Source organism: Rhipicephalus microplus, unplaced genomic scaffold, assembly GCF_043290135.1.
Source record: "Rhipicephalus microplus isolate Deutch F79 unplaced genomic scaffold, USDA_Rmic scaffold_501, whole genome shotgun sequence".
NCBI classification, from domain to species: Eukaryota; Metazoa; Arthropoda; class Arachnida; order Ixodida; family Ixodidae; genus Rhipicephalus; species Rhipicephalus microplus.
Genome location: NW_027465062.1, coordinates 1 through 63,000, shown reverse-complemented (window position 1 = coordinate 63,000; position 63,000 = coordinate 1). Strand labels below are relative to the sequence as shown.

General features: G+C 48.3%; 2 long non-coding RNA genes across 3 annotated transcripts; one reads left to right on the top strand and one right to left on the bottom strand.

Moving 5' to 3' along the window:
• The first annotated feature begins 52,350 nt into the window (after positions 1-52,350).
• Positions 52,351-54,523, top strand: LOC142794791 (uncharacterized). Of its 2 annotated transcripts, none has more exons than XR_012892621.1 (3): positions 52,351-52,734; positions 53,392-53,478; positions 53,537-54,523. It is a non-coding gene; the product is annotated as an uncharacterized LOC142794791 (long non-coding RNA). The 2 variants fall into 2 exon arrangements; XR_012892620.1 differs by having other exon boundaries at positions 52,353-52,734; positions 53,343-53,478.
• Positions 54,524-55,408: 885 nt separating this feature from the next.
• LOC142794792 (uncharacterized) lies at positions 55,409-56,579 on the bottom strand. The gene is made up of 3 exons (XR_012892622.1): positions 56,470-56,579; positions 55,951-56,105; positions 55,409-55,513 (listed from the first exon to the last, which is right to left on the bottom strand). It is a non-coding gene; the product is annotated as an uncharacterized LOC142794792 (long non-coding RNA).
• Between the last annotated feature and the right edge of the window lie 6,421 nt (positions 56,580-63,000).

Sequence of the window (63,000 nt, the reverse complement as noted above, 5' to 3'; positions counted from 1 at the left end):
TCTTCCAATGCTGCCAAAGAAGCAATATCAGACAAAGACATTCATGAAGAGCTGTATTGTAAATACAACATGCATGACAGTACATGATCCAGTGAGCATTATGCATATGTGACAGGCTTAAAGGCTTATTAACTGTATTTGCTTCCCAGATTTGCAGTCTTGTTTTTGACTACCTTTGTGCTTTTTTTTATGAAACCCACGCACCTCCAACTTCTCGGCAATCACTGCGTATATTTGCAAATTCCGCTTGGCACGGCGAAGGTCGCTGAAAGGTTCTTCTCACAGACGTATGAGCGCCCGTGTCTCAGTGTCGGACCACGTTGTCTTTGTCGGAGCAGCGCCAGTGGCACACGCCAATGTAAATGTCCTGAGAATGACTGACCAACACTCGTGCAGGTGTGCACATTAGGTAAATAACGTGACGGAGGCGGCCATTTTCGCACTGCCCCTTCCCATGTCTCTTCTAGAAACGGCTCTCTTCTCACTTCTTCCGTGGCTCTTTCATTCCCCTAGCGGACGCGTACGCATAGTGCCCGAGGGCAAGAAGCGAGGTTGTTTTGTTACAGTATGACTTGTTTAAATGTATATGAGTATTCCTGATAACAAAAAAACAATTGTTCATGAATACCATGAGCACCGCCTTATGCAATAGCGTAATTATGTGGAAGCGACTGCTACCGAGGCTATACACTCCGTCACAGCGAAGTGAGGTTGGCGAACGCACTTGCCGGCAAGTGCACTTTGCTGCGAGTGACACTAAACGTGCCCGTGTGACAGTGCGCTAATGAAACTCGTAGCTACGTGTACTCGCTCAAAGTACACTCAAGTTGCCACGTGACCCGAGCTAACGGGGGAGTTTCTACTCCCTCCCACGCCTAGCCGTGCGTGGCTTTGCCGTGCCCGGGGAAAAGGGGATCCTGGGGGTTGAGCTGACGCTGGGTGATTGGACCTTTAAGGCCCCCCAGCAGAGGCAACACACCTCTTTGGCCCCGGCTTCACGTAGACGGCACCCCTGGGCTGACCCACCCAGGGGAAATCGGCAGTCGCCTTTTCCTATCTCTCTCTCCCTACATCTTCGTCTTTATCTCTTACTGTTTATCTGTCCTGTCTTCTACTCTCTTCTGCTTACTTCCAAACTTCCTGGCGGCGAGGGTTAACCCTGTGCAAATAGCCTACCTTGGTCTAGGCGCATTGGGTTATAGTTGCGTTGTACGGCTGGCGTCTGCAGGTTTTAGCATCCACAAACTTGTAGCGTCCCCTTGTTGGGCTCCGTGGTGGGTGGCCGCCAACGCTTCTGAAGAAAATTAAACTGGCATGCATAAAGCATTTCCCCTATTAAGTGATCGTACCGCCTTAAAGCGTGTACGCACCGAAGACTTAGGCTTTTTCAACCGATCAAGTGAAAACTTCCCCCATTTTCATGTTATACATAGTGAAATAAGCAGCAAGCAGGCCAGGACCGTATCACCCTTTGTAGTAGCCAGATGTCTCACAGAAACTCTTGGAGCCGGGTACAAAGTTACCAAAATGGCCAGCGGAGACCTCCTCCTTGAAGTCCGAGGAAAAGAACAGTTCGAAAAGCTACAGAATCTTTCAACTTTTGGTGACACTCCCATCACTGTAACGCCACACAGATCCATGAACACAACCCGTGGAGTAGTATCTGATGCTGATTTGCTCAGCTTGACTGAAGAGGAACTTCTGGAGGGGTGGAAGAGTCAGAATGTGACCAATGTACAAAGGATCACCATTAGAAGAGACAACAAGGCAACACCAACAAAACACCTAATACTCACGTTCGCTTCCAGTAATCTCCCAGAAAGTATTCAAACAGGCTACACAAAGACGTCGATCAGACCATACATACCTAACCCACGTCGTTGTTTTAAATGCCAGAAGTATGGCCATGGCTCACAAAGCTGTCGTGGTCACCAAACTTGTGCACAATGTGGAGTGTCAGGCCACAATTCTGACAATTGCGAAGAACCATCACACTGTGTGAACTGTGGTGGAAATCATGCCGCATACTCACGGTCTTGCTCATTTTGGAAAAAAGAAAAGGAAATCATCACATTGAAAATAAAAGAAAATATCACATTCAAGGAAGCAAGACGAAGAGTGTCGCCATTTTATGGCGCTACATATGCTGATGCGGCGCGTCAGGGGGCAACGCCGCACCAGCCCTCGCCACTCCTTCGGCCAGCGCAGAGCGAGCCGACGGCTGTGGCACCTGCCCCCAAGGCGGCAGTAGTTCAGGCTACTCCGCCTACTATTGAACAGAGACCAGGGAGTCCAGGGTCCTCGGGTCTCAAGGCCTCACCCCGCCAGGCAAGGCCCAACCTTCGAAAAACCAGCTCGCATGAGCGAGCATCCAGTGCCTCCGAGGAGGCAATGGATACGGCGGCACCCCTGGTGCCAAAAGAACGGCGCGGCTCTCTGGAGCGCGCCAAGAAAACTAAAAAGCCCATAACAGGGCCTGACAATGGCCCTGGTACTTGAGCTTGACCTTTCAGCTTAAACAAGTCACTCCCTTAACGTACACACAGCACTACTTTACTTCCAATATGGACACACAAATTATACATTGGAACGTCAGAGGACTGCTTAAGAACCTCGACGACGTACAAGAGCTTTTATACAAATACTCACCTCAAGTGCTGTGTGTACAAGAAACACACCTAAAATCCTCCTATACAAATTTTTTACGTGCTTACGTCATATACCGAAAGGACCGAGATGATGCTGTGGCGTCATCCGGTGGCGTAGCCATTATTGTTAACCAAGGAGTAGCGTGTACACATTTACCACTCCAGACATCCCTTGAGGCGGTGGCTGTTCGAGCGGTACTCTTAAACAAACTCGTCACCATTTGCTCTCTGTATGTACCTCCCCACCACCGTCTTGAAAGACGTGAATTTCAGTCGTTAATAGACGAACGGCCTGAACCATATTTGCTTCTTGGCGACCTAAATGCACATAGTGGACTCTGGGGCGATTCTCGCTGTGATGCACGAGGTCGTCTCATTGAACAATTTCTCTTCTCTTCCGGTGCCTGTTTGTTGAATAGGAAAGAGCCAACATACTATAACGTTGCCAACAAAACTTACTCGTCTATAGACCTCAGCATCGTATCGCCTTCACTCCTACCCCTACTGAAATGGAAAATCATAAATAATCTATATGGAAGTGACCATTTTCCTGTAGTGTTGAGTTCACAAACAACATATGAATGTCCTCTACATGTTCCCAAATGGCTGATGAACAAAGCAGACTGGGAACAGTTCCACAACACTACACGTTTGAGTTGGACAGACATATGTAGGTTAGACATAGATGAAGCTGTGAAGTACTTCACAGCTTTTCTAACTGACGCAGCAGCCAGGTGCATACCGCAAACATCTGGAATGCCCGGCAAACGACACGTCCCATGGTGGAACACGGAGTGTCGTAATGCGCGAAAGGAACAGAACAGGGCATGGAGATTGCTGCGCAACTCGCCAACGGCGGAAAATCTTGACACGTTCAAGAAAATAAAGTCTCAAGGAAGGAGAACGCGTCGGCAGGCCAGAAGAGAAAGCTGGCAGAAGTTTTTGTCGGGGATCAATTCATACACACAGGAGGCAAAAGTCTGGAACATGGTCGGTAGGATAGCAGGGAAACAAGTACACACACTTCCACTCGTAAACACTCAGGGTGATACCTTGGAAGATCAAGCAAACTTCCTCGGTGCACACTTCGAACAGGTATCCAGCTCATCCCACTATACTGACACCTTCCAAAAATACAGAACAAGAATTGAAAAGCAGAAACTCGAACACAAATCCACCAGATACGAGGCATATAACCAAGCTTTCAGTCTAGCTGAGCTCCGAACATCTCTAAACTCCTGCGGTACTTCTGCCCCAGGTTCTGACCGTGTGATGTATGAAATGTTAAAAAACCTACCAAATGAAACCCGAAAAACCTTACTTTGTTTGTACAATGCTATTTGGTCTTCTGGCACTATTCCTACCTCCTGGAAAGAGGCTATTGTTATTCCCATTTTGAAAGAGGGCAAGGACCCTTCTTTACCCTCGAGTTATAGGCCTATAGCACTTACAAGCTGCTTGTGCAAAGTCTTCGAAAAAATGATAAACTGCCGACTTGTACATTTTCTTGAAACAAATAATTTGCTCGACCCATTTCAGTGCGGGTTTCGAGAAAGTAGATCCACCACAGACCACCTTGTTCGTATCGAGGCACAGATCAGAGACGCGTTCGTCCATAAACAATATTTTCTCTCTGTGTTCCTCGATATCGAAGAGGCTTATGATACAACATGGCGTTTCGGAATTCTAAGAGACCTGTCCCACCTTGGCGTGCGCGGAAGAATGTTCCACATAATCGAAAGTTACCTGTCAAACCGGACATTCCGTGTCCGTCTAGGCAGTGTGCTCTCCCAAACATTTGTCCAGGAAACAGGCGTGCCACAAGGTGGTGTGCTTAGTTGCACACTTTTTATCATCAAAATGAATTCTTTGCACTTGTCCATTCCCCGCATGTTGTTCTATTGTACATATGTCGACGACGTCCAGCTTGGCTTCAAGTCATGCAACTTGGCCATGTGTGAGCGGCAGGTGCAGCTGGGTTTAAATAAGGTCTCCAAATGGGCAGATGAAAACGGATTTCGACTTAACCCACAAAAAAGCACGTGTGTCTTGTTCTCTCGAAAGAGAGGCATGCACTCGGAGCCCGACATTCAACTGAACGGGCAACAACTGTCCGTCAAAGCTGAGCATAAATTCTTAGGCTTAATCTTGGACAACAAGTTGACCTTCGTACCCCACATAAAGTATTTAAAAACAAAATGTTTAAAAGCCATGAATGTTATAAAAGTGTTGTCACGTACTACGTGGGGTAGTGACAGGAAATGCCTCATGAACCTGTATAGAAGCCTTATTCGCACCCGCTTAGATTATGGGGCTATTATTTATCAGTCAGCGACTCAAAGTGCTTTGAAGATGCTGGATCCCGTGCACCATTCGGGCATCCGCCTTTCTACGGGTGCTTTTCGCACCAGCCCCGTAGAAAGCCTTTACGTTGAGTCAAATGAGTGGTCGCTTCATCTGCAAAGAACCTACATGTCCTTTGTATATTTCTTTAAGGTGAAAGCAGACAAGAGGCACCCCTCATACTCTGCTTTTAATGACTTGTCGAGCTCGATTCTTTTTCAAAACAGGCCTTCAATGAGGCAGCCCTTCTCAGTTCGCCTGAAGGGTCTAGCTGAGGACACTGGAGTGTCACTCGAACACAGTTTAATGGCTCCTGTAGCATACCCGCCACCGTGGCAGTGGCAGACTATAGATTGCGATGTGTCTTTTTTAGAAGTTACTAAACATGCGCCTATTGCCCATATTCGAACATACTTCTTGGAACTTCAACACAAATACACACGTCCTGAGTTTTTTACAGATGCCTCTAAGTCTAACTCCTCTGTGTCCTACGCTGCTGTTGGCCCTTCCTTTTCGGATGCTGGCCCTCTACATCCAGGCACAAGTATCTTCACAGCGGAAGCTTACGCGATACTTGTGGCAGCTAAGCACATCAAACAATCACAAATACAAAAAGCAGTAATTTATACAGACTCCCTCAGTGTGGTAACGGCTCTGCACAGTCTTAAAAAACAAAAAAACCCTGTCCTAGTTTCACTTTACTCCATTTTATGCACCCTCCACACACTCAACAGACATGTTGTTGTGTGCTGGGTGCCAGGGCACCGTGAGATTCAAGGCAACGTGATGGCGGATCAGCTTGCTGCATCCGCCCACGAAAGCACCGCCATTACACCGACATCAATCCCGGCCCTTGATCTTAAGCCGTCTCTCAAACGAAAACTCAGGGACTACTGGCAGAGCAAGTGGGATACACACACACAAAACAAACTACACGTTATCAAGCCACACCTTGGCCATTGGCCACCAGTATCAAAATCACGTCTAACAGAGGTAACACTAACAAGACTCAGGATAGGACACATATACACGACACACACGCATCTTTTGTCCGGTGGTGATCCACCTTTGTGTGACAGATGTGGAGAGGCATTGACAGTCCTTCACATATTAATCCAGTGCAAACACTTAGAAACTCTAAGAAAACGACATTTTCCATTACCCTACCGACAGCATATACCTTTACACCCTGCAATGTTCGTCGGTAGGGAACCGCTTTTTAGTCATAAATCATTGTTAGCGTTTTTAAAAGAAATTAATAATTTTCATATCATACACCCGGGCATTCCGTAGCACGACCTCTCTAGAGAGGTTTTTGCTGCGGCGGTTACACAAGAAAGCACTTGCCTCACGGCCCTTGGACGCAAGGGCATGAACGAGTGAGGCACTTGTGCTAATGCCATTCATATCCACCATCGTTTTTTATAATCACCAACTCTTGTCATCTATCCTCACCACACACACCTTTCACGGCATGGTCATGATTTTATTATTTGTATGTTTTTACCCGCCTTACCGCGAGGAATTTTATGGCCTTTATACAGCCGCTTATCACAATCATTGTCCATATTCTTAGTAACATGTACTGGCGCTCTTTGGCCGTGAAACGGCCCTTGCGCCACAAAACTTCAAACATCATCATCATCATCAAGTTGCCACGTGTGACAGGGCGCACCGCAGTGCGCTGCGTCGCATGGATGTCGCGTCGGATGAATATAAGAGACGACGCCTGGTGCACGGTCACCTCTGAACTTATTTCACGGGGAGAATTCTTTTCTAACTTCAATTGCAACAAGTGCGTTGGGTTGAAGACAATAGTAATTGCCCAGTAAGAACTGTCTGAAGTATGGAAAACAGCAACGTGAGCAGTCGACCAACCTCGATTCACAAAAAGACTGCGTAATATTAGAGAAATATTCTCGGCCCCGTAAATCTTTACAGTGTTCGGAACATGCCTTTTTTTTTTGCAAAAGCGCCCATATGTACAGACGGGTCCACTGTTAAAGAGAACACCTGTGTGGGCAGCATGTTTATATTTCACTATCATACGGAATCATGGTGGATTAGATATGCCTAAGGTACTGGTGGTTAAAAGTTCCGACTCGTCTTGACAGGCTATTGACTTGCATGAAGATTGTTTCTTAATTCACTTGCTCTTAGAGGGCTAGAAATATTGTTGGTGTGCACTTGAGTGTTCCTATTAACAGTGTCCATTCTGTACACCCTTGACGAAGTATTTCATTGTCACAATGTCCAGCATACGTATATGTATGCACGTAAAAAAGGTGTAATGAAATATAAAGACGACTTATGAAATTTCCAAAGATCTGACCGGGGATTCGAACCAGTGATCACTCACTTAGACAATATAACCAAGCACCATGCACGCGCTGGCCTAATTACGGCGAGCTATTTATATACACCATTTACCGCTTGCGGTACACAGATTCAGTACCTTTTTTTTTTTCAATTTGAAAGCTGTCCATGAGACGCCCACGAAAAAGTGATCCCATTCTATATCCACTCGTGATGCGTAAGTGAAACAGGTCACCTTGGGTCAGACGTGGAAAAGAAAAGTATCTAAGAGCGTCTGGGTTCTGCATTGTCGACACTTGCATGGCGATGCTCAAACAACTTTTAAAGTTGTTCACGGATATCCTGTACCTACCTGTGTCTTCTTTTCTAATGTCCGTCTTCGTGATTCAGTGGTGTGTTGTAGGTAACGAGTTCTTTGTCATGGTTCGTGTGCCTATACAGCTTTTCGCTATCGCATCGTTGCTTCACCCATGCGGTGAAACTCATTTTTGGTGTCATATTGCGAAGCATGCGTGTTGAAGTTCAGTGTCCTCACTGTTCCTTGTGCTATTAAGTAAACCCGTTTTCTTCCCATAAACAATTCGATTAAATAAAGGTACTAGATTTGTACAGGTTTTATGAAGTTTGTTGTTCCTACTGCTGCCATTAGTTGGCAATGTCACCACGCTAGAAAATAGGTGCCAGAAGACACAGACACGAAGGTACGGAGCGGGGCTCTTACTCTAGGCGAAATAGCTAACACTAGAGCACGCGAACACCGATCTTATTTTTCCTCCTTCGAGATGCTGGCCGCTATAGTTACTGCCTCCTTCTCCGGTGCCTGAGATCACTATGACGAATGATGGCCGCGTGGAGGAAAAAAATAGTCACAGTTAAAATGATCATAGCATCAATATTTCGAGCAGTTGATGACAAAGTTATAAAGTAATAGATGATTCTGGCGCACTAAACATTAACAATTACTGACCTTACTGTGACTACAACAACCGCAACATTACACAGCCACATACTAAACACAATGTCCACATATGTATGTGCTTAAATCTCATGGTTCGTTGTTTTTGTATTAATATTTACAGTGGCCTCAAAGCTCTCACAATGTTGTGTACCAGAACTTTCAAAACCCAGCAGTTTCTGTCAAATGTACAGCATCATGTTGTCGAATTGTTGCAGCTAAACGGACGCTTTGAAAAAAGTTGGACAGCAGCGGACTGGATAATTTCTCGCCTTGAATACTGCAGGTTGCCCTGCGCGACAAGGCTACTTGTTGGCAGTGACGTAGCGCGTCAGAGATCATTGATATTTCTTTAGGTGTAAAGCCTCGCATTGGGGCTGATTTCAACTTGACTCACATAAACTTCATCAGCAACATCAGCGAACTTTGACTTTGTATGTCTCAATGCTTCAATTTTTACCTCATTGAAATTATTGGATTGAATTGATTTGTTATTTTAGTACACCTATAGAGGCTTCAAGAATAGAAACGAATGGGTCCATTCTCGTCTCTGTCTTGCAACCTTCGAACACCTGTGCGTCGTCGTTGCCCTTTAATGAAGCCCAGCAACGTAGTGTGCCTCTCAAGTTAAAACGCTCTTCAACGGACCTGTTCACTTACCCTTTTGTACATGAAACCTTAACTGCGCAAGAGGTTTACCTCGAAATTTCAATACCCTACTCGTACACCATGTAGCCACGGTCCTTCCCCTGCTCAAAAGCGACCCACCTGTGCACATCCTACACATTTATTGCAAACGTAAACTTAAAAACGTAACATTCGCTGATGTCTTCAGCGCAGAGCACTCAAGCTCGCACGCCATGGCCCACCTATAATAGCGGGTGACTTCAACGCCCATCGTAGGCTTTCGGGCTATCGGAAGGAAGAGATGCGGAGAAGGAAACTTGTGGAGCTAACGTCCACGCAGGGCATCACTCTTCACACCGACCCAGCGCAACCAACTCGTGTCGGTAACCGTCATACGAATCAGACGACTCCTACAACGTCCCATAACGGCTTACCTACCAAACTTGGAAGCCTTTTGACAGTCCACATCTGCCTCTTCCATCCTAAATATTTGTTATTCTCAGTGGGCTTACTGTATGCTCCAAACAGTAAGACAGCACGAGATCAGTATACAACTCACGGAGGGTCATCCGGATGTAGAGTCTAGCTTGCATCTCTGGAAGGCCCGTGCCAGCCTCACAAAGTGATGGCGTCGGCAAAAACACAGCCGCAAACTCCGCATGCGGATACTGAATCTCAACCAGAAGGCAGCCGAATACGCTGCCCATTTTGCCGACTCAAATTGGGTAGATCGCTGTAACACTGCCGGCAGGCAAACGTCACGCTGTATACATGGAAACTCTTCTGCAGTCTAATTGATCCCGCTCAAGCGCGAGACGAAAGGCAGAAACATCTACACCGAGCTTTGCACAATTTCTACGACTCCACGACGCAGCAAGTGCTCTCCCTACGGGGCTGATACATTTACACTCGTCAGGAGACGCAAGGCTCCAAGTATCACCATGCAGGCAGTGAGAACTCGGCACTGGATGCTCATTTCTGGTTGAGAATCATAATTTTAAAAATAAAGATTGGGTACAATTACAGGAAAATATTATAGTGGAGGAGGTCCAGTAGTCAAGAGAATGTATCGAGACCTCCTGCACAAAGTCTATATGTTAGTAAACACTTCATATTAACAGTATCGAAATGTATCTGTCAATCAAAAATTATAGTAGAAATGTGTACAAATGAGTGCATAAAATAGTATAATATTAACATATCAAGTCAGAGTGAAAAGTATCAGAAAAAGAAAAAGCAAGCGATATGAGAGTTTAATATTCTTCATCCGAAAACACTGAACAAAAACTACACACCAATAAAACAAACAGTAACTTTAATTGTTAGCCCACATGAAGCAAATGCAGTTTTAGCAGTTTTTTTTAATTGGTGAAATGAGCATGTAATTTTTATGTTGCGTGGAAGAGTGTTCTATAGTGAGATGTAAGTGAATTTTACAGTTTGATTACCATAATTATCACGAATACTGATTCAAAAATTGTTGAACGCCAATCGTGTATTACTATAAATGATAAGATTATAAGATGGAAAAATGGTACATGGAAGTTGGTCAATAATAACTTTATAGAAAACAATACCTACCCTGTATTTAGTGGCTTCAGTAAGAGTAAGGATGTTATTATCGTGTGGTAGACCACTCCAGCAACAGTCACACGAGTTCTACGCCCGTATTCATGTGGCCAAACACACGGTCAAAGCAAGGTAACGGTTGTAGATCGGCTGGCTACATGTGTGTTGACGGTTTGCAGCGTCGACAATCTAGACAGGAGTGAACAAATTTCGGCACGTAGCGGTACATCCCTCATCAGAAGTAGCGATGTCGAATAAGGTGGTAACTTTGGTATACCCCAGATTTCGTGCATTGTGAATCAGAGTATGTGGTCGAAAATACGTGAGTCCTTTCTAGGAAGGACTCACGTATTTTCAACCACATACTGCCGGCTGTCCGAGTATCCCCTGATGGCTGTTGGCGCTGTGATTGCGTCCGTATAGAAGGCCGTCATGTATGGCGAAATGGCGAGCTTGACGACGCAAGGCTCAAGTGAATGGCGTTCAAAGTAGCCACTGCCGGCCCTCGACGTTGAAATCGCGTTGGTGCAGGAGGCCGTCACTTATAGCGAAACGCTGAGCTTGACGACACAAGGCTTGATTGAAGTGCTGTCGACGGATCAGAAAGCAAGTCGATCAGCGGGGCAATCCGCTGATCCTTGCGCTGTTCCGTAGCGATGATGTGAACATCGATAACAGAAACAGCAGTAGAAGATATATACTGAGCAAGGAGAATTGTCCACAGGCAAAGGGGAGCGTGGGAGGGCATCGGTGTCAGCATGTCCATCGCGGTACAGCACGTGGATGTCCTGTAGTCTAGCAAGCGAAGAACCTAGCGGACGAGGCAGTCTGAGGGATTCTTGAATGACGGCAGCCAATATTGCAATATGGTCGACGGCGACATCAAATGGGCGACCACACAAATAAGGTCGAAACTTTGTAAGAGCCTAGACGATCTCCAGGCACTCTTTTTCCATGACGCTGTAATTTGTTTCAGCTATCGTATGCATATGGATTGCGTATATGCCATTGCATTTTCGGAGAATCCTGGTTCGCGCTGCGCCACGACAGTACCAACGCCTACACCGCTGGCGTCCATGGGCACCTTCGTTGGGGTAGTAGGTATATAGTGGGGTAGTATGGGAGGGCAGGTCAAGAAATGGCGGAGTTTCATGAATGCATCGTCGCACACGAATGACCATGAATTGAGGGGCCCGTTACTTTGAAAAAGCTTCGTCAGCGGTGATATGACCGTGGCAAAGTTTTGCATGAATCACCAAAAGTAGGAACACAGGTCTACGATACTACGCAGCTCTTTGATGAAGGCGCGTTTGGAAAATGTAGCCAGGGCCCGAAGCTTGGTCAAATCGGGAAGATTTTCATCCTTAAACTCGACGAAACCGAGGATTATCAGTTGCGTGCTGCCAATCGGCACTTCTTCAGATGTAGCTGGAGGCCGGCGTTGTTCAGACGTTTGAACACTTCTCTCGGACGTTAAAGATGCGTGGAGAAATCTGTAGTGAAAACAACCACTTCGTCCCAGTAACTCCAGCACGAGTGCCGTTTTAAGTTGCGCAGAACGGCGTCCATAATGCGCTTAAAGGTCACGGCAGTATTAAAGAGACCAAACTGCATGACGTTGATCTCGTACGAGCCGTCGGATGTGACAAAGGCTGTCTTCGGTCGAGCGTCGTCCGCCATGGATACTTGCCCGTGCCCCAAGCGGAATGGAGAGAAGGCAATAATTCGGCTCCTTGGAGGCTATCAATCGCGTTGTTGATGCGCGGCAGGAGATAAACATCTTGCAAAAGGTCTTACGCAGTCGTTGGTAGTCCAAACATAACCGCACAGAATTTTCTTCGCAACGAGAACAATATGAGACAACCATGGGCTGTCCGAAGACTTTACTACGCCATGCCGGAGCATATCATCCACTGGCTGAATTATTAACTGACGTTCGGCAGGCGACAAGTGATATGGGCGTCACCGTAATGGTGACTGGCAGCCAGTGTCGATGCGATGAGTAACAGGGGACGTACGACCAAGAGAAAACATCAAAATAAGAACGAAATTCTTGCAGCAGGCCACAACCTATGAACCCTGTATCTACGTAAGGTGGTCCGCATTGGAGGGACCAAATACATCAGCAGATGATGGACCAGACAAGAAATAGCACTGATGGTACCGGAAGTGGGACAGTGCAAGTCATCGGGTACGTCCAGGACTTGTGCGCCGTTGGCGGGTTCCTCTCTGCTGAAGTATTGCCCTCGAACCAACGTAACAATGTACGGGAGTTGGTTGGTAAGTAAAATAGCAGTGTTTCCCTAAGTGACCTACACAGTCACGAAAGGTATCAGCAACAATTTCCTACTGCAGACGCGTTCACATGACGAAATTAGTGCATATGACAAAATTAGTGCGAAATTAGTGCAACTTGAAGGCACTGTCATAACGTCTTTCACAAGGTCCTTGTTCAGTTCCGAGGGACTATCTACCGGCGTCAAATGTGAGAACGTCGAGAGTTTAGTTTCAGCGGAGGCACAACAAATGACTGCGCCATGCCACGAGAGGCAATACTATCCCAGGATGACGTCGTGGGAGCATGCAGTAATGTTGATGAACTCGACAACATAAAGGCCGTCCTGAATGACGACACAAACTGTGCATACTGCTGCAGGATGAATACTCTAAGAACTAATGGTATGGAGAGGTATCCCAGAAACCGGCGTTATCACTTTTCGGAGTAGGCGGCAAAGTTTTGTGTCCATAACGGATACGGCAGCTCCAGTGTCGATAAGGGCAGATGGGCGAACACCGTCCACAAACACGTCAATGACATACGATACATTTCTCTGCGAGCTTTCGCACTCCGATAGCGTCGTAGCACTTCCCTCGTGGAACGCGACTACTTTTAATGGGCGACGAGGATCAACGTCGTATAAAGACGGATACCTACAGGTGGATGAAGCTGGGCGAGACGTTGGTGGTGTAGACGAACGTGAGTCGGGTTAGCGATGGCTCAGCTGGCCAGTGACAGGTGACGTGATGGGAGGTGGCTGCACTAGAACGTAATAACGTGCCACGTGACCGGCGTAAGCCGGTCACGTGGCACGTTATTACGTCCATTAGACTATTAGACTGGCTGCTCGTTGGGTGTACACCTTCGGTTTGCCAAGGTAGCCCCCCCACCCTCCATGTCGCAAGACCTGATGGACAGAACGACGGCTGGAGTGATGCATGGTGGGCTGAAGTAGAGGGACGACGTCTGTGTGCGTAGCAGGTACACCCGCTTTAATGGACGAAGGTGGAGTGGCGGCTGCAGTGTAACTCAGAGGGGCGGCCGCCGGAAGCACTTGAGGTGGCCTGGCGACAACTTTAGCGTAGCTCCGGGGCGCAGGAGGCAGCTGTTGTTAGTGGTACTCAAGCATCACCTCCGAAATTTACTGCTCAATCATTCGGCGGAGAGGAGGAGAAGGGTGGGCGTTGATTGATAAACAGCCTGGGAGTAGGCAAAAACCAAGAGAGGGAATTGCGATTTTGTCACGGACGAAGTACCTGAGTTATCTCAGGAACGCCATCTGGTCAAAGCTTGGCACCAAGCCAGCAAGCTCTGCATCTTGTGACGGTGAGTGATGGCTTATCGAGTGCTGCCGGTGGAACTCCTCGTACCTCTTGCACAGCTTTATAACCCCGTGAAGGCATGTGAAGCAAGTAGTGGGCATTCATCTTCACTACACAGCATGTGAAGGCATCATTGCCAATACTTTTCATAACGTGCTAGATCTTGTCGTCTCGTACATTGCTCCGTTGGCTTTGTTATATCGAAGATTTCCTCGAATTGTGTAACTGGTAAATGACTGCTGAGCGCATTCCCGTGAGTGTTGTTCGGCTTTTAGCTTACGAACGGCAGGGCGGCCAAAACGTTTACGACGGTGGTCTTGAAATTGAAACAAGTCGCAAAATTGGACGCGTGGTTGTTGCACCACAGACTCGCTACTCCTGCAAGGTCGAATACCAAGTTGGTCAACTTGCCATCGTCATGCCATTTGTTGGCTACGCTCACGCGCTTGTAAAGTGCGCACCAGTCTTCCCATCAGTGCCGTCAGCGCTTGCAAGATAAGTGGATCGTGGATGTGTGGGAGACCGAGACAAGTGGGTGGCACGGGGGGAGACGTTTGCTGCAAAGCGTCTCAGGTCATGGTAAATGACAGAGTACAAAATCGAAGACCCACACGCATCGAATGGGAGCAGAGCACTATCCGCTAATTTTTTAAGCTGTTTATTAGCCGGCACTCAGAGAAACGCGTAGTGGTGTCAGTCACGACCAGGTACAAGCTCGCAGTGCGAGCGGCGTCCTTTTTTAAGATAACTCACTAGAAGGTGCTCGACGGTGAAAATCATTTTTAAGTCGCAAGGCTTTGTTGCAAAACCATTACACCCGCCTTGCGCAGACCCCTTCAGGCAGACGACTCCCAGATCGCCTCCGCACAGGCATGAATTCGCCTGAGACCAGCGGGTATGAGTGCTCGAACATTGAAAATAAGCGATGAATGTCTGACCTTTCTTCAGTGACATGCCTTGTGAGTTGCACGCTGGCCGTCAAGAGATGCAGGCTCTTGTTCTCTAGCGCCAATACGACTCTAAAAAAACGTATTATGCAAGGACATAGCCGGCTCTTGCATGCATAGAGTAGCCGGGACAACCACAACTTTAATACTATATTAACTGACAGTAACCCAGATGACACCCCACCAGTAATATTAGAAGAAGTCTGAAAAGCTTTGGAGAGCTTGCAAAGAGGCAAAGCTGCTGGCGAGGATCAGGTAACATTAGATCTGCTGAAATATGGAGGACAGATTGTGTTAGAAAAACTAGCCACCCTGTTTACGAGGTGTCTCCTGACGGTAAGAGTACCAGAGTCTTGGAAGAACGCTAACACCATCATAATACATAAGAAAGGAGAGGACAAGGACTTGAAGAATTACAGGCCGATCAGCTTGCTCTCTGTAGTATACAACATATTTACAAAGGTAATCGCTAACAGAGTAAAGTAAACATTAGAATTCAATAAACCAAAGGCAACATATTTACAAAGGTAATCGCTAACAGAGTAAAGTAAACATTAGAATTCAATAAACCAAAGGCAGGATTTCGAACAGGCTACTCAACAATTGACCACATTCATACTATCAATCAGGTAATAGAGAAATGCTCAGAATATAAACAACCACTATACAAAGCCTTTATAGATTACAACAAGGCGTTTGATTCAGTAGAAATATCAGCCGTAATGCAGACACTGCGGAATTAGGGCGTAGATAAAGTATATATAAACATTCTGGAAGAAATCTACAGGGGATCAACTGCTAGCATAGGGCTTCATAAAGAGAGCAACAGAATACCAATCAAGAAGGGTGTAAGGCAGGGGGACACAATCTCCCCAATGCTATTTACCGCGTGCTTAGAGGAGGTTTTCAGAAGTCTAGAATGGGAACAGTTAGGGATAAGAGTTAATGGAGAGTACCTTAGTAACCTGTGCTTCGCCGATGACATTGCATTGCCGAGTAACTTAGGGGACGAATTGCAACTCATGATTACGGAGTTAGACAAGGAGAGCAGAAAGGTGGGTCTTAAAGTGAATATGCAGAAAACGAAAGTAATGACGAAAGTAATGTACAACAACCTCGGAAAAGAGCAGCGCTTCGAGATAGGTAATAGTGCACTTCAAGTTGTGAAAGTATATGTCTACTAAGGGCAGGTAATAACCGCGGAGCCGAACCACGAGATTGAAGTAACTACAAGAATAAGAATGGGGTGAAGCACATTCGGCAAGCACTCTCAAATTATGACAGGTAGATTGCCACTATTCCTCAAGAGGAAAGTATATAACAGCTGTATCTTGCCGGTACATAGCTAGGGAGCAGAAATCTGGAGACACACAAAGATGGTTCAGCTTAAATTGAGGACGACGCAGCGAGCAATGGATAAAAAAATGGTAGGTGTAACCTTAAGAGACAAGAAGAGAGCGGAGTGGATTGGGGCTTTTGCGAATTTAATGCTATTCATGCTGAAGAGCTGGCCTTAGGCCTTGCTATCTCACGCGACAGTTATAAATTTTTATCAGACTTCAGAGAAGCTTGCCGAATATTCTAACTGGGTTGGATCTTACCGCTAGCTGCCAAAACTCTTGAGTCTCGGCCGCGGTAGGTTACCCCTTTACTCATTCACTAATCTGGAAGACTGGACATCAGGGTCTCATAGGCAACAAGGCGGGACACGCTACCGCCTGCATATTCATTGCCCGGGCCACTGCCTCGCCCACCGATGCCCCCTGTGATCCCTAAGAGAATGTTTCTGTTGACTTCCAACGTTATAATTACCGATTATCTGGATTCTCACCACATCCCTGCACTCTGCGTAGGACTTGGGAAGGCAGACGAGACAATTCTCAGCCTATTCACCACTAAGCTGCTGTGCCCAGCAGCGCTGAGTACTTTGACTGATCATTTTTTGGTCTCTGCAAGTACTGTGCGGAGGTGGCTGACACCTACCACATGGTATCAGCATACCAGCTCAATCCTTCCTTACCTCCAAACTCTGACCCAACCCGAGAGGACTGGGAGGGAGCCCTGCTCGACAGCCAGGATTTTCCAGCCCAACAAGCCATGGTCCGGCGTTCCGGGACGGCTTCGCCTGCTACTGTGAGGGAGCTGACTCACTATATAGGGGCTGGTTTGCCGAACCTCTCTGTAAATATGAACTAAATAAATGTTTACTACCACCACCATCGCTTGCATTTTCTTTTGAACTGTGTTACTATTTGAAAATATGTGTGCGCTTTTGCAGAAAATTGCTATAACAATGCCAATTAGCTTTACCACCAACGCAATCTAAATGGCTTTTATAGGAGTGATAAATAGTTCATGGAAAATAACCTATTGTAAAAGCGTGATGCTTTCCCGTCCCACTATTCATTGTCCGCGTATACATAGGCCCTGAAAAAACATTCTAACACCATCTGAATTACCTGACCTGTCTCCCAATACTTCGTGGAATATGCATGTACCATATGTGTGACTAAGACCACCATCGGCATGATCGGTTATGTGCGTCTAAATTTCTCCATTGCTTTATTGTATCTGCAGTAGTAGCAATCATGAACCGCCCCACGAGCTTGGCGAAAAAAAGATTCTGCGAAAAGCGACACTTGTATGCAATCAGCGAAAGCTTGCTATCGTGCGCGAGTGAGGGAGTTTAGAAAAGGAGAACAAAGTTGACCATTTTCTCAGGCCTCTTTTCAAACATTGAGTGAGCATCTCTATGAAAGACAGTTCTGGAAAGAGTGGGCGTGTGCTCACTCTTCGGAGCTGCCACCACCTGCTGTTTAACGTGAAACTGCCGATAGCGTGTCATTGCCCAATCGCCTACAAAAATGGAGAGTGGCGTTTGGATCAGCTGTAATTTTTCCCCGGCGTCACACCACGGGCTAATCACCGATTTCACAGAAAATCATTTCGCCTTATGATTTCTCACGAAGTCCACCGCTAGAACAACTACATGGGCGCCCTGTTTCGTGCTCCCTGTCGGAAATCGCCAAGGATGGTTCATTGATGCGTGGGGATGCCAACACGTTGTCGCACGAATATCCGTAATCAATCGTTTGTTCTCAGAAGAAGCACTCTATGTAACAACCTTTCATCCGCATAAGCTGGCATAACAGATGACCAAGATTTCAAAATCATTTTAGGAAAATTGTCTGTGTTCTTTTTTTTTTGCCAGCTGCAACTCTTACTTCTTTTTTACTCCCTTCTCTAGCCCTTCATGCCCTAAAAAAATGCAATGAAGTAAATATACTGCTCCGCAAATTCTTCGACATCAAACCTCGTCACGCTTTCGTCTGTTATTTCTCTTCATCGCGTTTCCTTTTCACCCCTCTGCTGATTGCCGTTCAAACAAACGTACATCTATATAACGAAATGGGGGCGGGGTCATCGTTGTTTTTGTTCTTTTTTATTGTATTCCTGGATACTACAACAAAAAGGCACTACTACAAAAATATATTACTATGCTAGTGCTGGCTGCAGGTACTACTACTACTGCGAATACTACTACTAGTTCAGGTTACCGGGTTCCACCCGTAGCTCAAGGCAGAGATGTGTGACCACTGCAACTTTTATTTCATCCACGTTTATCTTGCACGGAGCGCGCACGCTTTCCTTCGCGCATACGCGTCGGCATAAATTGTTTTAGAAGGTGCAAACCCATGTTGAATTTCGACTAAGAGAGGTGAGAAGCGCTCGTATACCATTGGGGGGGGGGGGGGGGGCGTGGAAAATACTGGTGTTGCTTTAGGGAAGGAATTGTCCCTTTTGCAGCCCCCTGCCGACGCCCATGCTCTCGCACTAGTGATCCCGTGTCGATAATAAAATCTTACTTATTGTTGGGCGGTGCTAAAACAAAAGCGTAGAATCTACTCTTACGTATGATCCAGGGAAATTCTGCCGATGTTCCTCCTGGAAAGAGAAAAGAAAACAACAAATTTTTATTGGTTGCGTTCTTGTATACAGAAGCGACAGTGTAGAACATGTCTTAGGGTAACAGGTGATGACTACCTAGTTAAATATAGTTGCCTTTTGATGCTGTTTCACGCTAAGACGATATTACACAAGTGTTAGCCGTTGGTCTCGTTACCTAGCAAATGATAAGATATGAAATAAAGAGTGCAATGGCAGAGGTGGGCCCCCAGGAGTTCACCGCCAGCAACTTCGGCATGCACGTTTCCTTTCTCGCCAGTGCTGCGCTGTCAATATAACAGACGATTGATTGATTTGTGGGGTTTAACAATATAACAGATGATAATATGTAGGAAGTGGGAACTGTTCGGCATGTGTTTTCCGTCAATGCACAAGTGCTGCAGCACCTTGCTGCTGTTTCGCAAAAAGCTGCATCATTATCCTGCGTTTGAAATAACGTTTTAAATAACAAACAAAGCGTTTCTGTTCATTGCGTGCCCCGCCGCGGTGGTCTAGAGGCTGAGGTATTCTGCTGCTGACCCGCAGGTTGCAGGATCGAATCACGGCTGCAGCGACTGCATTTTTGATGGAGGCGGAAATGCTGTAGGCCCATGTGCTCAGATTTGTGTGCACGTTAAAGAACCCCAGGAGGTCGAAATTCCCGGAGCCCTCTACTACGGCGTCTCTCATAATTATATGGTGGTTTTCGGACGTTCAACCCCGCATATAAATCAATCTAATCACGGCGTACCTGTATAATGACAAATCATGTGTAGCATATGTTAAAATCTCTTGGACGAAATGGCGACACCATGATCGGTGCCAAGGAGGGGGAGTAGGCTAGGCAGTTCAATTTCCCCCACGAAACTTCGTTTCACTTACGTATGCATACCTTTAGATACCTTTAGATTCAATACACGCATATAAGCGCACGCACGAACGTACATAAAATATGGTTGAACCCCCCCCCCCCCCCCTGTCGATAAAAATTTTAGGTGCGCCGTAGGTGACAAAACGTGTTTACACGGAGTGGCTTTCTCATTGTGTTTTAAACTACACTCTTCATAATCCTTCGGAAGTGGCAGTGATGCGACTATTCAGCCACTGTGAAAGATTCCAGCTAGGTGCCAGGACTGATCGTAGCGTTTTTTAAGGGGCGCCTGAACATTCGATGTCGCGACTGCGGCTGCAGCCCTCTTTTCAAACAGTGTGTGATAGTGGCAAGACACAGCTTTCATCTAACCCACAACATTATAAAAATGAAACATATACACAAATTAAGTGACAGCTGCGTAAGCATTCTGTGCCTGGGATATACGGTTTGTACAAACATGTACACGTGCTGTGAATTGACCGTAGATGTATTGATTGGGCTTGCATTTATCCTTGCCTTTACGTATATATTCTTACATTATGCAAAATGAGCCGGTTGGAAATCAGCGCTCTTGTTTATTCTGAAGCAATTTTTCGCACGTTCGCGCGCTGTGAAATTAGTCATTACAAACCCAACAAACTATACCGCGTTTCTACACTTTTAAGCGTATACTATTCGCGCTCATCACGCCCACGTAGAGTCAGACAATGAGCTTGTCACTCACTCGCATGAACTCGGAGTGACCGTCGAAGAGGAAGTTTGTCCGGAATGCGCGGCGGAGGGGGTTTGTCGCCTGCCAGCGGCCATGACCACTGGGCCGCTGTCTGCTGAACTGATGTCGCTGGCACACCAACGCGCTGGACGTCAAGGGGCACCGCGGGAGTGCACATGGAAGCAATATGCATTATAAGTACACGTAGTTCATGTGCGCAGTCAGCGTCAAAGGTTAGACCACTAAATTTCAAAAAAAAAAACTTAAAGTTTGCAGACACTTTTGCTTTTGTTGGCCAAACAGCCCAATATATGTTAGCGCGCTCTGCAAAACGCCGCCGACAATATATTTAGGGCTGCCTGCCAAAGCAGCTCGAAAATTGAGCCCTTATTTGCGTCTTCTTGTCCTGAAACTGTCGACGCCAACTTTACAGCTCTATCAGTCTACTGCTCACACACGTCGTGCCATCTACCGGATGCGGTCGTTGGCCAAAACAAAACCTAAGGGGAAATTGATGAAAAAAAAAGCGTATAATTTACCTGGCGTGGACCGCTATTTAACCAAATTGACTCATGATTAGACATCTTCCAGGGACAGTGTGTAACATTCCGGTGGGGTGGCGTTGGGGTGGCGTTGGAACAAATTTATTTTTGAGGTGCGCATTTTCCCTACAAGCTACTTCAAACTAGGCCTATGCGCCGTTATCAAATTGCCGGCGGCGGCACGTCAATCGCGCGGGGGTGGACGGATGGATGAATGGATGGGTGGATGGATGGATGGATGGATAGATAGATGGATGGATGGATGGATGGATGGATGGGACGGACGGATGGATGGATGGGACGGACGGATGGATGGACGGACTGACTCACTGACTGACTGACTGACTGACTGACTGACTGACTGACTGACTGACTGACTGACTGACTGACTGACTGACTGACTGACTGACTGACGGACGGAAGGATGGATGGGTGGATGAATGGATGGATGGATGGATGTGGCTGTACCCTTTAGATCGGGCGCCGGCTAACGCAACCTAGTGTAATACTTAGAGAGCCAACAATTACATTTATCTTTTTCTCCTTAAATTGTGAAGTTGAGGTCTGGTACTTTGCACTGAAAGGTTTAATTCTCACTCGTGCCTTGCCTTTAGCCACCAATCATATAACCTTCTTCTAGTTAATTCTACCCGCTTAAAGTCTATTTTGTCCTCCCTGTCCCTAAACACCAGTGCTTTGAAAAACTGCGCCATCATCCTGAACTGTGCGGTGAAGCCCTTTACAGAACATCATGAAGTGTTCGGCAGTTTTCTCCTCCTCTTCACATGCATGGCATACCGTGTTTACCCCTTCGTATTTGGCCCGATATGTCTTGGTTCACAATATTGTCGTCCTGGCCTCGAAAAATAGAGAACTACCCCGAGTATTATCCTAGACCCTTTCCTTGGCGATTTCCTGCTTTAAAGTTCTATAGATTTCTAGTGCGCACTTCCTAATCATGCCAATTCTTCACATGTCGGTCTCCGTTTCCTTCACCTTCGTCTAAAATAACAGTTCTTCCTGGTTTGGCCCTCTACTGTTTCCTAAGAATTTAACCATCGATTTTCTGGTTAGCTTCCTCCATTTTGTATTGACAATCTTCTTGTACAAGTAGCTGAAAACCTTCCTAGCCCAACGCTCCTTCCCCATTTCTCTCAATCACCTCTCAAAATTTATCCTGCTGCTAGCTTCCCTGCCCTCAAATGATGTCCATGCCCTATCACCTTGTACTCCCTGATTTGGTGTATTCCCGTGAGCTCCTAAAGCAAGCCTACCTATTCGACGTTGCCTAATATTTAATGTTGCTTGAACATCTGACCTCATGCACAAGACCGCATTGCTAAACGTCCGACCAGAAACCACGACCCCTTTCCGTATTCCTCTCACAACATCATACCTATTGTACTTCCACAGTGCCCTATTTTCGATCACTGCTGCATTCCTGTTAGCTTTAGTCGTTACGTGTATTTCGTGTTCCCTTAGGTATTCGACCCCATTGCTTATACATACGCCCATATACTTGTATTTATCTTATCTATAGCGTAGCTCCGAAGCTCACTATCTTCATTATCATGAAAAATCCTGCCTTCTGATTTTTTTCCTTACTGAATCCTAAATCTAACCTATCTCCCTCATTACCGCAGATGTCCATCAATCCTTGTTGTCGGCCATTAGCACTATATCATCTGCGTACATTGGTGCTGGTAGTGCCTGTTCAATGGGTTTTCTTGTTTGACGAAAGATAAGTTGAAGCCAAGTCCTGTTTCCTCAGATTTGGCCTTTAATCCTTTTAGGTACATCATCCCCGCAGGGGCGCCTGCGCAAGCAGGCGTTTGGTGTGTAGCGACACCACGGACCCGAGCTAACGGGGGGGTTTCTACTCCCTCCCACGCCTAGCCGTGCGTGGCTTTGCCGTGTCCGGGGAAAAGGGGATCCTGGGGGTTGAGCCAATGCTGGGTGATTGGACCTTTAAGGCCCCCCGGCAGAAGCAACACACCCCTTTGGCCCCGGCTTCACGTAGACGGCACCCCTGGGCTGACCCACCCAGGGGAAATCGGCAGTCGCCTTTTCCTATCTCTCTCTTCCTACATCTTAGTCTTTTCTCGTCTTTAAATCTATCCTGTCTTCTTCTCTCTTCCATTTACTTCCGATTTTTCCTGGCGGCAAGGGTTAACCTTGTGTAATTACTCAACCTTGAGTAGTTATATTTGGTTATAGTGGCAATGTACGGCTGGCGTCTGCAGCCTTATGTTATTAAGTGCTTCAGCGTCCCCTGGTTGGACTCCATGGTGGGTGGTCGCCATTGCTGCCGAAAAAAAACTACACTACTATGGGAACACCTGCATTTCCCCGTCTACTAGATCGTCCTCCACCTAAGAGGGGACGCACCGATGACATCTCAATTTTCAGCCAACCCAGACAATGTTTCCCCAAATTCCATGTTGTGCACAGCGAAAACCCAACAAAACAAGCCAGAGTCATATCTCCATTTATTGTTGCTAAATCTCTGACTGAGGTCTTTGGCCCAGGATACAAGGTTACAAAAATGGCTAGCGGAGACCTTCTCCTTGAGCTGCCGGAAAAACACCACTATGAAAAAATTGGCAGTCTCGTAGCATTTGGTAACATCCCAGTATCTGTTTCACCTCATAGATCAATGAACACCTCACGCGGAGTTGTTTCAGAAGCAGACCTTCTTGAAATGTCTGAACAGGAACTGCTTGAAGGGTGGAAAGAGCAAAATGTCACAGATGTGAAACGAATCGTCATCAGACGAGAAAACAAAGAAATACCTACCAAACATTTAATACTCACCTTCGCATCTAGCACACTGCCTTCATCTGTAGACACAGGCTACATCAAACTATCTGTCCGTCCCTACATTCCCAATCCAGGACGGTGTTTCAAATGTCAACGATTTGGTCATGGTTCGCAGAACTGCCGGGGTCAGGAAACTTGTGCAAGATGTGGTGGCCGCGGCCACCCATCTGATAACTGTGTTACCACGCCTCACTGCGTGAATTGTGACGGGGAACACGCCGCGTATTCGCGTTCGTGTCCTAACTGGAAGAAAGAAAAAGAAATCATCACTCTTAAAGTCAAAGAAAACATCACATTCAAAGAAGCAAGACGAAGAGTGTCGCCATTTTACGGCGCAACATATGCTGATGCGGCGCGTCAGGGGGCAACGCCGCACCAGCCCTCGCCACCCCTTCGGCCTGCGCAGAGCGAGCCGTCGGCTGTGGCACCTGCCCCCAAGGCGGCTGTAGCCCAGGCTACACCGCCTACTCCCAAACAGAGACCGGAGACTCCAGAGTCTTCGGGTCTCAAGGCCTCCCCTCACCAGGCGAGGCCCAAAATCCAAACTAACAGCCAGCACGTGCGGGCATCCAGTGCCTCCGAGGAGGCAATGGATACGTCGGCACCCGTGGTGCCGAAAGAGCGGCGTGGCTCCTTGGAGCGCGCCAAGAAAACAAAAAAGCAAATAACAGGGCCTGGTGACGGCCCTGTTAAGTGAACTCAAACTCTCCGTCTAAACAGCCACTCGCTTTTCGTACACACAGCATTATTTTACATTCACCATGAACACTCAAATTATACAATGGAACGTCAGGGGCCTTCTCAGAAACCTTGACGACATCCAAGAACTCCTACACGAACACTCACCAAAAGTGCTGTGTGTACAAGAAACACACCTTAATTCAAAACACACAAATTTTCTTCGCAAATACGTTATTTTTCGAAAGGACCGTGATGATGCCATGACATCATCCGGAGGTGTTGCCATCATAGTGAATCAAGGAATTGCATGCACACACTTACAACTCCAAACACCCCTTGAGGCAGTGGCTGTTCGAGCGGTTCTTTTTGATAAACTGATCACAATCTGCACTATTTACATTCCTCCTAGCTATCAGCTGCAAAAACGCGATTTACACTCTCTAATTGATGAACTTCCGGAGCCTTATGTTCTCCTTGGAGACTTTAATGCGCATAGCAGGCTATGGTGTGATTCTCGGTATGACGCGCGAGGTCGACTGATCGAACAGTTCCTTATCTCGTCGAGCGCATGTCTCCTAAATCGAAAAGAACCAACCTATTATAACCTCGCTAATAACACCTACTCCTCCGTAGACCTGAGCATAGTATCTCCATCTCTTGTGCCTCTACTCCAGTGGAAAGTCGTCAGTAATCTGTACGGAAGTGACCACTTCCCCGTAGTTTTGAGCACAACGACAGTAACTGAGTGTCCACCACGTGTTCCCAAGTGGCTCATAAACAGAGCCGACTGGGAACAGTTTCATACTATCGCTTGTCTAGGTTGGAATGACATCTGTACTCTGAACATTGATGGTGCTGTGAACTACTTCACAGCGTTCTTGATTGATGCTGCAACAAAATGCATCCCACAAACAAATGGACACCCTGGAAAACGAAGTGTGCCATGGTGGAACTCTGAATGCCGAAACGCGCGCAAACAGCAAAACAGAGCTTGGGGGCTGCTTCGGAACTCACCGACAGCCGAAAATCTTGAAACCTTCAAGAAAATAAAGTCTCAAGGCAGGAGAACGCGTCGGCAAGCCAGAAGAGAAAGCTGGCAGAAGTTTTTATCAGGGGTTAATTCATACACACAGGAGGCTAAAGTCTGGAGCATGGTCGGTAGAATAGCAGAAAAACAAGTACACACACTTCCACTCGTAAACACTCAGGGTGATACCTTGGAAGATCAGGCAAACTTCCTAGGTGCACACTTCGAACAGGTATCCAGCTCATCCCACTATACTGGCACCTTCCAAAAATACAGAACAAGAATAGAAAAGCAGAAACTCGAACACAAATGCACTAGATACGAGGCATATAACCAAGCTTTCAGTCTAGCTGAGCTCCGAACATCTCTAAACTCCTGCAGTACTTCTGCCCCAGGTTCTGACCGTGTGATGTATGAAATGTTAAAAAACCTACCAAACGAAACCCGAAAAACCTTACTTTATTTGTACAATGCTATTTGGTCTTCTGGCACTATCCCTACCTCCTGGAAAGAGGCTATTATTATTCCCATTTTGAAAGAGGGCAAGGACCCTTCTTTAGCTTCAAGCTATAGACCTATTGCACTTACAAGCTGCTTGTGCAAAGTCTTCGAAAAAATGATAAACTGCCGACTTGTACATTTTCTTGAAACAAATAATTTGCTCGACCCATTTCAGTGCGGCTTTCGAGAAAGTAGATCCACCACAGACCACCTTGTTCGTATCGAGGCACAGATCAGAGACGCCTTCGTTCATAAACAATATTTTCTCTCTGTGTTCCTCGATATCGAAAAGGCTTATGATACAACATGGCGTTTCGGAATTCTAAGAGACCTGTCCCACCTTGGTGTGCGCGGAAGAATGTTTCATATGATCGAAAGTTACCTGTCAAACCGGACATTCCGTGTCCGTCTGGGCAGTGTGCTCTCCCAAACATTTGTCCAGAAAACAGGCGTGCCACAAGGTGGTGTGCTTAGTTGCACACTTTTTATTATTAAAATGAATTCTTTGCACTTGTCCATTCCCTGCAATATGTTCTATTGTACATATGTCGACGACGTCCAGCTTGGCTTCAAGTCATGCAACTTGGCCATGTGTGAGCGTCAGGTGCAGCTGGGTTTAAATAAGGTCTCCAAATGGGCAGATGAAAACGGATTTCGACTTAACCCACAAAAAAGCACGTGTGTCTTGTTCTCTCGAAAGAGAGGCATGCACTCGGAGCCCGACATTCAACTGAACGGGCAACAACTGTCCGTCAAAGCTGAGCATAAATTCTTAGGCTTAATCTTGGACAACAAGTTGACTTTCGTACCCCACATAAAGTATTTAAAAACAAAATGTTTAAAAGCCATGAATGTTATAAAAGTGTTGTCACGTACTACGTGGGGTAGTGACAGGAAATGCCTCATGAACCTGTATAGAAGCCTTATTCGCACCCGCTTAGATTATGGGGCCATTATTTATCAGTCAGCGACTCAAAGTGCTTTGAAGATGCTGGATCCCGTGCACCATTCGGGCATCCGCCTTTCTACGGGTGCTTTTCGCACCAGCCCCGTAGAAAGCCTTTACGTTGAGTCAAATGAGTGGTCGCTTCATCTGCAGAGAACCTACATGTCCTTTGTATATTTTCTTAAGGTGAAAGCAGACAAGAGGCACCCCTCATACTCTACTATTAATGACTTGTCGAGCTAAATGCTTTTTCAAAACAGGCCTTCAATGAGGCAGCCCTTCTCAGTTCGCCTGAAGGGTCTAGCTGAGGACACTGGAGTGTCACTCGAACACAGTTTAATGGCTCCTGTAGCATACCCGCCACCGTGGCAGTGGCAGACTATAGATTGCGATGTGTCTTTTTTAGAAGTTACTAAACATGCGCCTATTGCCCATATTCGAACATACTTCTTGGAACTTCAACACAAATACACACGTCCTGAGTTTTTTACAGATGCCTCTAAGTCTAACTCCTCTGTGTCCTACGCTGCTGTTGGCCCTTCCTTTTCGGATGCTGGCCCTCTACATCCAGGCACAAGTATCTTCACAGCAGAAGCTTACGCGATACTTGTGGCAGCTAAACACATCAAACAATCACAAATACAAAAAGCAGTAATTTATACAGACTCCCTCAGTGTGGTAACGGCTCTGCACAGTCTTAAAAAACAAAAAAACCCTGTCCTAGTTTCACTTTACTCCATTTTATGCACCCTCCACACACTCAACAGACATGTTGTTGTGTGCTGGGTGCCAGGGCACCGTGAGATTCAAGGCAACGTGATGGCGGATCAGCTTGCTGCATCCGCCCACGAAAGCACTGCCATTACACCGACATCAATCCCGGCCCTTGATCTTAAGCCGTCTCTCAAACGAAAACTCAGGGACTACTGGCAGAGCAAGTGGGATACACACACACAAAACAAACTACACGTTATCAAGCCGCACCTTGGCCATTGGCCACCAGTATCAAAATCACGTCTAACAGAGGTAACACTAACAAGACTCAGGATAGGACACATATACACGACACACACGCATCTTTTGTCCGGTGGTGATCCACCATTGTGTGACAGATGTGGAGAGGCATTGACAGTCCTTCACATATTAATCCAGTGCAAACACTTAGAAACTCTAAGAAAACGACATTTTCCATTACCCTACCGACAGCATATACCTTTACACCCTGCAATGTTCGTCGGTAGGGAACCGCTTTTTAGTCATAAATCACTGTTAGCGTTTTTAAAAGAAATTAATAATTTTCATATCATACACCCGGGCATTCCGTAGCACGACCTCTCTAGAGAGGTTCTCGCTGCGGCGGTTACACAAGAAAGCACTTGCCTCACGGCCCTTGGACGCAAGGGTATGAACGAGTGAGGCACTTGTGCTAATGCCATTCATATCCACCATCGCTTTTTATAATCACCAACTCTTGTCATCTATCCTCACCACACACACCTTTCACGGCATGGTCATGATTTTATTACTTGTATGTTTTTACCCGCCTTACTGCGAGGAATTTTATGGCCTTTATACAGCCGCTTATCACAATCATTGTCCATATTCTTAGTAACATGAACTGGCGCTCTTTGGCCGTGAAACGGCCCTTGCGCCACAAAACTTCAAACATCATCATTTTAGGTACATCATGAATAACAAGAGTGTCAGAGGACACCCCTGCCTAAGCCCCTGTTTTACTTCTGTGGGCTTGGATACAAGCTATATATATATATATATATATATATATATATATATATATAAAAGCCCAAGCCCCTGTTTTACCTCTGTGGGCTTGAAGGTGTCCTTGGATCCAGTGGAAAACTACCAAAAAGTGGAGGATGGGCAAAACGAAAACTTTTTATTTTTCCTACGTTTCAGCCGGGGACCGGCCTTCATCAGGGAAAAGGCCGGTCCCCGGCTGAAACGTAGGAAAAATAGAGTTTTGTTTTGCCCGTCCTCCCCGTTTTGGTCCCCGCAGGGGCGCCTGCGCAAGTAGGCGTTTGGTGTGTAGCGACACCACAGACCCGGGCTAACGGGGGAGTTTGTACTCCCTCCCACGCCTAGCCGTGCGTGGCTTTGCCGTGTCCGGGTAAAAGGGGATCCTGTGGGTTGAGCCGACGCAGGGTGATTGGACCTTTAAGGCCCCCCGGCAGAGGCAACACACCCCTTTGGCCCCGGCTTCACGTAGACGGCACCCCTGGGCTGACCCACCCAGGGGAAATCGCCAGTCGCCTTGTCCTATCTCTTTCTTCCTACATCTTAGTCTTTTCTCGTCTTTAAATCTATCCTGTCTTCTTCTCTTTTCCATTTACTTCCGATTTTCCTGGCGGAAAGGGTTAACCTTGTGTATGTGCTCTGTCTTGGCCACAATATATTTGGTTATAGCGGCTGTGTACAGCTGACGTTGACATGCCTCTTATAAATTTAGGACTTGTCACGTCCCCGTGTTGGGTTTCATGGTGGGCGGCTGGCATGGCTGCCGAACTCATATTTAGGTTATGGCTTTTTCTTCTCTCCCTTCATCGCACGATCGTCCTCTCTCGAAGAGAGGGCGCACCGAAGACTTTTGCAATTATTTAAGCAAACCAAAAGAAACCTTTCCCCGCTATCATGTAATCCATTGTGAAACCGCTGAAAAGAACGCCAGAACTATTTCGTCTTTCGTTGTTTCCAAATGCCTCACCACTACACTTGGACCAGGTTACCAGGCTACAAGAATGGCCAATGGGGATCTCCTCCTCGAGGTAAAAAGTCAGAGCCAGTATGAAAACCTCTCAAAACTAGAATCGTTTGGAAACATACCTATCTCAATTATACCACACCGCTCACTCACTCCCGCTCACTCCCGAGGCGTTGTATCTGATCAAGACTTGCGTGACCTGACTGAACATGAGCTCCTCGAGGCCTGGAAGGACCAGCAAGTGACACAAGTACAAAGAATCAAAATTAGGCGTGATAAGAAAAAAATCCCAACAAAACACACAATTGTGACGTTTTGCACCAGTACCCTGCCTGAACATCTCGAAACAGGATACTTGAAGTTGAATGCGAGACACTACATTCCCAACCCACGACGTTGCTTCAAACGCCAGCGTTTTGGTCACGGTTCTCAGAGTGTCCGCGGCCAACTCACCTGCGAAAAGTGTGCCACCACAGTACACGCTACGGACGAGTGTAAGGTGGAGGATGCGGCCCACTGCGCAAACTGCGATGGTGCCCATCCCGCATACTCCCGAACCTGTCCAAAATGGAAAAAGGAAAAAGAAATTGTTACAATCAAAATCACACAAAACATTACTTTCCGAGAAGCCCGTCAACAAGCATCTGGTCTTTTCACAAACAAACCATCGTTCGCCGATGTAGTGCAACAGGGGGCAGCACTACAACGGCCTGCGGCAACTGCCCATGCCAGGCACAGTGTGCCCAGGCGGTCGCCAATGCCCCCACCCACGGCGGGAACAGCCAAGGCTGCCCTGCCACTCGTCCCCACGGCGACAACCACGGCCGCTGCAAGCTCTTGCAGCGGCCAGGGTATCCCAGCACCAAAGGAGGTTCCTTTGACCTCTAGCCCGAGAGGACCGAAGGTTTCGCCCCCCGAGGTGAAGGAGACCCCAGGGTCGGCCGATATGAAGGCCTCGTCTCACCAGGCGAGGTCCCAAGCCCAAAACATCAGCTCGCAAATGCGGGCACGCAATGCCTCTGAAGAGGCAATGGACACCACGGCACCCCTGGTGCCGAAAGATCGGCGTAGCTCCCTGGAGCGTGCCAAAAGAAATAAAAAGCCAATAACGGGGCCCGGCGACGGCCCTGTTCTTTGAGTCTTAACGCTTAGCTTAAGAAGCAGAGACACCCATTTTTCCTTACACACAGCACTACGTTACCTCTAATATGGCAACACAAATAATACATTGGAACGTCAGAGGACTCCTTAGAAACCTCGATGATGTTCAAGAGCTCTTTTGCAATCATTCGCCGAAAGTGCTGTGTGTACAGGAAACTCATTTAAAATCTAACAACACGAATTTTTTGCGTCGGTATGTTCTCTTCCGAAAGTACAGAGATGATACTGCGGCATCATCCGGTGGTGTAGCCATTATTGTTAATCAAAAAGTAGCATGCACACATTTACCACTGCAAACAACACTAGAGGCAGTGGCTGTTCGAGCAGTTCTTTTCAACAAGCTCGTCACCATCTGCTCTCTGTACATCCACCCACACCACCGTCTTGGAAAACTAGAACTCGAGTCCTTAATAGACCAACTACCCGAACCTTATCTGGTCCTTGGTGACCTGAATGCTCATAGCAGTCTATGGGATGATTCTTGCTGCGATGCATGAGGCCGTCTCATTGAACAGTTCCTTTTTTCCTCCGGCGCCTGTCTGTTGAATAGGAAAGAGGCAACATATTATAACCTTGCCAACAAAACCTACTCCTCCATAGATCTCAGCATCGCATCTCCTTCACTTGTACCATTACTCCAATGGAAAGTTCTAAATAATTCCTACGGAAGTGACCATTTTCCTGTTGTTTTGAGTACACAAACATCATACGAATGTCCTCCGCGAGTTCCCAAATGGCTTATACACAAAGCCGACTGGGACCAGTTTCATAACAATGCTCAGTTATGTTGGACTGACATATGTGGACTAAGCATAGATGAAGCTGTGCAGTACTTCACAGCTCTCCTTATTAACGCAGCAGCCAAATGCATCCCACAAACATCTGGACAGCCCAGCAAGCGACACGTCCCGTGGTGGAACACAGAGTGTCGTAATGCGCGAAAAGAACAGAACAGGGCAAGGAGGTTGCTGCGCAACTCGCCGACAGCGGAAAACTTGAGAGCTTTAAGAAAATAAAGTCTCAAGGCAGGAGAACGCGTCGGCAGGCCAGAAGAGAAAGCTGGCAGAAGTTTTTGTCAGGGATCGATTCATACACACAGGAGGCTAAAGTCTGGAACATGGTTGGTAGAATAGCAGGAAAACAAGTACACACACCTCCACTCGTAAACACTCAGAGTAATACCTTGGAAGAGCAGGCAAACTTCCTCGGTTCACACTTTGAACGGGTATCCAGCTCATCCCACTATACTGACACTTTCTAAAAATACAGAACAAGAATACAAAAGCAGAAACTCGAACACAAATGCACTACATATGAGGCATATAACCAAGATTTCAGTCTAGCTGAGCTCCGAACATCTCTAAACTCCTGAAGCACTTCTGCCCCAGGTTCTGACCGTGTGGTGTATGAAATGTTAAAAAACCTACCAGCCGAAACACAAAAAACCTTACTTTGTTTATACAATGCTACCTGGTTTTCTGGCACTATCCCTACCTCCTGGAAAGAGGCTATTATTATTCCCATTTTGAAAAAGGGCAGGGACCCTTCTTTAGCTTCAAGCTATAGAACTACTGCACTTACAAGCTGCTTGTGCAAAGTCTTCGAAAAAATGATAAACTGCCGACTTGTACATATCCTTGAAACAAACAATTTGCTCCACCCATTTCAGTGCGGGTTTCGAGAAAGTAGATCCACCACAGACTACCTTGTCCGTATTGAGGCACAGATCAGAGACGCCTTCGTCCATAAACAATATTTTCTCTCTGTGTCCCTTATATCGAAAAGACCTATGATACAACATGGCCTTTTGGAATTCTAAGAGACCTGTCCCACCTTTGCGTGCACGGAAGAATGTTTCAAATAATTGAAAGTTACCTGTCTAAACGGACATTCCGTGTCCGAGTGGGCACAGTTCTTTCCCAAATATTTGTCCAGGAAACAGGCGTGCCACAAGGTGGTGTACTTAGCTGCACACTGTTTCCAATCAAAATGAATTCCTTGCACTTGTCCATCCCCCGCAATATGTTCTATTGTACATATGTCGACGACGTCCAGCTTGGCTTCAAGTCATGCAACTTGGCAATGTGTGAGCGGCAGGTTCAGCTGGGTTTAAACAAGGTCTCCAAATGGGCAGATGAAAACGGATTTCGACTTAACCCACACAAAAGCACGTGTGTCTTGTTCTCTCGAAAGAGAGGCATGCACTCGGAACCTGACATTCGACTGAACGGGCAACGTCTGTCCGTCAAAGCCGAGCGTAAATTCTTAGGCTTAATCTTGGACAACAAGTTGACCTTCGTACCGCACATCAAGTATTTAAAAACAAAATGTTTAAAAGCCATGAATGTTATAAAAGTGTTGTCACGTACTACTTGGGGTAGTGACAGGCAATGCCTCATGAACCTGTATCGAAGCCTCGTTCGCACCCGCTTAGATTATGGGGCCTTTGTTTATCAGTCTGCAACGCAAAGTGCTTTGAAGATGCTGGACCCCGTGCACAATTTGGGCATCCGCCTTTCTACGGGTGCTTTTCACACCAGCCCCATAGAAAGCCTTTACGTTGAGTCAAATGAGTGGTCGCTTCATCTGCAGAGAACTTACATGTCCTTTGTTTATTTCCTTTAGGTGAAAGCGGATAAGAAGCACCCCTCATACTCTACTCTTAATGATTTGTCGAGCTCAATTCTGTTTCAAAACAGGCCTTCGATGAGGCAGCCCTTCTCAGTTCGCCTGAAAAGTCTAGCTGAGGAAACTCGAGTCTCACTTGAACACAGCTTAATGGCTCCTGTAGCATATCCGCCACCGTGGCAATGGCAGACTATAGACTGTGATGTGTCCTTTCTAGAAGTTACAAAACACTCGCCTATTGACCACATCCGAACATACTTTCTAGAACTTCAACACAAATACACACTTCTGAGTTCTTTACAGATGCCTCCAAATCCAACTCCTGTGTGTCCTACGCTGCTGTCGGCCCATTTTTTTCGGATGCTGGCCCTCTACATCCAGGCACAAGTATCTTCACAGCAGAAGCTTACGCGATGCTTGTGGCAGCTAAACACATCAAACATTTACAAATACCAAAAGCAGTAATTTACACAGACTCCCTCAGTGTGGTAACGGCTCTGCACAGTCTTCAAAAACAGAAAAACCCGGTCCTTGTCTCACTTTACTCCACTTTGTGCACACTCTACACACTCAAACAACATGTTGTAGTGTGCTGGGTGCCAGGGCACCGTGAGATCGAAGGCAACGTGAGGGCGGATCAGCTCGCTGCATCCGTCCACAAAAGCACTGCCTCTACACGCATATTAATCCCGGCCCTTGATCTTAAACCCTCTCTCAAACGAAATCTCAGGGACTACTGGCAGAGCAAGTGGGATACACACACACAAAACAAACTACACATTATTAAGCCACACCTTCGTCATTGGCTGCCAGTATCAAAATCACGTCTAACAGAGGTAACACTAACAAGACTCAGGATAGGACACATACACGACACACACATCTTTTGTCCGGTGGTGATCCACCATTGCATGATTACTGTGGTGAGGCATTAACAGTTCTTCACGTTTTAATTCAATGTAAACTGTTAGACACTATAAGAAGACAACACTTTCCATTACCCTACCGACAACATATACCTTTACACCCTGCAATGTTCGTCGGTAGGGAACCGCTTTTTAGTTATAAATCATTGCTAGCGTTTTTAAAGGATATTCATAGTTTTCATATCATATACCCGGGCATTCCGTAGCACGACCTCTCCTGAGATGTTTTTGCTGCGGTGGCTACACAAGAAAGCACTTGCCTCACGGCCCTTGGACCCAAGGGTATGAACGAGTGAGGCACTTGTGCTAATGCCATACATATCCACCATCGTCTTTTATTATCACCAACTTTGTTCATCTATTCGCACTACACACACCTTTCACGGCATGGTCATGATTTTATTACCTGTATGTTTTACCCGCCTTACCGCGAGGAATTTTATGGCCTTTATACAGCCGCTAATCACAATCATTGTCCACATCTAGTGTCCCATGAACTGGTGCTCTTTGGCCATCAAATGGCCCTTGCGCCAAAAAACACCATATATCATCATCCACGTTTTGGTATATATATATATATATATATATATATATATATATATATATATATATATATATATATATATATATATATATGTATATATATGTATATATATATATATCTTCGACCCCGTGGTAATTGCAGCGAAGCCTCCGAACTCCGAAATGGGTCGAACTCGAGTACCTTCTAGTGGGGCTACCCAACAAAGACGCCGCTCGCGCTGAGAGCCCGTGCTTGGCTGTGACTCTTGCCATTGTATATTCTCCCTCGTTGCCGGCTAATAAACGCCTTAACAATTTGGTTGAGGTGCTGCGATCCCTGTCTATGCCTTTGGAGCTATGATCACGTACCCTGTCATCTACTATGTACCATGACGCTTCTCGGCAAACGCCGCCTCCAATGCCATCCCCTTGTCCCGGTGTCCCCAGAATCCGCGATTCACCCATCGTCACTGGCGCTGATGGCACTGACGTGGAGGACTGGCTCGCCATTTACGAGCGCGTGAGCGTCCCCAACAATGGGACGAAGACGGCAAGCTGACCAACTTGGTATTCTACCTTACGGGTGTTGCCAGTTTGTGGTACAACAACCACGCGTCCGATTTTGCCACCTGGTCCGATTTTAAGACCGCAATCATCAACGTCTTCGGCCGACCTGCTGTTCGCAAGCTGCAAGCCGAGCAGCGCTTACGTGAACGTGCTCAGGAGACTGGTGAGTCATTCACCAGCTATATTGAAGACGTCCTGGACCTATGCAACAAATCTAATCCCACCATGTCCGATTCTGACAAGATCCGAAGCATCATGAAAGGCATTGACGATGATGCCTTCACGATGCTGCTCGCCAAAAACCCCGGCACAGTGGCTGAGGTCATCACACTGTGCCAGAGCTACGAGGAGCTCCGCCGGCAGCGTTCGATGACCCGACGCTCCCCACCACGAGCTGCAACGCTTGCTGGCTTGGAGGCCAGTTGTGACCAAGTGACGCTGATGGCAGACCTAAAGTCCTTCATCCGTGAGGAAATCGCGCGTCAGTTCTCGCTCTTGCCCTTTGCCCACCAACCGACTGTTCAACAATCACCTACTAGCCCGGCCGCGGTGGTCTAGTGGCTAAGGTACTCGGCTGCTGACCCGCAGGGCGCGGGTTCGAATCCCGGCTGCGGCGGCTGCATTTCCGATGGAGGCGGAAATGTTGTAGGCCCGTGTGCTCAGATTTGGGTGCACGTTAAAGAACCCCAGGTGGTCTAAATTTCCGGAACCCTCCACTACGGCGTCTCTCATAATCATATAGTGGTTTTGGGACGTTAAACCCCACATATCAATCAACAATCACCTACTAACCTTCTTCCTCCCATCCGCCCCTCTGACTTACGCCGAAGCTGCCACTCGACCTCCGTCCTTTGCAGCGGGTGTGCCCGCTAAGTAAGTTGACGTAACTCCTCAGTCTCAGCTTCGGTCCACCATGCAGCCATCGTTCCGTCCATCAGCCCTTGCGACATGGGTGAGACCTACCCCGGTGAACAGATGGCGCACACCCGACCACCGGCCTATCTGCTTTGCCTGCGGTTACGCCGGTCACGTTGCCCGTTATTGCCATCGCGTACAGCCGGCTCCACTTTTTTCACCTGTTGCTGGCCAACTCAGCCGTCCTTATCGTGAAGAACCGTCGTCTATGCCACCTCGATCTCGCCCAGGTCCATCTCGAAGATCGCCATCTCCACGACGTCATTCCCTGTCCCCCATGCGGCCAAGTGCGGCAGCTCATGAGCGGGAAAATTAGTCGTCGCAGTCCCCGAGGCAAGGACTGCGACGCTATCGCAATGTGAAAGCCCTCAGAGCAGCCCCTCGAATGTCAGTGACGTGCTTGTGGACGGTGTTTGTGCATCGGCTCTTATTGACACTGGAGCTGCCGTATCAGTTATGGACGAAAAACTCTGCCGCTTACTTCGAAAAGTGACGACGCCACTTTCTGGGTTATCCCTCCGTACTGCAAGTTTGCACCGCATTCATCCTACAGCACGGTGCACAGCTCGCGTTGTCATCCAGGACCTTCTGTATGTCGCCCAGTTCATCATCATTCAGGCATGCTCTCATGACGTCATCCTGGGTTGGGACTTTCTCTCCCGCCATGACGCCGTCATCCATTGTGCCGCCGCCGAAATTGAGCTTTTACCCTTCTCGAATTTGACGCCAGAAGACAGTCCCCCGACACTGAGCAAGATTCTAACGAAAGACGATACAACAGTGCCTCCAAACTCGACGACGGCTGTGTCTGTCTACTGCGCTGGTCTCTCGGACACCATTGGACTTGTTTCGCCATCTGACCGCGCTTGCAGCAGGAAAGGGTTGCTAGTACCTTTCGCGACCGTGCAGGTCAACCAGGGCAACGCTGATATTTTTGTAACCAACCCGTCCCCGTACGCTGTTACCTTGCTTCGAGGGGAATGTCTCGGCAGAGTGGAACCAGTCGACGACGCACAAGTCCTGGACGTACCCGATGACACGCGCGGTCCCAGGTCGTGTAGCATCAATGCTGTTTCCACTTCTGATTCGTCATCTGCTGATGTATTTGGCCCCTCCATCGCTGACAACCTTACGGCCGTACATCGTTCCCAACTTCTGTACCTGTTGCAAGAATATCGTTCTTCTTTCGATGTCCGGCGAAGTTCTTTCGGTCGCACGTCCGTTGTTACGCATCGCATCGACACTGGTGCCCATGCACCTTTACGGCAACGTCCATATCGCGTGTCGCCTGCTGAACGTCGAGTAATTAATGATCAGGTTGACGATATGCTCCGACGCGACGTTATTCGGCCCTCGGACAGTCCCTGGGCGGCTCCTGTTGTTCTTGTTGCGAAGAAAGACGATTCTCTGCGGTTCTGTGTGGACTACAGACGGCTCAATAAGATCACTTGCAAGGATGTTTATCCACTGCCACGCATCGATGACGCGATTGACAGCCTTCATGGAGCCCAATTTTTTCTCTCGATCTGCGCTCGGGGTACTGGCAAGTGCCCATGGCTGATGACGCTCGACCGAAGACCGCCTTCGTCACGCCAGACGGCTTGTACGAGTTCAACGTCATGCCGTTTGGTCTATGTAATGCACCTGCGACCTTTGAGCGCATGATGGACACCGTTCTGCGCAACTTGAAATGATACACATGCTTGTGTTACCTCGACGATGTCATTGTCTTTGCTCTGGATTTCTCCACGCATCTACAACGTCTGAAAGAAGTTTTCGCACGTGTAAGCAATGCCGGCTTGCAACTAAATCTGAAAAAGTGCCGCTTTGCAGCCCGGCAACTCACCATACTGGGGTACGTTGTGTCCAAAGACGGCATTCTTCCTGATCCTGCCAAGCTTCAGGCCATGGCCGAATTCCCCAAACCTGCATCTGTCAAAGAACTGCGTAGTTTCGTGGGCCTGTGCTCATACTTCCGACGCTTCATACGAAATTTTGCCACGATCATATCACCGCTGACGAAGCTTCTTGGAAGTAACGGGCCCTTCAATTTGTGGTCATCCGAGTGCGACGACGCGTTCGCGAAGCTCCGCCATTTGTTGACGTCACCTCCCATTCTACGCCACTACGACCCCACAGCCCCAACGGAGGTGCACATGGACGCCAGCGGTGTAGGCCTCGGCGCTGTCCTGGCGCAGCGAAAACCCGGATTCCCTGATTATGTCGTAGCATATGCAAGCCGTACGCTCACGAGAGCCGAGAATAACTACACCGTCACGGAGAAAGAGTGCCTGGCGATCGTCTGGGCTCTTACAAAGTTTCGACCTTATTTGTATGGTCGCCCATTCGATGTCGTCACCGACCATCTTGCTCTATGCTGGCTTTCATCATTGAAGGATCCCTCAGGCCGTCTTGCCCGTTGGGCTCTTCGCTTACAAGACTACGACATCCGCGTGCTGTACCGCAACGGACGCCAGCATGCTGACGCCGACGCCCTCTCGCGCTCCCCTCTGCCTGAAGGTGATGTGCTCTTCTCAGTATCCTCGGCTGCTGTTTCTGCCATTGATGTTGACATCATCGCTACCGAACAACGAAAGGATAATTGGATCGGCCCGCTCATGGACATGCTCTCTAATCCATCCACGACGCCATCCACGCGTACGTTGCGTCGTAAAGCTCACCATTTCGCCATCCGTGACGGCCTTCTACACCGACGCCATTACGACGCCGACGGCCGGCAGTGGTTACTCGTGATACCCCGCAGTCTGCGGTCAGAGATATGTGAATTCTTCCATTCTGATCCGCAATGCGCGCACTGTGGGGTATTCAAAACCTACCATCGCATTCTACAACGCTACTTCTGGCGCGGGATGTACCGCTATGTGCAGCAGTTCGTTCGCTCTTGCCTCACTTGCCAACGCCGTAAACCGTGAGCCCACATGTCGCACGCCGGTCTGCAACCGTTACCTTGCCCTGACCGTCCCTTTAGGCGCGTAGGTATCGATTTGTATGAACCACTTCCTCTGACGTCGGCTGGTAACCGCTGGGCCATCGTTGCCGTTGACCATTTAACGCGATACGCCAAAACCGCCGCTCTCCCTGCGGCTACTTCGCGCGATGTTGCGTCCTTCCTGCTGCATCAATTTATACTGCGCCACAGACCACCCCAAGAGCTTCTCAGTGATCGAGGCCGTGTCTTCTTGTCGGAAGTCGTCGAAGCCACTCTGACGGAGTGCCATTCTGTCCACTGCAAAACTACTGCTCACCAACCACAGACAAAAGGCCTCACCGAACGCTTTAACCGCACCCTCGGCGATATGCTTTCTATGTACGTCGCTGCCAACCACACTAATTGGGATAATATACTGCCCTTCGTCACCTACGCCTAAAACATCGCCCCTCAAAGCACGACTGGTTTTTCACCTTTCTACTTGCTGTACGGAAGGCACCCGTCGCACACCATGGACACGATACTCCCGTACACGCCGGATCCACCAGAGTGTACACCTATATCCGAGACAGCCAGCCTTGCTGAAGAGTGTCGCGAGCTTGCCAAGACTTTTACGACGCAGGAGCAAGAGCGGCAGAAGAGTATTCGTGATGGCTCCACCACTTCTGAGCCCACGTTCCTTCCTGGTGCACTTGTGTGGCTCTCGATCCCGACCTCTGCAGCTGGCCTCTCTTCCAAACTACGTCCCAAATACGAAGGCCCCTACCGTGTCATCGAACGCACCTCACCCGTCAACTATCTGATCGAACCCATTGAACAATCTTCGGACATGCGCCGCCGTGGGCGAGACATCGTCAACGTGGAGTGCCTGAAGGCTTATTATGACCCGCTCATAGTAACAAGCTGTTAGGTCGCCAGGCGGGTCCCTCTTCGACCCCGGGGTAACTGTAGCGAAGCCTCCGAACTCTGAACTGGGTCGAACTCTTGAGTACCTTCTAGTGGGGCTACCCAACAAGGACGCCGCTCGCACTGAGAGCCCGCGCTTGGCTGTGACTGTCGCCATTGTATATTCTCGCTCGTTGCCGGTTAATAAACGCCTTAACAATATATATATATATATATATATATATATATATATATATATATATATATATATATATATATATATATATATATATATATATATTGCCACTTGGCCGCTAGTTACGGCGAGCGTAAGCCATTGCTGCCTGCGAGAATGGAAGACGATGATCTGGGGCAGCGCGTGCTCTGGCTAGTTGCTGATTATTGAAGCAGCCATCTTGCCAGTTTTCGGTGCGTCTCCCCGCCGGCTCAGCTCTTCCTAGTTAAAGACGTTTTGTAGCACGTGACAACTGGTGGAGCTGCTGGGTAACCCCCAACCGATGTTCCAAACGCCTCCAGGTAGCCCTGTACCTGCAGTGACAACACCTGTCCACCGCTCATGCCGAAGACACCGAGGACTACCTCCTGAGCATGGACCTCTTCCCGAGATGACGTCTGTCACATCCCCGAACGCTACGGAAGGAAATGCAGCCTCCAACGCACAGGAAAGCGCTGCAGCCACGCATCGTACGCTGTGGAAGCCACGTGTGCCGAAGGTGTTCCACGGTTCCGTCTTAGAGGATGTCGAAGACTGGCTGGCCCCGTTCGAACGGGTTTCGAGTTACAATGGTTGGACCGACTTGGACAAAATCAGAAACGTGTACTTCAGCTTGGAGGACGGCGCTCGTACTTGGTACGAAAACCGTGAGCCTTTTCCCTCGTGGAGCGTCTTTCGTCGATACCTGCTGGCAAGTTGGGCCAATCGCGATCGCCGCGAACGAGCCGAGCGAGCAATTCAGTCGCGCCTCCAAATGCCGAATGAAAGCGTCATGACGTACGTCGAGGACATGACGAGCCTCTTTCGTCGAGCTGACCCCGACATGGCAGGAGAAAAGAATGTCCGTCATTTAGTGCGACGAGTGAAAGAGCAGCTTTTCGCTGGCCTCGTTCGCTGTCCCCCAAAGACCGTGGCAGAATTTTCGACCTAAGCCACGGCCATGGAGCAAGTGCTGCAGCAGCGCTCTACTGTGTACGACCGGCAAGTGAGTGCCACTTGGTCAATAGGTCAGATCGGAGGTGCGGCAAGCAACATCAACATTGAGTCTCTTTGCGATCTCATTCGATCGGTGGTGCACGACGAACTACAAAAGATTCAGTTCCAGTCCCAACCTACTGCAGGGCCTATTTGCAGCCTTGGCACTTTGGCAGCGGCGGCGGCGGCTCACGGACGCAGGCTAACAGCGCTCGTCTGTTTTTCAGTTGGCGACCGGCATTTCGACGTTCCAAGGAAGGACTTGTCGTGCTGCCTTGGATTCGGGCCCGACTGCAATTACCGGCTGGCGTGCATCGACGGTCTGACGACGTCCTTTGGCGCGACGCGGCCCATTTCTGGAAGTAAAAGCATAGTCCTTCCCGCGCACGGACGTCAGTGCTGCTCCCGCCATCTGTGAACAGTGGACGCAGTTCCCAAATTTTATCTTCGGCGGTTGGTGGGCGTGAAGCTGCTCACTTTGGCAGTGGCGGCGGTGGCTCACGGACGCAGGCTAACAGCGCTCGTCTGTTTTTCAGGTTGGTGTGCACCTTTTGTTGCCTACCGTCCAGTGCTGATGCTGCCGCTGCCATCGGTAATTGTGTGGTGTCTTTTGTGAAGTGTTGCATTGTTTTGGGGTAACTTGCTACAGAGCTGTAGCTGGGCTCTCTTAGCTGTATGGCAGGCGCACCTAATGGTCGTATTAATGACGTAGCGAAGGCGCTTTCTGAGAAGGCTCCTACTAGTATCAAAGAGGTCGTCAAAGTCAGCAGTGATTTGGCCACTAAGCTTGATGCCTTCGCAGTACTTGTCATAGCTCTGGTTAGTAAGATTAAAGATTCAAACTCAGAAATTAAAATCGAGGTCGGGAAAATGCGTGAACCTGTCGAATTCGTGAATACGGCCTTTGAGGTGTTTAAGGAAGATGTTGCGAACTTTCGAAGCGAACTAACAGAGGTGGGGGCTCAAAACAAAGATATTGTGAAACAAAACCAAGAGATGGCTAGACAACTGACTGACGCTAAAAAGGAGATTATTGAACTTAAGCAGCACGGAAGGAACATGAACGTGGAAATCATAGGGCTTTCACGTACCGCAGATAAAAATCCAAAGGCGACAGTGGGTAGAATGGCCACCTGTTTGGGAATCGAGATGTCCGATGGAGACATTAATGTCGCACATCGTGTCCCATCAAGAGATAAAGATAAACCAAATGTTGTGGTAAGATTTGCAACCAGGACATCCCGTGACAAATTTCTGACTGCCGCTAGGAAGACGAAGCTGAATACGAGTCATCTTTCTTTAGAGCATAATGATCGTATCTATGTCAATGAGCATCTCTGCCTAGAAATTAAGATTCTGCTCAGAAAAGCTCGACAGGTAAAAGCTAAAAAAAAGTGGAAGTTTGCATGGGCATCTCAGGGCCGGATTCTAATGAGAAAAGCTGAGAACTCGGTGGTTGAACATATTCAATCTGAAGGTGACCTTGCCAAGATTGCGTAGGTGCTCATGTTCAGTTAAGTTCTGTATTTATAAATATGCTCGATCCTTCATATACGAAAAAACAGAAATGTAATAAGTTCTCGGTTTTCCACTGTGATGTACGAAGTTTACGCAGGAGTTTAAACAATCTGGTCACTTATATAGCACGTTTAGACTTTGGTTTCGATATTATTGCTTTGAGTGAAACATGGTTGAAGGCTGATGAAACATTGAGTATGCAGGGATTCAGGCTACTATCGCAGCCACACAACTCGCGTGCGCGAGGAGGTGGTGCTGCCTTGTTTATACGAGACAATCATGCGTGAAATGTCTTGCTTGATGCATGTGTTACCAACGCAACTATAGAAACTCTCTTTATCAAACTGGAAAGAGGGCCAGTTATTGGCGTTGTATACCGCCCGCCCGGATCTTCGATCAAAGCGTTCCTGAAGGAATTTGAGTATGTGCTTATGAGAGTTTCCTGCATGCACTACAATAATATTGTAGTTGTTGGAGACTTTATTATTGACCTGTCATCCGATACCTCGAATGAGTACACGCTCCTCTTAAAATCTTTTAACTTGTGTAATGTCATAAATGAGCCAAAGCGTATCACTGACACGTCATGTACTCTTATTGATCACGCCCTTTGCAATGTTGGCGATGATGTGCATGCTGGTGTGCTTCCTGTTCCGATTGCCGATCACTTGCCTATTTTTGTTACCCTTATAAATGAGCCCCTCAATACGAATTCTTCTAGGGGAAAATTAACTACAAAGATTGACTATAGGTTACTACGTGACAAAATAAGTCAAATCGATTACTGCGCTATGTATGACGAGGATGTAAGTATAGAATACAGTAATTTCATATGCTCTCTCAAAAATGCTGTGTCACTAAGCACCACCAAAACTAGTAGTAAGTATGCCAAGCCACTCTGCCCTTGGATGACACCTAGTATTCTAGAAATACTGAAACAAAAAGACCATTGGTATCACAAGTGGAAGCAGCAGAGAACCAATGCCTACTTCTTAAATCAATTCAAATGCTATAGGTATAAGTCAGTCACCCTAATGAGGAAACGAAAAAAAAAAGAATACTATGCTAAGCTTATCGAAGAGGCTGGAGTCAACACTAAGCGAATTTGGGAAATAGCAAAATCCGCAGTTAGTCTTGACTCAGATAAACGCGTACTGTCTGACGATATAACTCAAGACACGTTGGATCGCTTTAACAAGTATTTCGCAGACGTCGGTCGTGCTTTGGCTGCTCAGTTTCCTGACACTACAGACCACACGCGTCCCATTAGACCAGTTTGTGATAGTTTTGCCATATTTGGGATAGAAATGTCCCATATCATGTCAATAGTAAAAAAAAATAGACGCCAATAAAGCAGCTAGGCTCGACGCTATTACAGTTAAATAATAAAAAATAACATGGACATTCTGGCAGACCATTTGCTGCACATGTTTCAACACTGGCAGGACTGTGGTATATACCCAAATGAGCTTAAGTTCGGCAAAGTCGTCCCTGTATACAAAGATGGAGACCGATCAAGTGCATCTAATTACAGACCAATATCTGTGTTTAGTGTAATTATTACAATTTTTGAAAAAAATTTATCAGTGCAGATAACATCATTTGCATCCAAACATAATATAATTTGCTCAAACCAGAATGGTTTTCGAGCACACAGATCTACATCTACTGCAGTTTTGGTATTAACCCAACAAGTTAACAAAGCCTTGAACAACAATAAGATAGCCGTCGTAGTTTTTTTAGACATAAGAAAAGCTTTCGATTCCGTCAACCACAACATCATGTTAAGTAAGCTTCATGACTACAGTTTTCGAGGCAAAATTCACCAGCTTCTCAAATCATACCTATCCGACCGCCAGCAATGAGTAGTGATGAATGGCGTCGAGTCCTCTACTCAATCAATAGTATCCGGGGTACCACAAGGCTCAGTTATTGGACCCGCTCTTTTTTCCCTGTACGTTAACGATTTTTCCTCCATTCTACTATATTCAGAAGCTTCAATGTACGCAGACGATATGGCACTAATCGTTGTTGGTGACAGCTTAGGAGACATCGAAAATATAATCAACGAAGATTTACAGAGAGTGCAAGTATGGTTTAAACGAAACCACCTTAATATCAACACAGAGAAAACTAAATACATGGTCTTTCGCTCTAGGAAAAAAGAACTCGACTTAGCAGGTTTCAACTTGGTTTTAGATACGGCACTGCTACAGCCAGTAGCCTCGTTTAAGTACTTAGGGGCCATGTTTGACTCGGACATGAACTGGAAATCGCATATAGGAAACACATGCTCCAAGCTAGCATATGTGTGTCACACGCTACTAAAAGCCCGTGAATGTTTTGGCGCATCGATTTTGCGCATCCTATATTTTGCATTCGTGCACAGTCACTTGAGCTACTGTATAGCATCGTGGGGCAGTACATATAAAACTTACTTGAAATGTATTAGCCGCCTGCAAAAGAGGGCAGTCCGGATTATTACATACTCAAACAGGACGGATACTGCAAAACCACTGTCTCAAATGATGCGTGTACTTCCACTGGACTCTGTGCACGTGTCTAGTGTTGCTGATATAGTGCATAGAATAATAAAACGAGATGACCCACTCCCATTAGGCACCTTAACGTTACCCGCGCGCTGTACAAGAGCTGCAGCGAAACACTGTTTTAATTTACCAGTAGCCAGAAATGCCTACGGTTGAAGGCTCATAGAATTTCACGGCGCTCTCATATGGAATGCGGTACCGACTAATGTGAAAGAGGCTAGAAATTTTCCATTGGCCATGAAGCATGCACTTCATGCGAACTTTTTGAATAATACGTCCGCATAGTCATTTAGTAATATTATTATTATTATTATTATTATTATTATTTTGATTAGTATTATTCTAGTGCTGTTATTATTCTGTGCTACAAGTAGCTATGTTCTGCGCTATGCTTCTTTGTATAGTTCAATCATATGTTTTTTGCTTTTTTTCTATTTTAAACATTGTATCCAGGTTGATGTCCTTTGTCGCTGTGTAACCGCTTGCGCAAGTATGTAGGTATGTCACACAATTGGTCTCCCTACTAGCCAGTTAGGCTATGGGACCAAACAAGTGTTTGCGAAGTTTTTGTTACGTGGATGTTAAAGTTACAATAAAAAAAAACGAAGTACGACAGGCTCTCCAACTTCCAAGTGCCGCCTTCCAGCTATGTCCCGCCTGTCCCGGTGGAGCCACATCGTGCATCATACGCAGAAGCTGTAAGCCGATATATTCCTGCTTCACTGCGCTTCGTTAATCCTATGCCTCAGGATATACTTCCTTCGCTGCAGCCAATTCAGCACTTAGAAAATCGACAGCCGCTTCCCACAAAATCCGACGTACGGCGCACACCGGACAGACGACCACTGTGTTACCACTGTGGTGAAGCTGGACTGTGTACCGGGAATGTCCTTATCGTCGCCTCGGACTACAGGGTTTTGCCGCCGACGCACCTAGGCCGAGATTTGGTGATGATGATGATGAAAAACATTTATTGTAAAAGAGAGAGGTACGGGGCCAAAGCATGACCCTGCTACATGGTCGGCGTCCTTAGTCCGGGACACCGCATGACGAGGCCCCTACTCGCGCCCGTCTCACCAGAGCCCGTTGAGACTCTAGTGATGAGCTGTCGAGGAGGGCAGTCTCCCATGCCTCTCGGGAAGGGGTAGGGGAAGGGGGTAGGTAGGGATTTTTCGGACATGCCCATACCATGTGGAAGATATCACACGTCTCCCCACAGTGTGGGCACCGCCCATCTGTGTTCGCATCGAAATGCTTTAGGATTGCAGGACAGAGTAGAGTACCTGTCTGCAGGCGCCTTAGAGTTCGCTCTTCCGCCTTACTCAGCCCCTTTGCAGGAGCCGGGTAAAGGCGGTGAGTGTCACGATAATAGGTGAGAATTTCTTTGAACCGCAGCAGCGGTGTATTGGCCTCCGAGTCATAAGAGCCAAGGTGAGGAGCCCGGTGGGTAAGCGCTCGGGCGGCCGCGTCAGCGGCCTCATTACCTCGTAGGCTCTGATGGCCAGGAGCCCATACGATGCGTTTCGGGGCTGGATCAGCGAGAGCCCGTTTTAGAATTTGGCTGGCTAGGGGGGATATCTCTCCTACCAAGTAATGAGTACATGCTTTCCTGGAGTCCGTGATGATAACTTTCGAGTTGGGGTCCGCAGCAGCAAGCGCTATCGCGACTTCCTCAGCGCGCTCTGGATTTTGTGCTCGGAACGAGAGCCCATTGACATGCTTTTCCCGGTGAACTACAGAGGCCGTGTAAAATCCCGTGGGCGAAGGCCCTGCTATATCTACGTAGAATACACCAGGTCGGGAGCCGTGTTGCCTCTCAAGCGTCCGAGCCCGCGCCTGTCTTCTGCTTTCGTGCGTGTGCTTATCCATGTTACTGGGGAGTGGAGCGACCGAGAGCATATGCCGCCACAGTTCCGGAATACGCTCCGCCTCCTCTTCAGTGCAAGTGTGCTGTATATGTAAGCGGTTTAGCAGGCGGCGCCCGGGAGCCGTCTGCACGAGCCGCGTATATTGATTCATAAGGTGGGCCTCCCGCAACTCCTGGTAGGAGTTGAGCACACCTAACGCCCTCAGTTTGGCGTTGGAAGTGGCCACCGGGAGTTCCAGAGCTCGTTTAGTAGCCTTACGAATGATGGCATCTATTCTTTCGTCTTCTTGCTTGTTAGTGCGAAGGTATGGGACGGCGTAGAGGATTCGGCTAGTCACGAAGGCATGCGCGAGCCGAAGCGCGTCTCTGCCCCGCAGACCACCCCGCTTGTTGGAAACGCGGTGGATCATGCGCCCTACCTGTTCGCCTATTCTCTTGAGTTTCGCTATAGTGGAGTCCGGTCTGAGTCTGTGGTGAATGAACAGGCCCAGAATTCGGAGCTCCTCCACCTCTCTGATGGGAACCCCAGACAGGGAGATGTGTATGGCTGACTTATCTCTTGGATTCGCTCTAACGTGCAGAAGCTCTGATTTGTTTGGAGCACATTGGAGTCCACAATCGTTGGCATACGCCTCGACTATGGATGCGGCCTGCTGAAGGCGTTCCTGCATTTCACCAAGGCTCCCTTTAGTGGTCCAGATTGTAATATCGTCGGCATATACTGCGTGTTGTGTGCCTTCCACCCTGGCCAATTCGCTTGGAAGGCGCATCATAGCAATGTTGAAAAGGAGTGGTGATAACACTGCTCCCTGTGGGGTACCCCGTGTTCCCATAATGTACGGGCCATATTCCTCGTCCTCGATCCGAAGAAGTGCCTGGCGTTTAGAGAGAAAATCTCTGACATATGCAAAGGCCTTAGCCCCGCAATCAGTGGAGCTCAAGTTAGCCAGGATGCTGCTGTGTTTAACATTGTCGAAAGCCCCCTTCAGATCAAGGGCGAGGATGGCTTTATCATTCTGTTGCATACTTATGGGCTGTATGACGGCCCTATGGAGCTGGAGAAGGACGTCCTGTGCAGACATGTGTGGGCGAAACCCAAACATGGTGTCTGCAAAGAAGCCCTTGCCCTCAAGGTATGGGGAGAGGCGATCCCGTATCATCGTCTCCATGAGCTTGCCCGCGCACGAAGTCAGTGATATGGGCCTCAGATTTTCCGTATTCACGGCCTTGCCTGCTTTAGGGATAAAAGTAACAAGTGACGTTTTCCATTCGGAAGGGAGCGCACGGCCGTCCCAGATCTCGTTCATGTATTCCAATAAATGGAGGTAGGCTGTGTCAGGGAGGTTTGCCAACAGCTTTACTGTTATGCGGTCCAGCCCCGGAGCCGTACCCCTGCGCATTTTAGCTAAAGCCGCTTTAAGGTCATGCAACTCAAAACGGGCATCGTGTTGGTGGTTAGGCTTACCAGAGTACGTGTACGCCGGCCCAGGCGGGTCCTCCGTACGACAGAGATACCTATCGCACAGAGCATCCGCAAGCTGTTCCGGAGTGCCTTGGTACCCTTGCAGAGCTCGCCGGAGCTGCTTCTGCGCCTCCCCTCTCGTTTGAGAGGGGTCTATGAGACTGCGAAAGAGACGCCATGTCCCCTTCGAGCTCATCTGACGAGCTGCGGCGTCGCAGCGGGCTATCCAATTTGAATCTGAGAGTTGGGCAGCATACTACGCTGCAGCTTGTTCCGTGAGTTGGGCTATGCGGATACGTAATTTGCGATTAGTCTTCTGCTTTTTCCAACGTTTTGTTAAGCTTCGGCGCGCCTCCCACAAGTGTAGGAGGTGATTGTCAACTGCGGGGGTTTCTTCGTTGGTTTGGAGGGTAGTAGTAAGTCTTTTCTGAATGTTGTTTACGTGTTGAGCCCATTCTGCATAGCCTCCAGAAAATAGTACGGGAGGGATAGTCTGATTGCGAAATTGGGTCCAATCGGTCAACTTGGCTTGACCGCATTTTTTATGAGCTGACTTTTCCAGGAGTGTGACCCGGAGAAGGCAGTGATCACTGCCTAGAGAATCGCCCAAGTTCTCCCAGGTAGCATCCTTAGCGTTTTTTACGAGAGAGAGGTCCGGACATGTGTCACGGGTTACCGAGTTCCCCACTCGAGTGGGGTACGCCGGATCCGTGAGCAGCGTGAGGCGAAGGGTGGAGATAAGCTCCGCCAGCTTACGTCCTCTGGCTTTCTCGTAGTGATAGCCCCAGTGAAGGCTGGGAGCATTGAAGTCTCCCACGATCACTAAGGGGTCCTTGTCTGCCAACTTGATCGCCCGGAGGAAGATTTCGCTAAAAGTTACGCGGGGCTTATGCGGGGGGCTGTATATATTTAGGATGTGTATTGACTGGTCGCGACGTCTGAGAGGCAGTACTCTGACCATTGTGTATTCTTGTTCAGTACTTAAGTTTAAATCGACCTGAATCGCGGTATATGCATTGTTCACCAGGATGCATGACGAGGGCCCCCCCTGGAAAGTGCTATAGCCAGAGAATTTAACGTCCAAACCGGGCTCCTGCAAAGCAAGCAAGGCGGGCATGTTTCCGAGGGACTGCAAGTAGAGCTGGAGGTGCGACCCTTTTTTTCCAGGCTCTAAAACCCCTGCAGTTCCATTGTATAATCTCAAATTTTTTTAGATATTTAGCTTGTTTATTAGATTGGCTAGCCATCTTTTAGTATTTATTTACGGTGCAGAGGACCGGTCCGGACCTGCAGCCGGCCCCGAAAAGCCTTCTTCTGCTGCCTGACGGGAGGCCGGCTTGCGCTTAACCTGCGGGGAGTCGGTCTGAGTGGTGTTTTTAATTTGGGCGATAACCCAGGGCTGCATGGCTTCAAGAACTGAGTTAGAGACCTGCGCCACAATTTCGGGAAGTGCTTGCGTTAAGGCTGCCGTGAACATGTCCTGAAAGGACTCGCGGACTGCCGACATAATTTGAGTGGGGAGGGCTGCCACGCTCGCCTCTAATTGCTCGGTTTTTTGCTCTAGGGACTCGATGCGACCGATGGATCCGGTAATGGAAGCTGGTCCAACTACCGTGTCCGCGTCCTGCCGCGAGACGCTAGTGAGGCGGGATGTGACGGAAGAGCCGTCATCCCTGTCCTCTGCCTCGGCTTCCTGCACTGGCTCGGATGACCCAACCTGCTTCGCTTCTAATTCCTGAATTTTGCGCGCAAGAATTTGGTTCTGGCGCCTGAGCTCCCCTATCTGCTGCTGTAGGGCGGTTTCGGTAGGGGAGGGAGAAGAGGAAGGTCCAGAGACTGCCCCACCCCAACAGCTCACCTGTGCTTGGACGGGTGTCAAGGGTGGGAAGTCCTTGACCAAGGCAGGAGGCTCCGTCGGGGTCCCAGGCTTTACATTGGTGGAGTGCCCGGTATTGGTCTTCTTGAGTTTTGGCTTATTCGACTTGGCGGCTGTTGCTTTCTTGGGGCCAGCCTTGGGAGTCGGAGCCTGTTTGTTCCCCCCGTTCCCCCCCGTTGTCCTCGGCTTGGATCCGCGTGGGGATCCCGACTTGACCGGCTGTCGGAACCGTCCAGCACAACCGGGAGCTCCAGTCTTGTGGCCACCGCCGCAGAGGAGGCAGCTCGGAATGCACTGGTGTTCCGTAGGGCCGTCAGGAGTAGCAGCAGCTACCTGAACGCCGCAGCTTGTGCAGCGGCCGGGCTGCGGGCGCGGGCAAGTATCTGCTCGATGGCCCACTGTGCCACAAAGTGGGCATGCAGGCACTGTCTTCTTATACAAGCGAACAGGGAGCCGCTCGCAGTTGTATAACACCGTCCGTGGCACCTTGGTCCCCGCGAAGGTGATCACCGCAACCGGGGTGTCCCCAAGCTTGCGCACAGACACTATATTTGGCTCAGCACTGAGCTTGCTTTTCACAGTTTCGGACGTTTCGTCTTGAGAGACATGCACGATGCCCCGACAGAACTCACCGGAGAGTTTGGGATGTCCCCGGAATGTTAGCTGGCGGCCCCCGACTGGCAGCTTAATGTCCCGGAGGAGTCTCTCGGCGGCGTCCACTGATTTGAGCGTGCACACAAGTACATTCTGATCCCAGAGGGGCCACACCGCAAGTCCCACACTTGCGTCGGCTCCGAGGATGCTGCGGACTGCAGCACCGGCTTCTCCAGGACCAAACGTGGCCTTGAGGTCGAGCGTCTCACGCGGTTTCAGCACCACTATGACGTCGTCTTCTTCGATGCGCGGCGTGTTCTTCGGCCGCCACTGGAGTTGCTTGGCGCGCTGCGAGGCGACGCTCGGCGCGTTCTTGCCCTGTGCTTGCTGAGGGCGAGACGCTGCTTGTTGTTTGGCTGCAGGAGCCCTGGCGTCTCTCGACGCCACTGCTGTGTTCTTCCTTCCGCGCCAGACGCGGACCATATCCTGTGGCGCAATTATGTAAAAGTTCCAAATCCGGACAAAGGCGGTCTCTTCCATTGAGTCGCACGCGATTGGCCCATACAAGCTGTGACGAATGCTGTGAAGTTATGAGTGACGTGGACTGGAGTGTCACGTGACTCTTTTTTTTCGGTTTTCGGAGAAAGGCGACGGAACGGTCGGAGAGACTGTCCGAAAGCAACCAGATGGATTGAAATGGCTGCAAGGTGGCCTGGATTGGATTGAAATGGAAAAAATGCGCGACTTTTCGGCACCGGGACACTTAGACAACATGGCGTTTCCCACTGACACGGTACTTCGCCTTGCCTGTGCGGTAGCTTTAACCGAGCAGAGGGAACGACGCGAGGTAAAAGATGCATTTGAAGAGTTCAGCGAAGAAGAGTTCCGGCAATGTTTTCGTCTGTCCAAACGAACAGTGCGTAGCTTGTGCCACGAACTTGATCCTATCATCGAATGCCAGCGAGCCAGTGGCCTTTCCACAGAGAGAAAGGTGTTGTGCGCGCTGCGATTTTTCGCCACCGGTAGCTTCCAGAAGAGCATTGGTCGCGAGGAACACATCGGCATGTCTCAGTCGGCGGTGAGCAACACCATCCACGAGGTGACGGAGGCGATCATTACCGTGGCTGCTAGAAAAAGGGTGGCGAACTTCCCACTGACAACAGCTGCTAAGGATGAGGCAAAGGTGGAGTTTGTGCTACGCGGTTGCATCCCAGGGGTGCTGGCGTGTGCCGATGGCACGTTGGTCACCATTCGCAAGCCAGAGGGATTCAGACTGGCCGACACGGCGAGCTTCATGTCCAGAAGGGGCTATTATGTCCTAACGTCATGATCGTAAGTACTGTTAGGATCGTTTATTACTCGCCCTTCGGAGCAATTGTTCAGTTGTGACGCCAAAGCTGGAAAAAGTAATAATGCAACGAATGAAAAAGAACCTGCAGGGAATTGGGTGCGAGCTAGATGGTGGCTCGCAAGGCCTCGGTAATAATAAGTGGCAAGTGTTTTGTGCGTGAGCCAGTTGCCGTTTTTGCACTGGCATGCATACGCAATTGAATTGTGCATTTTAGAGGTAATCGGTAACATGGGCAGCAGACGTAGCAGAAGTATATACACGACAGGGAGGTATTTCCAACACGAAAGTGCTTACAATCACAATTGGACGAGCTGGCTTTGGTATTTACGAGTGTTTTTTCCCAAGAGCAACGCGTAGCTTTTCACTTATCGATCATTCAGTGGAAGTCGTAGTTATGTGTACAGCAGAGGTGGGGTCGTTGCCCCCACACTTCCCCCTCCTCAGTGTGCTACACCCTGTGTTTCCCTCTAAGTGAAGCTCCTTGTACCAATGACTGTACTAGTACGCATTGTTTCCTGCATATGCGTAGAAAAAGGGGATTTATTCTGAGTATAAATGCAGTACTATTTTATATCGCTCCTCATCGCAGATGTGCAAAGCATGGCTGCGCATAATTGTCATAGACCCATGATTCCCAGATTCGTGCCACGACTCCTGGGTGTGGGAACACAACCCACTGCGTGCACGCCTAGCTGCACATCTGCAGCCTGGCGAATATCTGCTTGGTAAGTATTAATGTGTACTATCTGGGCAGAGCACTCAGCTTTTATGCTTACATTGCAGGAGACGCAGGCTATCCCCTCAAGCCATGGCTCCTAATTCCAGTCCTTGGCAGTCAACCGTGCAACACTTCCGAAGGCCGATACAACAAGGAGCACGCATCCATGCACAATGTTGTGTAAAGGTGTATCGCCGTGTTGAAAAGCAAGTTCCGCTGCTTGCAGCACTTTCGAACGATGCTCTACAACCCCGATCGGGCAGCGCAAATCATCTATGCTTGCTTTGCTCTCCACAACATTGCGTTGCATGCAGGCGACTGGACCTTGGACGAGTATGTCGTGGACATGCCACCAGCTGAGGATGACGATGGAGAGCCAAGGGGGAGCCATATGCTCACACCACGCAACGTGCTGCTCAGAGACGGCAGCAGCGCTGTCTTGGACCTTTTTTGAAGTACACAGGAACGGTGAGTTTTCATGTTTTCATATCCCACACATAATTTATTTACACTGATTCTAGTGCATCTAGACATGAAAGGGCTGTGTTTGCCACATTTGAATACACAGAGTACTTACTTGTGCTTCAATATGAAGCAAGGTGGCAATGTCAAAATGCTGCATTTTCTTTAAGTGGCACATGAAATATGCAACAGAAACACCCTTTTCCATAATAGCGATCACAGTCACAACAGACTAGATTGGAGCAAGCATATATGAGCGGCACTCTGTGCTGAATGTTGCTATCACAAAATTGTGCGAACAATGCAGCAACGTCTCAAAATTCTTTTCACCAGAACGCATAAAAATCGAGATTCCATTAAAAACATGTTGTATGAACACATGATACATAAGTCCATATCTTGTCATAGTGACTGACTACAAGCATTCAATTGTGCACGCCAGGCTTGACGAGCAATTGTGCTTGTCAAGTTGTGCTGTTTTTTTTGCTCATTGTCCTAAACATTGTGTGAATGTTAAAATAACATTTATTTGAATTCACGACTGCAGTCATGCTGCAATGCTAAAAAATATGCAAATCAAGACGGCAAACAACAGGCGAGTTGTTTTGATAACATACAACATGAATAATTCCCTCAGCCATCTCGCGGCTCCCAAGCCATACCACGTTCGAAATTTATTCCCGCAAAGAGTCGTTTACAACGAAAACTAGATGAAATCAATCGCTGGCATGTTGCTGTGATGACCATTTTCCTCTGTAAAACTGTGCGAGATGACCACTTACTAGCTTAGCGCTCCCAAACAAGATGCGAGATGACCACTTACTAGCTTAGCGCTCCCAAACAAGATTCGGAATGTAGTTGTTGCATCTTAGCCTCATTGTGCTGAAATGAAAATATCACAGTGTGATGCAAAAAGATATCACATTACTACACTATGTGGTAATGCTGAATAAAAATCACAGTGAGCTAGAAAACACAGTGGGACAATACAAATATCAAAGAAACATTAACAGAAAATGTCAACTATACAGTCGTGGTCTCCGTGTGAATGACTGGACACCTTTGAAATGTGGGTAAAAAACACTGCCACTAGAACAGCTCGAACATACATTGAGAAATGCATATATCGAACATAAAAAATGCTGCACTCCTTATACAAAGTAAATGCTAACCTAAATCTAGTAATATGTACTAAATGCAAACAAAAAATTAATAAAATAGAACATGAACAGCAACACGTAAACATATCAAAAACACTAAACCAATTATAAATGTTAAAAAGTTGAAAACATGGCAAAAAACAAACTAAACTATGTATATGTCTCCAGAACCGTATAAAATTGAACATGAACAGCAGCACCTAAACACATTGAAACCGACAAATCTATAATGAATGATGACAAGAAAAAACATTGAACACATGACGAAAAATTAAACTAAACTACGTATCCCTTTCTCGCAGAAAGCCTACAGCCATGGCCAGTGCCCTCCTGCACCGCTGCCGCTTTCTCCTGTGCCGCTGCCACACGCCGTTCTGCAGGAGCGATGCGGGTGGTTGATTTTTTCATCTCCCGCAGCACCTGCGATGAATCATCATGGTGTAAATGTTTAAGTGAGCTGCCGGTAAACCCTTAACCATCTCGTGGCTGGAAGCTGCTGCTGCTGCCAAGAATTGCAACGGGCACAACAACTTCCCCTCAGTTGAAGATCAACTGGCCTGATGGCATCCTTTGAAAGTGGGAAGCTTTGTGTACAAGCTGTGCCCTCCTCGTGTGGACCTACAAACATTTGTTGAAACTGCTCTTTATTAATGTCCTCAAATGCATCTCTCACCATGAAAGAGCCCCAGGGCTAACTAACCTTTTGCCCGGCAGTTTATCATTGCAGATACCCGATACCATGCCCTCAATACAATGCATGGTTCTTGTTTACAGCCCAAGTTGGTTTCAGTCATAATAATAGAACATGGAGAATGCTTATGCCCCTTATGTAAAATGTAAACAAAGGGTCTACTCACCTTGAGCACCTTGTCGCCCTGCTCAAGGTTCCAGTCCTGCACTCAATAAAGCACTAAGTTCTCAGATGCTTGCGTGTTACTGTGTCACTGCCATCTACAGCCGCTTCAGTGGCCTCCACATCCATTTCCACTGCAGCAGTGGGAACATTCGCCTGCTGGAAAGTGTAGTAAGCATGATTTTTCAGAAAGTGGGTATTCGTTACTCTAGCTATTTTGCAACCTTAAGTACTAAACATCTGCGGAAATGTTCTGCAGCAATTCAGTGGTCATTGATGTCATGTATTACCATTTTAGTGCATGCACTTGCCCGCAGTCATTGCGTGTTTTATGATAAATTAATACCCCTTGTACTGCAAGGGCTGCAAACTGAGATTTTAGTTAAACCTACCCACTTTTGATTACTTTCTCGTGCGCTTTATTCCCGTTTAACAAGGTTCCTCTAAAGGCACCCCTTCCGATATCAAACTCTGTCATGGTACCGCTCAGGAACCCGTGATACTGCGGCGGCAGAGTGCTTACCTGTTGATAGGTGAGACCAAAAACGCCACTGAAGCGTGTCATCCCAGTCAACTGTAGAACCTGGCCGCGGAAGCCAGGCAGCCAACTCCATACAGTGCCCCTGAAAATATACACTAATGTCACAGAACATATTGCCCGTGCCATTCGACGGTCACTTACGTTTGTGCGTCTCTGATGGCGGCGGTGTCACGGCGGGCCTCGCGCACCGGCCTGCGCCACCAAGCCTGTCATTCCTGCGCAGGCACTTCATGGTTCAGCGCGTCGCTGAGCTCTTGCCACAGCCGCCACCGGTCGGTGATGGTGACGCCGTGCCGCAGCTCGATGGCATTCGCCACGAGCTGGGGATGTTCGTCCATAAAGGCGAGCACCAGCGCGCGCTGAGCCTCGGATAACGCCGATGAGCCGCTGCTGCTGTTGACTACTGGTACAGTTGACCTCCGCCACGATTGCGCTCGACTGAGCCAACAACTTTGAAAGTTGCGCTGTTTAGGTTTGTATAGTGGAGGAGATATGAAAACAGTAACTGCTTGAAACGGGGTTGTATTTAGCGCCACCACGTACCGTCCCGCTAAATTTAGCTTTATTTCATAACAATAACAAGAAAAATACGTTTATATTGTGCCGTATTCCTTAATAAACGTTTGAAAACTTGTGCCAACACAATTTGATGATGATCAATAGTAGTTAAACATTTTTCAACACGTTAAAACACTTTTCACTTTGCTATACGGTCCCCAAATCCACGTCAAAATGATGACGCGAGGCTTCATTTCGCTCATTGGCTGTTCACTTCCCTTCATCCTCGCGACCGCTGCGGACCGCCCATTTTTTGACGTCACCGACAGACCGCCTCCGTCCGGATTTGGAATTTTTACATAATTGCGCCACTGGAGGTACTCTTCCTCGGTTGGTAGAGGTGTCTCGGTTTGAGCGGTATCCATCTGTATTATCTGTAGGGACTCCGGATCGTAGCCGGTGATTTGATTTGGAGACGCCATTACCGGGGAAACCCCGGGCAGGGCCAGCGCGGCCCTTACTGCGGTTAGGCTTAACTCCGCGGTGGTTTGGCGAAAGCTTCAAGTGACCAAAAAAGGGTCAGAAGACGGCCCACCTTGACAAGACGTGATGTCTTCGGTTGCGGCTGACGTTCTTGGAGACGGTGGTAGATGGCTTGCAGGAGGACGACTTGATGTGACGCAAATAATTGCGATATTTCACAGAGCCGACGTGGTATGCGACCGCTCCCGTCGATCGACGCCAGCGCCCCCCCAGATTTGGTGAAAGACCGAGAGCTATTGAAGATTGCCTCTCACAGCAGTGCACGCCACTGCGGCGGCAGTCGCGGTACCCATACCCAAGGCGTTCTTCTCCAAATTTTCGGAGCCTCCCGGGAGCGGCGCCCGCGCACTCACCAAGCCCTAGGCGGGAAAACTAACGACAGCGACCTTCGGGAGCGAGGCCACTGACAGTCGACGCAAGCAAAGCCTCCCACCGACGCAAGCACGGACACGAGCGATTCCCCGACGACAGCAACGAAAGCCAGAAGCAGATTTTCTCTGGATATACATGTGGTAGTCGACGATCACCACGACGTTAGTGCATTATTGGACACAGGTGCGGACTACTCAATCGTAAGCGGGAAACTAGCAGCGTACATAAAGTTGCAACGCCTTGGTACGGAGCACAAATTCATACTGCCGGCGGGCACGTAGTCACCCTAAGTGGCATGTGCCCTATCAGAGTGAGCATACGGGTACGTACGTTTCTCGCCAGCTGCCTCGTACTTCGTGACTGTTCCCGAGACCTAATCCTCGGAGTCGACTTTTTGTGGGAGCACGGTGCTATTGTAGATCTTCGAGAGCTTACCGTGATGTTTTCGACAGCTGGATCTACCCACAAATCTGACGACAGCCGTGAAAGCACGTTTCGCGTTTCTGCCGATAGAATCACTTTACTTCCGCGTTCCAGCGTCCTAGTTGATTTGGTTTCCGACAAGTTGCGGGATGGTGAGGTTGTCGCCGAAGGCAACTTGAAGCTGTTGTTCGCGCTAGGTGTCTGCACTGCACGCAGCCTCGTCACGCTTTATGACGCACACTCTGCCCTACTTGTGACTAATTTCAGTAACGAGTACCGGCACCTGTTTCGTGACACCGCCATCGTTTTCGCCTACCCTATCGCAGACGTTTCTGAATGCTTCGCATCTACATCAGCCAACGACGAGCTTCGACCAACACCAAGCGACGTGACTTCACTTCTTGGAAAAGTTGATGTCAACTCGACCCTCTCGGAACAACAACAGAACGAGCTACGTGAACTGCTATATCAATTTAAAGAGTGCTTCGCGTCCACCTCGAACGTCCGTCAGACACCGATCACCACACACCGAATAATTACGTATAACGACGCCTCGCCCATAAAACAACATTCTTACTGCGTTTCGGCAAAGGAATGTGACGTTAATAATGCTGAAGTCAAAGAGATGTTGCAAGATGACATTATCCAACTTTTGAAAAGTGCCTGATCTTCTCCGGTCGTGCTCGTGAAGAAAAAAGATAGATCACTGCGCTTCTGCGTGGACTACAGGAAACTTAACAGGGTGACTAAAAAAGACGCGTTTCCCCTGCCTCGCATCGTCGATTCCCTCGACAGACTGCGGCGGGCCAAGTATTTTTCATCGATAGACTTGAAAAGTGGCTACTGGCAGATCGAAGTTGATGAACGAGATTGTAAAAAAACCGCCTTCGTTACACCGGTTGGCCTATATGAATTTAAAGTGCTTCCCTTCGGCCTCTGTTTTGCACCTGCGATATTCCAGAAAATGATGGACAGTGTTCATACCGGTCTAAAGTGGCACACGCGCTCAGTTTACCTCGATGATGTTGTCGTGTTTTCTGCCACCTTTGAGGAGCACCTGAAGCGTCTGCAGAATGTGCTGGAAGCGCTCCACTCTGCTAACCTGACACGGAAGCCAGAAAAATGCCACTTTGGTTACAAAGAACTTAACTTTCTCGGCCATGTGTCACAGGTTCCGTTAATTAGGGAGGCGATCGCCGGGCTAATTGCAAGGGCCGATGTATCGGCCCCCAAAACCGCACCACGAAAGAGTGGACAATTTAGAAGTGGCCCTATTTGGCGCGCCAGCGGACGCCGGCTGCGGCCCAAAGAACAAGTCAGAGCCGAGAGTTGATAAACAAAACAAAATTATATTCTCAATTATGGCAGATCAAAACGATACACAAGTATGCACACTCAGCAATAGGTAAATACAATATGTCACCAATCAAACAACGTACTACTCAGTACAATCAGCTACACTCAAAACAACGGACAGAGACAACAATACGCACTACAATGCAGTAGCATGCATCGAACAACCAAGACACTTGAAGACTAAAGAGTTAGAAAACTTATTCAGTCCAAAGTTCTTGGAACAGAAGTCTGAATGATATTCTTCCGAGAATCACTCACTCAAAGTCCAGCGTTGATGTCGTTCTGCTGCCCCCGAAGTTTCTCTTCCAGGAAACTTTGCGTCTTCAATTGGCCGCTTTCCAGGCTCCAAACTTCTTCGCCGGAAACACGTTGGCTTCACACACACAGCTGTTGCCACGCGTCTTCGCTCGATAGCGGTAGACACACACTCTTGCCTGTAGCTCGAGTCTTCACCCCTGAGGTGGAAAGCCTCTTCTTCTCCTCCTTTGTCACGAAAGACAAAAGGCTTCGCCCACAAGGCGGAACACCCTACGCACTCTGGCGCATACTTTCTTCTTCTCCTGCTTTGTCACTAAGGACAAAACCTTCACCGACAGACGCGGCGGATTAACCCCACGCACACTGGCGCTAACTTCCTTCTTCTCCTGGTCTCCCATCTCGGCTGCTCGATTAAATACCTTCCGCGCGAGATTCCAGAAAGTTCGCATCATTTCGTCGGCTTGATACGCAGCGAAGGCTGGGGAAAGGGCGAGACGGTACGAGGGCCGTTCGCGATGGATGACGCAACCCTGCATCACCACGCCCCTTTCTATCGAAAACGTTCTAGGGCTTGCTCGGCCGCCGATGCGAGGAGGTTTCGTCGGCGCACCTACGCTTCCTAGGGAGAGGGACGCGGGCCCGGGGAGTCTTTGGATGCTTGTTTTCCCTTTTTTATCGTTGACCTCGAGGCATCCTTCCGGCGCTTCATCGCGAGAATTTGGCGGCGCGCCCTTCCTGAGCGCTCGTTTTGTGACACCTTGTCAGTGCGGGTGGTATTCGACCAGACCCTGACAGAAAAGTACCGCCGTGGCCTCTTTTCCTGTTCAACGTGATAAGAAGGCAGTGCGTCGCTTTCTAGGGCTCTGCGCGTACTATCACCGCTTTATAGCCAATTTTTCTATGATTGCCGAACCGCTCACTCGACTCACTCGTGAAGATGTTCCATTCGTCTGGGAGGAAGAACAGAACGCAGCTTTCTCTGAACTACGGGAGCGTTTGCAGTCACCACCAGTCGTCGCTCACTTTGACCAAGACGCTCATACTAAAATTCATACTGACGCCAGCAACGTGGGTCTTGTTGCTGTCCTCGTACAACAACAAGAGGGCACAGAGCGAGTGATAGCGTACGCTAGCCAGCGCTCTTTACCGCGCCGAGGTCAACTACTCCACGTCAGAGAAAGCGTGCCTCGCTGTTGTATGGGCCACGATGAAATTTAGGAGTTATCTTTACGGACGCCACTTCAAGGTACTGACCGACCATCATTCATTGTGCTGGTTAGCCTACCTACGGGAGCCGTGTGGGCGACTGGCACGATGGAGTCTTTGTCTGCAGGAATACGATTTCATGATCGCTTACAAATCGGACCGCAAGCACGAAGATGCTGACTCATTGTCCCGTGCACCTGTCGAAGTTTGTGGCCATGGCACAGAGGATGACGATGGTTTCCTTGATGCCCTTACTACAACAGATCTGATACTCGACAGCGTGCGGACGATGAAATTCGCGCAGTTATCGGAAACCTCAATGTATTTCTTAAAGTCTGTCATCGTTCTGTCTGCGAGATGAGGTCCTGTATAAGAAAAACTCCAACGGCAATGAGAGAACCTATCTTTTAGTTGTGCCAACTGACATGCGTGACGACATTCTTCTTGCCTGCCACGATGAGCCCACATCTAGCCACTTAGTTTCCTCTCAAACTCTCGTTGAGTTCGACAAGCATACTACTGGCCTAAGCTTTCTGAATCAGTTAAGCGATACGTGAAAAGCTGCCGGGAATGTCAACGCCGCAAATCCCCGCCACTACAGCCCGCGGGGCTTCTTCCTCCAATACAACCACCTAGAGCGCCATTTGATCAAATAGGAATGGATTTACTGGGGCCCTTTCCGCTATCAACTGCCGGCAAAAGTGGATCGTATTAGCCACCGACTATCTGACAAAGTACGCCGAAACAAAGGCACTACAACGTGCTACGGCTTCCAACGTCGCCCAATTCTTTATGGACCAGATCGTTCTTCGACATGGCGCCCCGTCGTGCGTAATCACAGACAGAGGAACAGCATTCACGGCCCAGCTCATTCATGACGTATTCAAGCTCAGCTACACGAACCATCGCAAGACCACGGCATATCATCCGCGGAGCGACGGCTTGACAGAGCGACTAAACAGGACCATCGCTGACATGTTATCTATGTACGTAGATGTCCAGCATAAGACCTGGGCCAGATGCTACCGTACGTCACATTCGCGTACAATACTGCCGTCCAGGTAACTACGCGATTCACGCCTTTCCGTCTTGTCTATGGACGTGAGGACCAGACCATGCTGGATGCGATGCTTCCACACAATTACGATGCTTTGATCATTCCGGATGCTGTGCAGCTTACCCAGTACGCCGAAGAAGCACGCCGGTTAGCACGCCTACACATTACGCACCAGCAGAGTACAGATGCATGCCGCTACAACGCTCGCCATCGACAAGTTGAATACCATCCAGGCGATCAAGTTTGGGTGTGGACTCCAGTCCGATGCCAGGGATTGTCAGAAAAACTGCTCAGTCGCTACTTCGGACCATAAAAAGTCTTGCGACGCGTGAGCGATATGAACTACGAGGTAGTCGCTGACGGCGAAGATGTTCTCGCCACGACGGCGAAGGCACTCCTCGGAGGTTGTCCACGCGGTGCGCCTGAAGCCGTACTTCACGTGGTTATGCGACTGAGCATGAACCATATCGCTGTTTTTGTGAATGCGCGTATTTTCTGTTGGTTCGCCCCGACTTTGCCTTTGTACTTTCCGAGCATCAGAGTGATGCCTTTTTTTTTCTCAGAGGGTGAATAATGCCACTTGGCCGCTACTTACGGCGAGCGTAAGCCATGGCTGCCCGTGAGAATGGAAGACGATGTTCTGGGGCAGCGCGTGCTCTGGCTAGTTGCTGGTTATTGAAGCAGCCATCTTGCCAATTTTCGGTGCGTCTCCCCACTGGCTCAGTTCTTCCTAGTTGAAGACCTTTTGTAGCACGTGACAATATATATATATATATATATATATATATATATATATATAT